Raw genomic sequence first — 72,089 nt, forward strand, 5'->3', positions numbered from 1 at the left:
GAAACTAACTTTCCTAAAGGAAAACATAAGAAAAATTCTCCTTGACATTGGTCTTGCCAATACTTTTTTGGATACCAGACCAAAAACACAAGCAAAAAAAGCAAAAATAAATAAATGGTATTACATCAAACTAACGTTTCTGCATTGCCAAAAAAAGGGAGAGAGAATGAAAACACAATCCACAGAATGTAAGAAAATACTTACAAATCTTATATCTGAAAAGAGGTTAATAACCAACAGATACAAATAGAAAAAAATATATAATTAAAAAATAGCAAAAGGATCTCAATAGACTTTTTTTTTTCAAAAAAGTTATATAAATGACCAACAGGAGCATTAAAAAGTGCTCAACGTAAAAAACTCAGGGCAAAGTCCTTATGTTGTTGTTGTTGTTGTTTACCTCTGAAAAACACAGCAAGATATTAGAATATATACTACCAAAAAATTGAAACTAACACATTTTGGTAAATATTGGGGAAAATGGGGAACTTATGCACTGTGATAGGGATATAAGTTTGTATGGAAAACAGTATGGAGATTATTCATATTATTAAAAGTAAAATTACCATATGATTCAGTAATCCCACTTCTAGGTATCTATCTAAAGGAAACGAAGTCACTGTTCAAAGACATATCTGCACTCTTATGTTTATTATAAAATTATTAACTCTAAGCAAGAGATGGAAATAACTTCAGTATCCATTAATGGATGAATGAATAAAATAAGTATGGTAAATATATACTGTGGAATACTACTTAACCATGAAAAATTAAGAAATACTGCCATTTACAACAGCATGGATGGATCTTGAAGGTATTATACTAAGTGAAATATTTCAAAGATTTTATATATTTTTTAAATTTATGTATTATGATATCCCTTACATACAGAATCTGAGGAAAAGGAAAACTAATGGAAACTTAGAGTTGAGTTGACAAGGGGTGAACCTGGGGTGGAGTAAGGTGGTCCAAGGGTGCAAACTTGCAACTATAATATGAAAAAGTTCTGGGGATCTAATGTACAGCATGATGATCATAGTTAATAAGATATACATACTTTTTTTTTATTGTGCTTCCCTTTATTAAACTTTGCATATATCACATTCTTACAAGTTGAAAGTTTATAGCAATCTTGTATAAAAAAAGTCTGCTGCCACCATTTCTCTAACAACATTTGTTCATTTTGTGTCTCTCTGTCACATGTTGGTAATTATTGCAATATTTCAAGTTTTTTACATTATTATTGTATTTGTTATGGTGAACTGTGATCAGTAATTATGACCCACTGAAAACTGAGAACTAGTTTACTTAAAGTATATACATTGTTTTTCTTTAAAAACATAATGCTTTTGAACAGTACAGTATAGTGTCTTTTTTATATGCACTGGGAAACCATAAAAAATAATAATTTGACTTAGTTTATTGAGATAATCACTTTATTGAGGCGGTCTGGAACAAAACCCACAAGACCTCTGAAGTTTATCTCTACTATACTATATACATAAAAGTTGCTAAGAGAGTAGATCTTAAAATTCCTTACACTACATGCATAAAAAACAGTGGCAACTATACGAGATAGTAGATGTATTAACATTTTTGTGTAGATTATATTGCAATAAAGATGTATACCAATTTATCAAATTGTACAAAATTTACACAATGTTAAAAGTTTGCAATGTTATAAGAAATCATTTCTTAAATTTACAAATATGTGGATTTTTTTCAATAAAGCTGGAAAAAACTTTTTGTAGAATTAATCTATTTTTCAAAAAATGAAGTAAGGCAGTAGAAACTGCAACTAACTCTGAAATAATAGAATATAAAATCCATTTTCGTTATATACACTGTGACAAAAAGTATTACTTAGTTTACAATGGAGGAGTACTTATGAAGCATGAAGGATGGTCTATAAAAAAGGCTGAAAGAGCTCAGTTTTAAGGTTTAAATTTAAAATCTTCATTTGAAATACTAAACTGACCACCCAGTGTTCCAAACATCAATGTCTTAACTGCATGAATTTATTTCATACAACTCTATAATCTAGTTTCATAAGAAAGCAGCATGCAAATTTGAATAAGACAGACTTGCTTAAGTTTCTTTATGTTCAACAGTAAAGGATACCTCCCTAAAAACAAATAGAAGAAAAATCAGCATATTTATTATGATAATTATTATTCATAAGGAGATTCATATTGAATTAGGGAATATATATCCTCAGAGGGGGTAAAGTAAAATGAAATTTATTTTGGTAAATGTGTCTAAGAATAGTCAATACAATGCCTCAATATAAATGAATATTACCATTTTGAACAATTTAATTACTATTACTAGAATTATTATAAGTATAAAAATAGCTATCATTTTAGCATGGAATATGAGACTCCCATGCTCCATGCTTCATCACATCCACACAACAACGCTGCATAATAAGTATTATCATCACCATTTCATGGGTGAAAAAACTGAGGCTAACACATTTAGATAACTGGTTTATGATTACATGGGTAGCAAAAATGCATCACACTAATTTAGGCTTTATGATTTCAGAATTGTACTCTTTCCACTGCACATTCTATTACTCTGTAAATACTTGGCCTGTTTTCATTTGGTTCTTTAATTTTATTCATGTGGTGATGGCTTAAAGCTTCCTTTAAAGGAAGCTTAAAAATTTCATTTAACCAAAAGCTCCCAAGAATTAAAAATGCCATGGATCTAATGTAGACATGGATATCGTTAGTTAATGGGTAACTATATATTTTCCACCCTAGTGAGATAACAATCAGAGTATTTTTCTCAGTTTTAGTCTCTCAGTGTTAAAAAGGACTTTGTTAAAATAGAAATATTTAGACAAAGGTGATCAAAAGTCTGAATCAGGTCACCTTAAGGTAAATATTAGGAAACTGAGGAAACAAATGGAGATTTGAACACTGAGCTATGATATAATGAATGGTTTCAAGTATTTAGTAGAGTATAGAAAAGCCCTTTAAAGCCTGGTCTTAGCCTAGCATGGCAGCTTCTGGGATATCTGTCTATCTATCATCTATCTATCTAGATATAAATTTGAAAGCTTTTTTAACTTAAAGATTTTGAGAAATAGAACATAATCAGCACCATAGAAGATCTGTTTCTGATAACAACCTAGCCCCTCCTCCCAGTTTGTTAATATTCTCTCTTATTTAATGTAACATTGTGCAAATAGACCACTACTGATCTGCCGTTGTGAATGAAATAGCTATAATCATCTGTTTGCATATCCTGGTGAAAATATTCATTTAGTTCCATGTTGTATTTCTAGGAATGGACCAAATTTTTATTTTTATTTTTAAGTTTTCTAAATATTGTCCAACTTACCTCAAATGTTTTTATTATGGGCACTTTCATTCTTTCACATTCTTGCAAGGCAATTTTACTGTTGCCCAATATGGTAAGTGTGTAATAGTATGTCATTTTAGGTTTTAATTTATTTTTAATTTAATTTAATTTAATTTAATTCCAGATACATAATAAAGATAAACAGTTTTTATATATGAGTGGCCATTTGGATTACCCTTTCTGTAAAGTACATGCTCAAATCTTTTGATATCTTAACATTGTGTCATACTGACTTCTTTAATAGTAGATTTTCTGAATGAACTTTTAGCTGTGTAGGTCTTCTCTATTTTATTTTGAACTTGTTTTCATTTCAAAATCTTTATATTTATTTTCATAATCTGCTTTTATTTTGCTTTGTCTATTATCTATCTATCTATCTATCTATCTATCTATTTATTTGCAAGCAAGAGAGAGTGAGCAAGTGAGAGTGCAGGGAGGGATAGAAAAAGAAGGGAAAAGAATCTTAAGCAGGCTCCAGGCTCAGCACAGAGCCCAACTCTGGGCTCTATTTCACAACCATGACATCATGACCTGAGCCAAATTGAAAGAGATAAAATAAAATTAAGGTGTTAAAAAAAAAGGAAAAAGAATTGGAGGTTTAATTAAGTGAGCCACCCAGGCACCCCTGTGGTATCTTAAATTAGCTGTCATATCTTTAAAGTTCTAGAGTATCCATTTGGTTCATTTATAAAACCTTTCTCAATATCATTTTTAGTGTCAGTTTTTTGTTCAATTTGCTTCCCCTTTCATTTCTTTGAGCAGAGTAATCAAGCCATTTTACAATCTTTATTGATCATTTTAACATCATACTTAACCCCATTTTGTCTATCAAATCTTGTTAATGGTTTTTCTTTGTGTGCTTTGTTACATTTTGCTATGTTCAAGACATTATATTTGAAACTCTTATTGAGTAGGGATAATTAAGAGCTATAATAATGGTATGGTCCTCCTTGGTAGGATTTTCTCTTATATCTGAGACTCTACAAGACAATCATACTCCAAATTCAGTGATTGGCTTTCTCAGTTTACACAGAAGGCAAGGTAGGCTATAGTCTTATTTCTGCTTCTCCTTGTGCTTTGGGGATCTCAACTTAAATTTGGGTTGTACCAAAGTCCTCAAATTTGATTGCTGCTGGATTTGTTTCTCTAGTATCAAGAGTCTATGAACAACACAGCTCAGTGTGTTTTAGCAGTTTCAAATGCTCTCATAGCTAAAATGGCTTCAGGGCATATATCTCTAGGCTCTCATTGTATTTCGTATTTTGGCCCAGTAATCCCTCACTTATTTTTATAATCATTCTGATATTTTTAACTTTAAAAGCTATTTTGTCTGGATTTTTAGTTGTCTTAAGTAGGAGTTTTTAGATCACCATTACTAGAAGCAACAACAAATATACATGAAAATATCTGCAGTAGTATATCACATCTTTATGGCTTTGAACTTCCATAAGCTGAGGCATCCTTCTCTAATCACTTAGGCAAACTCCAATTTACCCTTTAATACAACACAAGAATTGCTTCATTTAAGAACATGTTCAGGGATGACTCTTCCCCACTGTTCTTACCAACATTCCCACACACTCTTTGCTACCCACACCTTGTTTATGAACTTTCGTTAGGTATATCAGCGTGACCAGAATTTTGCTCTATTGTATTTTTGTCCTTTAGAGCTTTAATTAAATATGAATTCCATAGAAAGTCTGTCCCTTTTCTTTCAAACCTGGGTTAGTTATTTCTTCTCATTATTTGTCAGAAGTTACTTTATTAGAGAAACTTATAGCTCTATTGTGACTTTGGAGCCTTTACAGTTTTTCGACTGGAAAAATCACCCATCCCTGAGATTTTTACGCAGCTTCCTAGCTGATATTATTCAGAAATCTGTTCAAAACAGACTTTTTCAGGGAGGCCCTTTCGGACCACTCAGTTAAAAAACCTCTTCTCAATCACTGCTCTTTTTAAAATGTGCTTATTTAGTTCAAATATGCATCTCTATTAAAGAAAAACCAGTACGATTTTTTTTTTTTAAAGTTGGCTTACCTATTATCTATCTCTCCCATTAAAATGATTCCTCTGGCCTGGGGTTTTGTTGTGCTCATTTTAGGCCAGGCACTCAATAAATTGTCTCTGAATGATTGAATTGTTTGACTCCCTTGCTAGATTCCCAACTTCATGAGGCCAAGTATTGTTCTATTCAGTCCTTCTTTATCCTCAATGTCTGTTATATTGCAGTCACTTACATGACTAATGGGAAAAATCACAGAAAGAAAGAGTTAAAACTACAGAAAAACCCTGTAGGTTCAATAACACAAAGCTTTCTAAAATTATTTAGCCCAGGAATTGAATACTGGCTGCACTTTAGATTTTTTTTTAAATGGTATTGAATTTAATTTAAATGGAAATACTGGAATGGTAGAATAATAAAAAAATTATAAAAGCAACTTGCTCCTTAAAGTAAGAATTATATAGGGCATCTCTTCTAGAAGCAAAATTTTCAAATGTCAAACATCTGAAAGCATAGAAGGAGAAGTAAGAGTGTGAATTGTACTTCAATGCTCTTTTCTTTATATTCAGCAAACAGCTTCATTTACACACCTTTCCAATTTTTTCAACTCTTTTGACAAAGCCTTCAGAGGAGTTACTGCTGATGACAACCATCACAGCCTAACAGGAGAAATTTTATAAAGAAAAATAATAGCATGTTTTTCCCAAATTGTTAAGGATATGGTGAAGCTCTGTCGGATTCAAAGGAGGAATGTGCAATTCCATGCTATATATAATAATAACTTGTTTTAATAGTGGCTTTGCAATTTTTCAGATATATCCATTTACTGAAACCACTATCAAATAAACAAAAACAAACAAATGAACAGGGGTTCGAGACAGAAATTATCTAATCTAAAAATAGCACATGTTCACAGAATACACAACACATATTCCAAGTACTACTCTAGGTTTCAAGTAATAGTCAAAACAATAGTAAAAATGATTCAGACCCTACCAGTCAAATCATAAATGGGACCTTAACTGTAAATCCTTATCTTTAGATCAAAGCGGGTAATTGGGGGCTGAAGATACATTATAGAACTAATATGTTATAGAACTCCTCTGAAATGAGTCATTTATTCCATCACTTTTCCTGCACAGCTGCTGACCCATGTTTTTGTTCCTGGAAAGAGCTGCTACCCTGTCATACTTCTTAAAAGCACATATATTGATAACTCTACTCATTCCTCCATTCCTCTGTGACTGTCACTGTGTTAAAATGTGGAGTCAGCTGACTCACTTGTGATGGTAATAAAGTAGATGAGTTTGCAAAGTATTTTGTTATTTCTAAAAATGCAAAAACCAAATTACATTGAAATCATAAGGGGTGTTTCAGGGAGAGCTGTAGGATGTGGTTTCTTGTGTAATCCACAGAGATTAGCTCCAACACATATTTAAACTCTCCTCTAGGAGCAACCTTAGTGGTAAAGCAAGAAGATAAACAGATGTATACACACCCTGGCACAAAATTATCACTTATGTTTGGCTTCCTAGTCTCCTCGTGTTACTTATTTATCTTAACTTCTCTCTGAAATCAGGGAACACAGAATCTCAATCAGTTGACATTTTTCTACTGAATTACCGAATAGTCTGATCATACCCCAAGACTTTTTTAAATTATTTCACTCATAATCCCAAATCTGCTTTGCTTCCTCATCTTAGTACACTGTAATTTGATTTCAAAATGAGGACAGTTGTCAGTAATGCCACATTCGTTCATCTATTTTACAATTCCATGTGCTTATAACTATGAAGATATGTTAATAACATCCATTCCAATAAGCCACCCTAAATTTATTATCATGAAACAAGACCTCAAGAAAGAGAATTCAAGGGCGCCTGGGTGGCTCAGTGGGTTAAGCCACTGCCTTCGGCTCAGGTCATGATCTCAGGGTCCTGGGATCGAGTCCCGCATCAGGCTCTCTGCTCCACAGGGAGCCTGCTTCCTCCTCTCTCTCTCTCTGCCTGCCTCTCTGCCTACTTGTAATCTCTCTCTGTCAAATAAAAAAAAAAATAAAATCTTTAAAAAAAAAAAAAAAAAAAAAGAAAGAGAATTCAAAATCATCCATGTATTTGCAACTTATTGCAATAAAGCCTTTATCAATAGACTTCCCTGTGCACATGGTGGTCAAATTGCTGGTGAAAACCAGCCAGATCTATTACAAGCTTTCTCATGGCTTCTAGGTAACCCAAGTGAGCCTTTATTGATACTGGGAAGGGATAAAGCAGGGAAGGCATAAACAGTGCTGTAAGAATTGGCTAGACAAAAGTAATGACTCTCATTACAAAGTGAGTATTTTAAAGCAAAAGAGCCTGTTGGGAATATTGTTTTATAAAATAGTGGTTTTTTTATTAACTTTTTAAAATTCAATTAGGTAACATATAGTGTACCATTAGTTTCAAATGTAGATTTCAGTTATTCATCCATAGCATATAATAGCTAATGCTCAGTACTTACTGTGATAGCTTCTTGAAAGCAGAATTTTAACCCACTGAGCCACCCAGGCGCCCTTGAAAGCAGAATTTTAGATCACATTTTCTGATTACTTCCATGTCGTACAACACTTTCCTGCTATCAACCTTCAAAACATACTGTTTGTTAGAGGAATTTCTTTAATAATAAATAAATAGGAATTTATTTAAATTTATAAATATATAAAATAAATAGGAATTTATTTAAATATTGCACACTGTTTAATTGTTCATAAATAAGGTGATGATATTATAGCCATTAGTTGGTGGCACTGATATATCACTTTCTTTTTACTTCTCAGTGCATTCTCTTTACACAAAATAGATATATATTTTAAAAGAATCTGAATCTGTGGCAAACTTGTAAAAATCCCTATACAGTAAAGTTTATCATTTTAAGTAATCTCAATTATCTTCCTCAATTGTGATAGTATATCCTTCTATCTAGGCCAGATATTGTATGAGGGATTTGAAAAGACATACTTTTCTACATTTCACTTTTCTCATCTGCAAAATGCTTATCATATCCTACAATAAAATACACTTACAATTTTTTGATGAAAATTTATTTATTTTAAGATTTTATTTCTTTATCAGAGAGAGTGGGCGAGAGAGCAAGCACAGGCAGACAGAATGGCAGGCAGAGGCAGAGGGAGAAGCAGGCTCCGGCCGAGCAAGGAGCCCGATGCGGGACTCGATCCCAGGACGCTGGGATCATGACCTGAGCCAAAGGCAGCTGCTTAACCAACTGAGCCACCCAGGCGTCCCTTTTGATGAAAATTTAATCTGTATAAACAATATATTTGCTGTAATGCGTGGTTCATGGAAAACATCTTATTTAATTATAAGCAACAACAGTATTAGAAATTAAGTAAATGTGTCTATAATATTTAAAGTTTTAACACATAATTCCACTGCTTTGCCTTATTTTCTCAAATCCCTTTACCACTTTCACTGACAGAGTTAAATGTACTTTTTCTACTAGTAGCCAGCTCTTTGTCTTTTGTCAGAAAGATGCCCTTGTGAATTATTTATAATAGAGATATTAGCAATAATAATAATAATAATAAATAGCAATGAAAATGTTAAAAAAAGTTTTCTTAACTAATTAGGGTTCTTAGACATCAATTAGAGGAACCACCTCGGGCAAGCAAATTAATCTGCAAGACATTCCCAGAATTAACAAGTCAGTCAGATACAGGGTTGTCCGTAGACTGAAAGGTGAAGCAAAAGGACTAGGTTTGGAAAATAGGTAAGGACAGTGAAAAAAGTGATCAAATTTTGGGGCAAAATAAATTCTTAGGTGTCCTTTCAATGGAGTCCTGTTCATTATGTAGCAGAAACTCTAGAGATTATCTCAATCCATTGGAGTCACCCCGTTTATTAGCTTGCTATTGACAAAGTTATTTACAAACTGTAGAGCAAGAGGTTATAATGTAGAAAACTGATGGTAATGCACAGGATTCTTGTTAACAATAATGCAAGTTAGTGATTTTTCATTAGAAAACATAAATTCTATAACCCAAATTATGGGCCCAGAGCACTTCTGCTGCACAACTCTGCTTATATCCCAAATAACCATGTGAACTAGTTTTAATATCTGCTTCTCTTATTAATTTTTGAATAAAAATTCTTGACACAAGTATTTTATAATTGTGTGATAACCATGCATTTAATTTCTTGGAGAACAAAACACACTTTAGCATAACTAGGTTCGTTCACAGAACCAGCCTTGATAACACACTTCTATATGTTAGAAATGATGTAATAAATGTAGAATATTGGGCACTTGTTGGTATTCTTTGCCATGTTTTGCACTATCTAAAAAGAGATCAGTGAACTTGGACTCGAGTTAGTAGACATGGAAGAAAATAAAATATTACAGAGAAGAATACTCTGTGGTCCACAACCTAAACGGGCTGGGATTCCCATCATTTGGATCCCTGTAGCTTTACAAAAGTCAATTAAATTTTTGTATCTCCGATTAAAGTTGATTCCCCAGTACTTTTTCAAACATCTCTTGTAAAGTATTGTTTCCCAGAAAAAAAGGGATTTTGCACATGTATCTGCCTTTGTCTCTGGTCATGATCTCGGTCAGGATCCTGGGATCGAGCCCCATTTCGGGCTTCCTGCTCATTAGGGAGTATATTTCTCAGTCTCTCTCTGCAGCTACATCCCCCTGCCCCACTCATGCTCTCTCTCTCTCTCAAATAAATAAATACAATCTTTAATTTTTTAATTAAAAATAAGATAAATAAAATAAAATAAAAAGTCTGGTCTTACTGCCCCATTTAGCTCCTTTTTTTTTTTTTTTGAGTTGTATTTAAAGCAGCATGAGAGAACATGAGGCTCTCAAACTTTAAAAAAAAAAAAGGAAAAAATTGAGTTTTGTTAGGATTTAAGATCTTGTCTGCTAGACAAAAACGTTGGCTTTGTTAACATGTGAAAATCAACAAAAGAGAATAAGATCGAATTCTAATAATTTTTGTAGAAATTAAAAATTTCCTCCAACCCAATTACATACAGACCCATTAAGTAAATTCATTCCAATGTCCCAAACCAACCTTTTCTAATAGTAATGCATCTGTGTAAACAGGGTCAACCCAAGGAATAAATAAATATTATTATTTTTTTTCCTGTCTCTTCCACAGTCACATCTGGGTATATTGGTAGCAAGCCAATTATCTATCTTATAAGACATGATATCATAAGGAAGGTTATTCTGTCCATTTGGAACAACTGAAAATCATTGTAATTTTATCTTGGTGCAGTAACTTGAGATGGCACAGTGTGGGTTATGAATATATTTTATTTTTTTTTACTGGGAAGAAGAGATTATACAGATATTGGTTATCCAAGAGAGACTGACAGGTGTTGATAGTTGCCAGGTCAATATCCATCTACTCTTTCCTTTAATATCAGAAAGCACTGAGGGATTGACAACAAGGAAACTTAAAACAACATCAAATATTTTATTGTCTCTTTTCTAGTTACATTGTAACCTTATGACAAAGTATCAGTTGTACAAGATATCATTCTCTTTTACCTCTATCTTTCTGCCAGAAATGTGGGCTTAATAGTGAGAACTCCAACAGCAATTTTTTCAACTGTGAATAAAAAGCCATGAAAACCTCTAAGATAGTTCACTTGACTTTCTTAAGACTCTGAACCAACACATTACATTTTTGCAACTGTGAATGAAAAGCCATGAAAACCTCTAAGATAGTTCACTTGACTTTCTTAAGACTCTGAACCAACACCAGAAAACACTCTCTGTAGTCTTCTTGTTAAATGAAAAATATGGTTAAACCACTTTTGACAGTCTACTACCTACAGCAAACTGTAAATCTTAATTGAAATATGTCCTCTCAGCTGTGCTTAAGCAACTGAGTCCTGAGCTTTTTAGGTTTTCAGTCTGAAAGAGTACACCTCGGGTGCTCTGAAAGGGAAGAGAAAGGACACCCTGTTCTCCATATAAATTAAAGAAGAGAAATCTGTGCATTTAAGTGGGCCATATAAAATTTATCAAGCAATTATCTCCTAACTCCTTCCTATCCAAATTACCTGATATGCTCTCCCTACTTCTTTATTCCACGTTACTGCCTTTTCCAGGATTCTGTATCACATCACAGCATGTCTTCTGTTATTTCCTTCTTGCAAGCTAGTTTTGTTTTCTCCATCTAAAAAAATCAACAATCATTGTGTATTTCAATTCCCATTTTCCTCAAATGCATTGATTCTTCTTATCTATTACTCTTTTCTCATACTCAGTGTCTTTGTCTTTATGGGGTTTGTACTTTGCTTTTCCCCATTCTTTACTGCCATTATATAATCAAATGTAATAACTTCTTAGAGAAAGTTAAAAATTCCTGCATAGCCACACGTGAACACAAAGTCACTGATTTTTAGCAAACCTATAAGATAGTCAGACATCCATTCAATTTCTTTTTAAGATTTTATTTATTTATTTGACAGAGAGGGATGAAAAGCAGGCAGAGAGGCAGGCAGAGAGAGAGGAGGAAGCAGGCTCCCTGCTGAGCAGAGAGCCTGATTTGGGGCTCGGTCCCAGGACCCTGGGATCATGACCTGAGCCGAAGGCAGCGGCTTAACCCACTGAGCCACCCAGGCGTCCCTCCATTCAATTTCTTAACTGAGTCCCAAATGCATCCTGACTTCTAACCTAAACCTAAGTTCTACTTCTTACACGTTGTTATATGACCAAATTCTTTCAGTTCAGTATTTTGTAACATTTAAATATTAGTCAATTGATGCTTTGTTTGTGTATTTCTATGAAAATAATTTGAATACTGTAGATTTATTGTTATATTTATAGATTTATAATCAAAGTTTCATCAGTTGAAGTTTTTGGAAATTTCAGATATAATGATTAACCTAAAATGATACTGCCTCAAATCCCTCTGATATCAAGGCCCAACTCCTGATTATAGCCAAACCTGTGGTGGATAGTTCCATGGGAAATTGCAGTTACTTAACACTGATAGCATCTCATGTTCTCTCTCTCATTTTGGAATGTCTCCAACACAACCCAAAAGTGTAGGAGAGTTAATGTCCTCTGAGGACAGCTCTCAGTGAAGTGGAAATAAGAACCATAGGTAAAATTGTCAGTTTTCAGGTCTTCATGAGGACAACTTAAAGAAGTTTCTCAGGACCTTTCAGTAAAAGCAAGCCTTCATTTTCTATCCACAACAATTATATCAACAATGTACCTCTTTGACAAAGTTGCTTCTTCACTGTATCACTTTCCCATTCTTTTCTACCTTGGATAATCTCCCAGATAAACTAACAGTACTCAAATCCTTTGTCCTACTCTTTGCTCTCAGGATAAATGGAGCCAAAAGACTTAGATTAATATCAAGTTCTGAATGGGATCTTAGAGCTATTTCTGTCCAGATTTTCATAAACATAGGGACCTTTGAATTATCAGGCTATAAATAAGTTCTAAATGGAGGGGGCAAAAGCAAAAAGTAGAAATTTTTATGTTTGATTTTTAATCATGATTAATTGACTTTATTGATTATTAAAAATACTAACATTATAAAAGTGTGGATCTTTGTAAAACAATGTCTTAATGTAAGAAAGAAGTTGCATAGTCCTTTTGAGAATATTAAACCAAGTGTTCAGGTGCCATCTAATTTCTTGTTTAATCCAGAACTTTGGTGTGCATCATCTTGAGGAATAGGATTTTGAAGTCCAGACAGACTAACAGAAAACTGATCCAAATGTGTGTGTTTATATTTCTGCTTTTGTTGTAAAAATCAAAGTGTGATTGCTGGTTTAAAATGGCAAAACTAATAATGTTCATGGACTCGATTATAAATTTTCTAATTGTATGGGAAGAATCCAACAAAGATAGAATTAATTGATTTGCAAATCCTCAAAGAGCTACAGGATCAGGTAGTGGTATGTTCTGATTCAACAGCATCATAATGCAGCATTTTATATGTGTGGCTAATGGATATTTTCATGAATGTTTGCTAGCTAGTCAGCCAATACAGAGAAATATTAGGTAGCGTAATTACTCACAGTTGTGTTTAATAAAATGAGAGAAAATTATCAAATGACACTAATAATAATAATCCTATAGCAGGCTAAATAATTCAATGATAATTTCAAGTATTAATCTAGCTTTCTTCCCTGATTATGACTCTTCTCTCCTTTATCACAATGGGAGTAGCAGATTGTCTGCAATGAATTGTGAAAACGCAGCAGTGACTTTGGCAGTGAAGGCCTCCCATCAATTTTGATAGGTTAAAATGATTCTGGTTGGTCTTGAGCAAATCTGTCAATTTTTTTTTTTTTCTGTGTGTGTCATAAAAGAAAGAAGCAATAGTAAATTCTTGCTGTTATTCCATGGAGCCAATAAAATCGTACTGCCAACAAGAGGCTGTTGACACCGTAAGTGTAGTTAACTGTCTTGAAATACTAGGCCTGGAAATAAAATCCCAATATTTCACATAACCTCTTTTTTATAAAAGAAAAAAATAAAACAAAACAAAACAACTATACTGCTTACATTTAGGGACCTGCTGTTGTGTAACTATTTTTGAACATGTCTACTGTAAGTGTATATATATATATATTTTTTTTCTGTGCAATAAATTCATTTAGAGATAAATTTTGATTGCAAATTATTTTGGGGAGGCATGGTATTTGTGGCTAGTCTCACAAGTAAAAAGGACTAAAAGAAAGAAGAAAAACATTTTTTATTACAGCATATTTACATCTGTCCAAAGTACTTATTTACTATAATACTGACTAATGTATAATACTGTACACAAAGAAAGAAGTTAAATGAGTTATAATTCAGTCAATGTATAGCTGGCCATTTTAAAACTTACCACTGAATCTTTCTGGTATGAAATGTGATATCTGGCAATCTGGTCCAGTTCATTACATCAGGTCATTTGTATGTTCTTATTACCATTTTGATAGCATAGCACATTTTATAACCCAGACATTTTACAATGGAACTATGATGCATGTATTTTCAAAAGTATAGACATACATGAAGCTATGAGGTCAAAAAAGATGAATGTCCGTAGTACCATATAGACTCAACAAATAAAAGTGTCCAAGGGTCTGAGTGTGACTTATGAATATTGTATAAGATTAGGCCAACATGTGGTTTTGATATAAATAATCTGTTCTTAAATTAGAATTACAATCGTTGAGTACAGTGTTGAAAATGGCAGATAGATTTTAGCTATCTTTGCTCACTAGGGAAAATGGAAAAATGTTTAGTTTGGTCAGATTTTCACTTAACTTCTGAAAAATCTTACGTTTGAGAGAACCCTTCTGAAATAAGAATCCTTAAAGACATAACCCCTTTGGCACAAGTTTTCAAGAAACTTGTTTGATGTTGTAGACAATTCTATGGCACACGTACTGTTCTAGATGTTTCATGCCAATAATATGTAAGCCATACCAAGGCTACATATACATATAGAGATGTTTCTCAGCTTACAAGGGGGCTATGTACAGAGAAACACATAAAAAATTGAAAATGCATTTAATACCTCTAAACTATCAAATATCATAGCTTACCTTAAGCTTATTTAAACATACTCAGAACACTTACATTTGCCTGCATTTGGGCAAAATCATCTTAAGCAAAGCCTATTTTATAACAAAGTATCAAATATCACATGCAATTTATTAAATATTACACTAAAAAAAGAAGAATATATATATTCTATATATAGAATGCTTGTAAGAATATCAGGTGTTCACCCCTGTAATCTTCTAGCTGACTGGGAGCTGTGGCTCACTGCCGCTGCCCAGCATCACAAGATGGCACCATATAGAACAAGAGTTTCAGGTGGTAGGTGTTGTAAGTTTTACCCAAACTGACTTTGGTCAAACTCGTTTTTGTCATCATATATGTCAAGTAGTTTTCTCGGGTTTATTTTTAGAATATCCTTGTATAATGAATATTTACACTGATATCTAGTATAAAAATCTTGCAATTTATTTTAGAAACATTAAGATATTGAAAATCAATCTATTTCTTTAATTCATTGAAGACATTTTTGGCTTGTTTCCAGTACTTTCTTACTGGTTAAAAAGTGAATTTGAAGTAGTCTGGATTTCATTATTATATGGCACTTTCCCTTTGATGAATACAAAGATGATATTCTATATTAGCTATCTGAGAAGAATTTATTTTTTTAATTTTATTTATTTGTAAGAGAGAGAGTGAGAGAGAGCACAAGCAGGGGGAGCAGCAGGATGAGGGAGAAGCAAACTCCCGGCTAAGCAGGGAATCTGTTGCAGAACTGAGTCCCAGGACCCTAAGATCATGACCCGAGCTAAAGGCTCAGGCGTTTAACTGACTGAGCCACCCAGGTGTCCCAATCTGAGAAGAGTTCTGTATGCTATTCCTATTAATATGCAGTTTAAAGTCTAGGTAATTAACTTAATATTTTAGTGGCTATTGAATAGATAGCACTATGTTCCAGGCAGAGAGTAAGAAAGAAATATTAAATCAACCATATTTTATGCATTCTAAATGAAAATAATTAATCAATCATAAAAATCCTTCTATTTATGGAATATCAACTTATAAGCTTTCCTCCATATGAACAATGCCAAATACCAGAATAAAGGGTCATCTAATACAAATAAAGGATAGAATTAAAGAATTCTGGTAAGCCATTTAATTTTGAAAAATGGTGTTCTATTGTTGCTGAGTTGTGGTTTTCCGTTACATAATATCTGATAAGTTTAGAAGTAACATGAGTGTTACGTGAGATGAGAAATGGTATATAATTAAGATATTTTTAAAAGTACAGATAAATACAAATTTGTAAACATAGCATTATGGAGGAGTAAAAATAAATGATAGCTACACACTCTAAAGTGAATAAAACTTGGAAAGCTAATAGAGAAGTAAAACAAGGACAGTGCAAAAAGTATGGTACATTTTTATGAAGTTCAAACAAATTCTGTGAAACCATAGATGGACTTAAAGATACTATTATGTATCAAATATTGTAAAAATTAAGCAAGGAAATAGCAAACATAAAATAACCAAAGCATACAAACTTGGGTAGATACAAGAGGTGTGATCATGTTCTACTTCATAAAGAGATGAGTTAATAGATAAATACAAGTAACTAGACTTTTTAGAAGTTCATAAAACGTTGCCTGTTATTTCTTAGTAATATAAAATATATGGTTTTCTAACAAAAACGTTTATCTTAAAAATATTTAAAAATAAATTTCAGGCTACTCCTAAGGTTATATTTACTTTTCCACTGTAGGAAAAGCTGGTTGTTGTAGTTGTAGTTGTTTGTTTGTTTTAGTCTCCTCCTAGTTTTTATTATTATAATGTGGAATGAGGAATGTTAGATTGAAAAGTGAATTATTTTATAGACAAAAATCATTACTTGATTCACCTCCTGGTACAGCAGATGGAACTCCTGAAAATATGCCCTTTTGCCTTATGGAAGAGTAACAGTTATGCTTACTTCTGAAACATACTTGGTGGTGGCCCTAAATAGTGACACCATAGTAAATATTTTGAATATTTGCAATTAATTTTTATAGTCATAGGGCTCCAAAAGGCACTGCAGGTATCTTAGCAGGTATTTCAATAAAGCTAAAAGTTGCCTGACTGTTTAAAAATATTAGCAAGGCACAAAACATGGCAGAAGTATTGTCCTCAGATATTATTTTTTTCCATATGCTCCTGATTCCAGACATGACAAGTTATTTTTTAAATATTTTTTATAAAAGATTTTATTTATTTATTTGACAGAGATCACAATTAGGCAGAGTCAGGCAGAGAGAGAGAGGAGGAAGCAGGCTCCCTGCTGAGCTGAGAGCCCGATGTGGGCCTCGATCCAAGGATCCTGGGATCATGACCTGAGCCGAAGGCAGAGGCTTTAACCTACTGAGCCACACAGGCGCCCCCATGACAAGTTATTTTTGATAGATGTATATACAATGTATTTTCCAGTTATAAGAAAAATGGTTCTGCTATTTTTAACCTTTTTTTAAAATTAAATGATTTTTTTCATTAAAATTTTATTTTTTAATGTTTTACTTTTCTTTTCTTTTTTTTTAAAGATTTTATTTAATTATTTGAAAGACAGAAATCACAAGTAGGCAGAGAGGCAGGCAAAGAGAGAGAGAGAGAAAGAGGGAAGCAGGCTCCCTGCGGAGCAGAGAGCCAGATGCGGGGCTCAATCCCAGGACCCTGAGATCATGACCCGAGCCAAAAGCAGCAGCCCAACACACTGAGCCACCCAGGCGCCCCGATGTTTTACTTTTCAATATACTACTTAGAATAGAAAACCTATTCCATTTTGTAAGATGTTTACCATTTAAAAAATGGTAATTTTCTCATTGTGTCTTCCCCTCACATTGCTTTATTTTGAATAAAAAAATTTACAATAAACATAACTGATGCTTTCCTTCTGATGGTCCCTCTGTTGGTCATATTGTATATGAGCCATGACAATTAGTTTTACAAAATTTATTGATGTTTGTTGATATGTTTTATCATAACTAATTTTCCCTCCCTTATCTAGATTCCCCAGCTTTTAGACAGGTGGACACTTTAATAAACCATACCCAAGGGATGTATCAAGTACTTCTTAGACATTCTCTCAGATCCTTGAGGTCTCATTTTGCCTAGGGATTTGCAATAGGTTCTGCCAGAGGCACCACTGTGACAACTGATGTCCATGGTCTATCTCCTGCTAAGCTCAAGAGGTCACTGGTTTCCAAGTTTATCTATACAATTAATGCATACCAGCAAGTTCTTTTTTTTTAATATTAACAAACTTATTTTAAAGTTTATATGGAGAGGCAAAGACTCACAATAGTCAACATAGTGTTGAAGGAGAAGAAAGACTGAGGACTGACTTCAAAGTTTACCATAACGATGGGGCACCTGGGTGGCTCAGTGGGTTAAGCCTCTGCCTTCGGCTCAGGTGATGATCCCAGGGGCCTGGGACGAGTCCCGCATTGGGTTCTCTGCTCAGCAGGGAGCCTGCTTCTCCTCATCTCTCTCTCTCTGTCTGTCTCTCTGCCCATTTCTGATCTCTCTCTCTCTGTCAAATAAATAAATAAAATCTTAAAAAAAAGTTTACCATAACGATAATTGTAAGCAAGATATTGCAGTACCACAGAAAGACTAGATTAAAGCAACAGAATATATATTATCAATTATATTTTATATTTAATAGAAAAGCAAAAGCAATACAAGAGAGCAAAATAATCTTTTAAACAAATGGTTCTGGAGTATTGGTGAAGCTAAATGTAAAAATATAAAATAAAATAAAATAATAAAATAAAATAAATCCAGGTAGATATCATACACTCTTCACAAAAATTAACTCAGATTGGATTATAAACCTAAACATGAAACATGTAGAAGGTAATATAGAAGAAAATTTAAATGACCTTGGTTTTCGCAATAACTTTAGCTACAAAAGCACAAGCACTGAATTTAAAAATGTCTACTCTGTGAAACACAATGCCAAAAGAATGAAAAGGCAAAGCACAGACTATGAGAAAAAATTTGCAAAATACACATCTGGCAAAGGACTGTTAATCAAAAAGACACAAAGACCCCTTAAAACTCAACAATGGTGGAAAAACCTCATTAAAAATGAGCCAAAGACCTTAGCAGATACCTCACCAAAGAAAATATTACAGATGGCAAATAAGCATATAAAAAGATGCTTCACATCATATGTCATCAGGAAAATGCAAATTAAAACAAAAAAGAGACACCAGTACATACCCAGAATCCAGAGCACTGACAACAGAACACTAAATGTTGGTGAGGATGTGGAGCAACAGGAATGTTCTTCTATGTGTATTGAGAATAAAGAATGGAAAACAACTTGGCAGTTTCTTACAAAACTAAACATATTCTTGCCAGATGATTCAGCAGTAGCAGCTCTTGGTATTTATCCAAAGAAGATGAAATCTATACCCACAAAGATGTCTATAGTAGTTTTATTCATAACTGACAAAAGCTTGGAAGCAACCAAGATATCCTTCCATAGGTGAAAGGTCCAATAAAGTGTAGTACATGCAAACAATGGAATATTATTTAATGCTAGAGAAATGAATTACCAAGCTATGAAAAGATATGGATATAAATATTTAATAAATATTTGATTTTAGGCTTCTACCAGTCTATCAATGGTATTAGTATATTTTAACAGTGAATGCTCAGCATTCATGAATTTACCTAATAAAACATTTTGGGTTCAATATTTTAAATACTTCAACCTCTATGATTATATTCCTAATAATTTTGAATTGGGGTAAATAAACCTTAATTTTTTGTAACTTGTTTCTTATTGCAAAAGAGCTCAATGAAATTTTAGAAAATAAAAATTTACAAAAAAAGTTTAGTTTACTATTGCCAAATAATTTAAAACTTTATCTTATATTCAAATACATATATTTTTCTAAATTGATTTATATGCTACTAAAACCAAAAACTTTTAGTTATACTAGATTTCATATCCTGCAATCAATGCCAGAAATCCATCTGGCAATGATTTGTCTTAAATAGAGTTAAGATGGGTGTTATTACAATGCAAGATGGAAACAAAGATAGTATAACAATTGGTGATATATAACTTTTCCGTTTTGATCAAGTTACTAATCTACAAAAGGCTTTTATCAGTGACAGACTTGGGAATTTAACAAAACTTTTAAACTAGCATGTGCGACTCATTCCTAGAAAACAACACAATCAATAACACTTTATTTAGATTAAATCATGACTATTTCTCCATTTGAATAAAAAAGGTAGCAACCCCAATAAGTTTATTGAACATGAAAAGTTGAAATGCTATAATGCTCCTAAGGAATTAAATGATCCAGTCAAGAATTACAAAAAAAGGATATAAATTACCAAAGTGTTTGTATAATTGTAATGTACAACTGCCCATTATCGTTCCATAGTGTAGGCTTGTACAAGAACTCTATAAAAGAACTCCACTTCTAAACTGTGGAAAATATGTTCCCTTTCCCCCTATATACAACTATTAAGCCATTCATTTAGCTTTTAAAATATCCACTTAATACAGGCTTTTTACACATTTGAACAGGCAGCAGGGCTCTATTCTTATCGCTTACATCTGAAGGATAGACTTCTAGCGTAAGAGGTAAAGCCCATAAAGGAGCCCAATAATAACAACAAAATACAGTTTAGTGAGCCCTTACAATCTGCCAGCTACCTTTCTGAGAATACTTCAATTAATAAAACATATAAAATACCTGACCACAAAGAGCTCACAATCTTTTGAAATATAATAGTGAAATAAACCAATAATAGAGGGGCACCTGGGTGGCTCAGTCCATTGAGTGACTGCCTTTGGCTTGGGTCATGATCTCAGGGTCCTGGGATGTAACTCCCCAGCAGGCTTTCTAGGCAGTGGGGTGTTTTCTTCTTCCTCTGCGCACCCTCCCAATACTCTCTCTCTCTGTCTCAAATAAGAAAATAAACCAGTAAAAGAATAATGATTGATGGTTGATGGTGATAAGTGATACAAAGAAATACAAGAAAGGTAAAAGCCATTGGAGAATGCTGGGATGAAAGTTAATTTTATTTTGTGTTGGGTGGTTATATCTCATTTATGAGATGTTATTTGCACAAAGACCCAGGAAGTGAACGAGAGTGTTATACAAATATTAAAGGAAAAGATTGCTCTAGGCAGAGCAAGTAAGTATATAGACTTTGTGTGAACAGCTTGTCTGTTACTTTTGAGGAAAAGCAAGGAGGCCAATGAGGAGTTCATAGTGGTGGAGAGAGGAAGAACGTATTGATGTATGACCTTCTAGTACATTGAAACGCCTTCAGTTTTTATTTAATATGAAAGGGGAAGATACCAAAAGACCCTCAACAGCAGAATAAAATCATCTGACTTGATTTTTAGGTTAAATTGCTGTACCAAAATAAATTTGCAGGGAGAAAGGTGTGCAGTATGTGTGGAAGTGGGGTTATCAATCAAGTCAATAATTCAGGAACATATGATGGTGTTTTTAGCATGCTGGGTGGTAATAGAAGTGGTGAGGTATGGTTTTCATTGTGTATATATTGTATATTCTGGTGAACAGGATGGGGTATGTGCAGGACAGACATCAACATTTATTTTACCTGCACAAACAGAAGGGTGGAGTCTTCATTCCCTGATATGGAGAGAACTCTGAGTTCAAATGTTCTTTCTCATTAAATGGCATAGTGATGATGAGGATTTAGTCAGACAGTGAAAGAGAGCAGTAAGCATAGTGTTAAGCGGTAAGACATTATAATACATTGGAACATCAAAAAACGTTGTGTTGGATCATCTGTTTATGTGAGTAAATAAATAAATAAAGCTTCCTGGGGTTCTGATAGAGGTAAAGAAGACTGCTATATGATCCAAAGGGGCACGTGCACCAAATGTTTATAGCAGTAATATCCACAATAGCCAAACTATGGAAAGAACCTAGATGTCCATCAACAAATGAATGAGATTATATATATATATATATATATATATATATATATATATATATATACAATGGAATACTATTCAGCCATTAAAAGAAATGAAATCTTGCCATTTGCGTTGACATGGATGGAACTGGAGGGTATTATGCTTAGCAAAATAAGTCAACCAGAGAAAGACACTATCATATGATCTCCCTGATATGAGGAAATGGAGGTGCAATGTGGGGGGGTTTGGGGAACAGGAAAAGAGTAAATGAAACAAGATGGGATCGGGAGGGAGACAAACCATAAGAGACTCTTAATCTCACAAAACAAACTGAGAGTTGCCAGGGGGGGGGGGAGGTTAGGGAGAGGGTGGTGGGGTTCTGAACATTGGGGAGGGTATGTGCTGTGGTGAGTGCTGTGAAGTGTGTAAACCTGGTGATTCACAGACCTGTACCCCTGGGGCTAATAATACATTATATGTTAATTAAAAAGAAGAAGAAGAAGAAGAAGAAGAAGACTACTATAAATCACGTGCTATGGTTTTCAGCATAGAGTGTGTAATCAGGCATATTTTATTAAAGTAACCAAGTAAAATGATGGTCGAAAATTGGAATAACAGAAAACATAAAAATCAGAGATTTTAAAAAGAGATATGGGACAGTGTAGAGAATATAGTCAATGATATTATAATAGTGTTATATGGTGACAGATGGTGGCTATATTTGTAGTGATCATAGAATAATGTATGGAGATATTGAAAACCTGAAACCAATGTAACACTGACTATCAACTACACTCAAATAAAAAAATAGTAAAAATAAAACATTTTAATTTAAAAAGATAAAAAGAGGGACAAGAATTTGAAAAGTGAATTTCAAAAAGAGTAAAGATGAGGCTAAGACATACTCTGAACCTTGAGGAAAACACCATTTTGAAAATTCTTCCCATTTTGAGAAAACTCAAATGAATCAATACCATAAAAGAACCCATTTTAACTGAGAGATGTAATGAATGCTCAAGAAATAATTTTATGACAGGATAATTCTTCCCTATGAAACAGCATACAGAAACCCGGGGAAACACCTGGAAGCCAAATAAACTATACTGAAAATAAGAATTAGGAAAAAGATAAATGATGAAAGATAAGAAAATTAGACCTGCGACAGAGACCTAGTGAAGAGAATTTTTAGCTTGTGGTTTAATGTTTTTGAGGATAATCTAGAGTTCATAACTGTCTTGAGGCAGGCTGGTTGTAGGCAGTTTAGGCAGACCCCTAAGACAGGCCTACTTTGGGCAGGTGGTGTTGGAGGAGACCATTGGGCTGGACAAAGACAAATCCAACCATTTGACTAAAGTGTCTGTGAAGATGTTGAAGTCAGATGCAACAGAGAAAGACCTGTCAAACCTAATCTCAGAAATGGAGATGATGAAGATGATTGGACAGCACAAGGACACCATCAACCTGCTGGGTCCTGCACACAGGATGGTCCTTCGTACACTATCATGGAATATGCTTCCAAAGACAACATACAGGAGTACCTGCAGGCCCAGAGGCCTTCTGACCTGGAGTACTGTTACAATATCAGCCACAATGCAGCAGAGCAACTCTCCTCCAAGGACCTGGTATCCTGTGCCTACCAGGTAGCCTGAGGCATGGAGTACCTTGCCTCCAAGAAGTGCATACACCAAGACCTGGCCACCAGGGAAGTGCTGGTGACAAAGGACAACATGATGAAGATCTCAGACTTCAGCCTTGCCAGAGATATCACCACATCAGTTACTATAAAATGAGAACCAACAGTGGACTGCCTGTGAAGTGGATGGTCCCTAAGGCCATGTTTGACCAGATCTACATCCACCAGAGTGACTTCTGGTCTTTTGGGGGTGATCCTGTGCAAAATTTTCACTCTGGAAGCCTCCCATATCCTGGAGTGCCTTTGGAGGTGGTTTTCAAGCTGCTGAAGGAGCCATTTGATGGATAAGCCAATAAGTGCACCAGAGAGTTAGACACAATAATGAGGGGTGGCTGGCATGTGGTACCTTCAAGCTGCTGGTAGAAGACCTGGATCATACTGTGGCCTTGACCACCAACCAGGAGTAACCGGACCTGTCCTTGGCCCTGGAACAATACTGTCTATGCTTTCCCAACACCCAAAGCTCCACCTGCTCCTCAGAGAAGAATTCCACCTTCTCTCATGTGCCGTTGCCCAAGGAGGCCTATCTGCCCTGACACCCAGCCCAGCTTGCCAATGGTGGACTCAAATGACCAGTATCCCTATTACTCCTGTCCAGATTCCATCATAAGCTGTAACCCTTACCCCCCACCCTCCCTGCAAGACTCACTGCCTTCTCCTTTGTCCCTTTCCTACTTGCAGGAGCCAGCTGCCTACCTGAGGCCTTCACCCCTTGAAGTTCACCTCTCTTCCCCTTCCTCTTCCTCCTCCTTACAACCTGCTCATGAAAGAAAGGAACAGAGAGGCAGGTACTTGCTCGTGGCTACTTCCTTCCCTCCCATATGTTGGACCAAGACCCCTCCCTGTCATCTGGTTCTGCCTGGATGTCGAGGGAGTTGGAGATGAGGCATGCCAGTGAAAGCTGTCGGAGCTTTCCTGTTTTGGTTTTGTCTGCTTAGCATAACATGTAAGACTGAGTTCTGGTGGCAGGGACCTAGTCCTTGGGGCTATAGCACTAGCGAGGGGAGGTCAACTGCTCTGGGCCTTGGCTAAGAGCAAGCCCTGCTCCAGAGATATGGTGCCAAGGGCTTATCAATTTTGATACTAATTTGCTTTGCTGACCAAATACCTGGTATCAAAAGATGGGAAGGCAAAGACTGGAAGCAGTGTTGTGACCATGGGGTCCAGCCCCAAACTATGAAGAAAACACAAAGTGTATAAATCTGAGTAAGTATATATTTACACACCTTTTTAAATAGGTTGTTATCAAAGATTTAATCAATGGGCAATATGCTCCTCGTGGCTGGGAAGCATCAGTTGACATATATTAAAAACAAAGAAAAGAGGTGTCTGGGTGGCTTCCTCCATAAAGTGTCCCTTCTTTTCAGGTCATGATCCCAGGGTCCTGGGATGGAGCCCCACATCAGGCTCTCTGCTCAGTGGGAAACCTGCTTCTCCTTTTCCCTCTGCCCTGCTTATAGTTCCTCTTTCTGTCTCTCTGTCTGTCAAATAAGTAAAATATTTAAAAAAAAAAACAAGAAAGAAACAAAATGTTTTTAAAAGGTCTTTTTTTTTTTTTTTAATTTTCTAGGGGTGCCTGGATGACTTAGTTGTTTAAGCAGATGTTTGCCTTTGGCTGAGGTCATGATTCCAGTGTACAGGGATCCAGCCCTGCATGGGACTACTTGCACCACAAGGAGCTTGCTTCTTCCTCTCCCTTTGCACATGATTCCCCCTGTTTGTGTGCTTCTTCTTCTCTCTCTCTCTCTCTCTCTCTTGCTGTCAATAAATAAAATAAAATATTTTACTAAATAAATAAAAAAATAAATAAATTTCTAAACCTACTTTCAGTTTAAGTCCCTTAACAAAAATTGCTACTGCTTCATTTAAAAAAAAAAAAAAGATAATTTAGAAAGATGCTTCCAGAGTTAAAAAGCTGTTTTGGTTCTTTGTCAGGATTCAATATAGAAGTGCTTTAAAAAGTAAAAGAAAAAATATGCTATATTAACTCTAATCACATTATAACTTTGGTGGTTATATCAAGATAATGAAAAGTGATTTTAAAGCAAATTTCATTATCAGACATAAAGATCAAGTCAAAATTACAGAAGAGTAAAAGGATGAATTCATCAGGGAGTATAATAATTCTTGACTTTTAATACGTAACAACAGATTTATGGATATATAGGGAAAAACGAAGAACAAAAATCATAACTTCTACCTTGGACAACAAATGGAAAATAATTTCAACACCCTTATTTTAAGATTACATAGACAAATGGTCATCATATTGGTAAGATATGTAAGACTTGAACAAAATGATCAACTAACTAGATATGCTTGATATTACATTACAGTAACGGAACTAACTGAGGTCAGTCTTTGGTGAATCACAGAAACAGGTGGAGTTGTCAAACAAAGGAATCTTTGTTTACAACATACAAGGAGTTCACAGGGAATAAGTTCCAAAGCCTTGACTGTTTGAACAGGAGAGAGATTTTTATTTAGTATTTAAAATGAATACTCAGAAGGGAGAGTTTTATTATCCCATGTATGGTTGGTCATAAGGTTGTGGATGCATGCACATCCACATATGTATTTGTGCAATATGTATTGCATGTTCACCTGAATGAAGCTTGTATTCCACCGAGGGCAGAAACGTCAACGTTAGAATAAAGCAGAGGTAACTGTTGGACAAGGGAAAGGAACTCTGCAGGCTTCAAGAGCAGATATAAACTAGATGGGGTCTTGGGCTCATTTTCTGGGACAAGGAATGAAAGGCCTTGATTGCTTTTGAAATAGCACTAGGAGTTTTACCACTGATTTGTTGTCTCAATAGCTTAGGCTATTTCCTGGTCTGGTGGTGACTGTTAGTTTTCCCATTGCCTTGTTCCCTCAAAATCCTTAGGAGTGAGGTTTTTGCATTTCTTTGTAAGAACCTCCCAGGAATTTTTGGAAGAAGTGTGCTGGGGCAAGTACACAGGTGGGGTATAGATCATTGAAAATAGCTGGGGACAAAAAATGACTTTTCTTATGTCAGGAAAACTATATCTCTTCTTTAATTTTCTAGGAACCTCTAACTCTTTCTGCTGATGTTACCAGCAGGCATCTGAGATATTACTGATTGTTCTCTTGAACCTAAGGAAAAGGAAATGTAGAAAGCAAAAGAAAAAACTTTAAAATCTATCCTGCAACTCATCAATTCACTGCAGCCACCTCTCTGTCTTTCCCTTTCTCTTTTTCTCTCTTTCTCTTTCTCTCTCACTTTCTCTCTCACATACGCACAACACACGCAAATCGACTTGAAGCAATTTTTAATTTTCCCTATTCCATTTTAATATACTTGAGGCATGATCATTTTCTTAGTAAATACAAGGTAAAAAAATCTAGGATTCCATCATTCTGTGTGATTAAAGTATTGAGGAATTTACTTCCAATAGCACTTATAAAAACACATTTTATTTAAGGAATATTATATAATCAGGTGCCTGCATTTTTCTTATTCTCTAACTAGTGTTATTTGGCAATTAATATTTTGTCAATCAATATTCCCCTCTATCTGAATGTGTGGGCAGTGAGAGATGAGTTAGAGGCAAGGATGGTGAACACTCCCAACAACTGCAGACTACATATATCTTAAGCCATGATTTTCTTTGCAAAGGTCAACATTGATAATGTTCTAGTCATACCTCCGTGTACCAGGAAAGAAGTAGCATATTTCTTGAAAGACACAGCTATCAAAGCTCCATTGAGAAAAGAAGCTGTTCTGTGAGATTCTCAGATCACTGAGGGATACGACTATATCTGTCTTCATTGCATCCCTGTAGGCTGCCACAATACTGACGTCCAGGAGGTGTTTCATAATGTTGATGGAGTGAATTAATTCACCTTCCTGTGGAATTTTTGTGATATGCCTACTTCATTCTAGTTGCTTCTGTTAACCTTTGTTTTGGCCCTAATTCCTAATTATCTCTTTATTTATTAGCTTCTGGACATGTTTCTCTACCTCTGTGCTCTGCCTTTTTCTGGTCTTCTGTTCTTCATTCTTGATTCCTGGTATTTCCATACCCACATTTCATCGTCATGCATCAGTGCTTTGACATTTTTTCGTTCTCCAAAATGCAGAATCTAAAGACTTCATCTCAGTGAAGTTGGCCCTCCATTCCTATTTCTGCTTCTCTCCAGAAGGAAGCCGGCAGTGCACATGGCTGTGTGCCTGTCTGACCCTGCCCCTGAGTGTGTGTGCACTTACATCTGCTCCCCATAACTTTCACTGTATATGTCATTCTTCTTCTAGCCATGCGACCCTGCCTTCGTGTCATTATGCCCCCAGGTCATGAGTCCCCTCAACAGTAACTGTGTCTGGTATATCATGTTTGTTTGGTTTTTTTTTTTTTTTGTCAATATCTGCATAGTACTGGTGCACAGGTATTAATTTCTGTGGAATTGAATGAGATGTAGGAAATTGATAATGTGACAAAACAATGTCTGTAATACATTTTCTTTATTATTCTTTTAAAGAGTCTCAGGTCATCAGTCAGTGAAGGAATTCGGGCAGTACATGAACGAATGTGTAAACAAGAGGACATAAGGAAGAAAAAGGTACCCTCCAGTAGATTTCTTATGCTGCATGCCAGTTGAAGCCCTCTCCTCTTGTCTCCGCGAACTTGTCAGCACTATTCAGCTTTTTTTCTTTTTTTTTTTAAATTTAGCTTTTTTTCAAAGCTCTCACGCATGTGCATTTTATGCATTATGTCACGTTATCTACCTGAAATAAGAAGACAAAATTTCAGAGGTACCCACACGATCTCAAGATCACCCACTTTTTCCAGAACAAGAAACAGTGATAACTGTTGTCGGTGCAGCGCTTGACAGTTAACGACTGTATAAATTGTCAGCGGCCCTGTAAAGAAAATAGGCCTATATTAGAGACTAGGGGAGAAGTGGGCTTTCCAAAGCAAACTCAGGATTCTGCCGTAGGTTTGCTGTTATTTTCTGATCCTGTGTTCTTTATGTTCTGGTGTTCACTTTAATTTTTTCAATTCCCAGTAGTTAGCATGCGGTGTTGGCTTAGTTTCAGGTGTGTGAGACAGGCAACGGCTCTGTACATCTGAGGGCTCACCCCGGGAGTGTGCCCCTTAGTGCTATCTCCAGTTCCAAGTGTCCCCGATATCATTCATGATCATAACGATGTAGGGGCACAGCGGGCATTGGGAGTCTGGGCTTCTGACTCTCGCCTGCTGCTCTGTACAATGTTTTCTATGTGTATTATTAGCATATTTGTTAAAATCTCAGTGGGGAGAAGCCTGTTTGAGGGACCTTCTGTTTAATTCGCCTCTGGATCTCCTCACAGCTTTTGTCCAAAGAATGCTTGTCGTGCGCTTCCAGACAAAACAGTAAGCTTTGTGAGAGCAGGGTGTATTTCTTGCTTTATTTTCTCGTGCCCACCCCCACCCCCCATCGGAATGAATATCGAGCTCCCAGGGGTGGATTCATTATTACTATTATTTATTGAATGGATGACTTTGAATTTTTTTGTTCTTTAAGGATGAGAGTTTTCATAATGTCCCTCAACCTCTTTGATAATATTTGTAGTGTAAAAGGTCTTTAATGATTTGGTGCTTGGGCATATAGGTATATGCACATGTAAACTGAGAGGGCCAGTACAATCGGAAGCCAAAGTTAAAACATGAATAAAGGGCCATAAGAAAACAAATGGAGGGGCGCCTGGTGGCTCAGTTGGTTAAACGTCCGACTCTTGATTTTGGCTCAGGTCATGATCTCAGGATCATGAGATTGAGCCCCGCATTGAGCTCTGTGCTCAGCAGGATGTCTGCTCGAGATTCTCTCTCTCCCTCTGCCCCTCCCCTGCACGCGCACATGTAGTCTCTCTCTCTCTCTCAAATAAACAAATCTTTTTTAAAAAAATAGGAAAGAAATGCCCATAGAAAGATTCAGGATGGGGAAAAAAAGAAATAAGAGTATAGAATATGAGAAAGCAAAGTCTAGGGTTTTTTTTTTTTTCCTCTATAAACTTGCAATAGAATATGGAAGTATGCTTACTCTAGAACTAAGATTTGCATTCTTGAGAATTCTGTGTTTTATAGAAATATTCAAAATATAGCATGCCCTATATATTTGAAGTTAACTTTTGGTCTTATATTTTCCTGCATTTAGCATGGGAAATAAAGATGATTAAGAGTAAAGATGGTGACGTTTTTTGTTTGCTTAATTTTTATTTTTATAGATGTGTGTGTTGAGGCTTATACAAGTTATTTGATCAGTTGAAAAGATTGAAAAAATCTTAAATTCACAAAGTTCGAAAGAAACCTCTGCACTAGAAGCAAGCAGGTAAGCATTTTTTTTTAACTAAGTAGCACATAAATTAATACTTCACATCCAATCTAATTAGGCGGGGACGGCTTAGTTAGAATTCATTTCTGAACAAGAAGAAAATCCAGGTTTGTGGCTAGAATGTAGCTCCAGGAGAGTGGAGAGCATGAAATGGTGAAATCTATAACACGTTCCTATAAACGCTTTGGTTATAGACCACAGTTCCAACACGTCATTATGCTTGCAGTGTAAAAGTATATTTGGAATCACCTTCCCTGAGGACTAGCAAAGTCCTGTTGATCTTTAAGGCATACCTACCATTCATCTTGGTTTTTCTCCATCTCATTTTTTTTCCTAGACATGCCCAGAGTATTACCATTGATGTATTTTGCACCAGCATTATATTATTATGAAACAGTATAGGACATATCCAGTTGAAATTTACAAACAGGAAAGAAAAAACTTATGAAATAGGAAAAAGATGATGGCTCTCTTTGTTATACTGTGATTGTCTTGTTCCCTTCCTGGTGTGAATTTTCAATCAGCCAGGGTAGATGAGTGACTCAGAAAATGAGTACTTAGGTCCTGTCAGCACTGTGAGACGCACAGTGGTGCAGTGGGAGCAGCCGGGGCTGGTCCTACACATACCAGCTGGGCTGCCTGCGTCAAGGTCGCCTGGTTCCCTGAGTGCTCTGTTGTGTGACGCTAACAGTCCCTCCCCTTGCAGGCGGAGTTAGGTTTCTAAATTTTAGGAATTAAGGTTTTAGATTTGGAAGGAACTTGAGAGACCATATGCTCCACATGTCTCATGATGGAGATTAAGAACGGACACATCCCAAAGGAAGCGATTCTCTGGTCCTAGGTCTCTGTCCCCTTTCACATCAAGGCATTCAACTAAGTGGTCAGCCTCCACTGTGCTTGTGTCTCTAGCCCGTTGCACTCGTGCTTCTGCCCCGTTCGTCCACACTTAGTAGACAGTCTGCAAGCGGCCCTTCTGCAGCCCGAGTGTCTCCAGCGGCTCTGCTTCACTGCGGCCCTTGGCAGCGCCTGCAGCCCCTCCAGCCATGTCCACGTTCGGCCCCTGGGGAGCTGGACCTCCAGTGTTCTTCCCGTCTTTGCTGTTGCTGCTGTGCTCCTCGGATAGAAACACCTCAGTGAGATCTGTGTCTACAATCCTGTCCCTTTGCAACACTGTCCTTGATAAACAGACATTGTGCGCTTTCTTGCTCAGAATTAATTACCTTGGAGGACTTTTTTCTCCAGAAGAGCAGCTCTGAGCTCTAGAGTCAGGAAAGCCAGAGCAGCGTCAGCGCACAGTAAATCCATCATGCTCTGCCAGGCCCAGAAATGCCGAGAAAAGGATAAATAGGAAATGCGCATGGGATCAGTCAGTAGAGGTTGGGATTAGGCTTCTGCATTGGTCGTGCCAAGCGCTTGCCTTCCCTCCACACCAGTTCTGATGCTCTGGGACGGGGCACACCATGGCAGGTCTCCAGAGATTTTGGGTTTCCTTACAGTGTGTTTCCTCACTACCTGACTGCCCATCCTCAGATGTGGGATGCCTCATAGAGCCCAGCAGGGGCTTTGGGGCCTTTGTTGTGTTTTTTTTTTTTTTTCTTTCACTGTTCGACTTCCTTTTGAATGGGGTTGACGCTTTCTAATGTGGGGGGCAAGAGGGAAGTGTATCCAGTCCACTTGATGGCAGATGCACTGTGAGTGATTTCTCACCAGCTCCCGGAGCACCGAGCTTGCTCTTTCTGCCGTTGGGTAAATTTAAACTTGGAGTCCGCTGCTCTGAGCGATTTCCCAGGTTGCTGCTAGGCGGTCAGTTTTAGCTGATTGAGGAGACAGCAGTAGTTGGTACTGGGGAGGTACTTGGGAGGGAGATTGAGGCAGGCAGAGAAGAAGAGGGGGCTTCGGGTATGAACGGTAGGACAGGGCAAGAGAGAGGAGGGGGTTAGAGAATGGGAGAAGAAGGGAGAAGAAGGGCACGAATGGGAGAGCCCGAGGAACGTGGAGGAATCATGCAGTTGTACCCACACTGACCTAAAATAGCTCCATCCCCTTGCCTGGGCCCTGTGGCCCAGGCCAGGCTGCGTCGGTGGTTTCTATGACCTCCCCGCTCCTCACCCCTTGCACTGGGGCCTGCTGCACAGACAGTTTGTCATGAAAATTGATGGCGTTCAGGTGCAGGTGCCTGAGCGCTGTAAGGCATAGGGGGCGGTGGGGGTGGCAGGTTTTAACTTTGGGAATTACATTTCTCTAATTGTCTCTACTAGCCCTCTCTGGACTAGACAGATTTTGGAGAGAATTGCCACAGAATTTAATCAGTTACACTTTCATGCTGTTCAGAGCAAAGGCATGCCTCTTCTGGACAAAGTAAGACCAGCAAGTGTTGGTTTCGATTTTCAATTTGCTGTTTGCGAATTTCCTGGATGATTTTGGTTTGACCTAGCATTGCCCCTGATAATTGCTACTCTACAGGATTTTGAAGCTAGCTTTGAATTTTTTTTCTTTTTCAGTGTCTCCTGCTTGGGACCCTGCTTCCATTATGTCACACTAGATAGATTTTGTGTAAAGACACAAGCGTAGTCTCCAAACTATGCAAGTAAAATTAATTCTGAATTTCATGTAACTTGACACATTATATGATGTAGTCAGAGTTCATTTATCCAAAGCCCTTGACTGGGTTTAAATGCACGTTTGTCAGATTTACTCCGTAGCTTAAGAGGCAAATAACTTTTTGTCATTCCGTAATTGTCTAAACTTCACTTTGATGAAGCCGACTTACTTTCAAAGAAATCATAGGGAGGGGACGCCTCAGTGGCTCAGTCAGTTAAGCCACTGCCTCTGGCTTAGGTCATGATCCCAGGGTCCTGGGATCGAGTCCCACCTTGGGCTCCTTGCTTGGCAGGAAGCCTGCTTCTCTTTCTGCCTGTGTCTCCTTGTGTGCTTGTGCTCTCTCTCGACAAATAAATAAATAAAAACCTTTAAAAAAAAAAAAAGAAAGAAAGCAATCATGGGGAGAAGAGATTCATTGTTATTCTCTAGGAAATGTTGGGATTTTAATCTTACATATGTTCTGGTAGAATTAGAGGCTCGCTTTATATATATAACACATATGTATATAAATTATACACATATATTTGAGCTTTTAGAAACTGTGGTACCTGGACCTTCTTTCCTGGTCTCTCTGTTCTTGCAGCGTATAGCCCACATTACAGCCATGCTGCAGCAGTCCCTGGGAGGCCTGCTGCTAGAAGGGCTTCAGACTTCCAATGTGGACATCATACGGCACTGCCTCCAGACTTACGCTACAATTGACAAGACACGGGATGCAGAGGCGTTAGTCGGTCAAGTACTGGTGAAACCATACATGGATGAGGTTTGTGCCCCCATGCACCTCATTCCACAAACACAGAGCATCTAATCTGGCTTCATTTCTTGACTGGGTGCGAGAGAGCTCAGGGCTCTTCCTTGAAGATGCTCTTAGTTCCTGCTCTTCTGGTTGTAAGAAAAGGTTGGTCCCGCTTGGTGCCCATCAGCATGGCAGAAATCAGGCATGCGCTCTGGTCTCTTACAGTGATGCCATAACTCAGGGATCATCTTAATTTAGTAGGGGTGAGGGACTTGCCTAGGAAGAAGGTACGGATCAGAACATTTTCAGGTCAATTTCCATTTCCATAAGTTATACGTTAATGAAGTTGCCAAAAAGCGTGACCCCACCAAGGCGCCCATGCCCACTGGAGGAGCTGGAAGACAGCTCTGTGCGCAGGGAAAGTCTGTGAGGGGAAGCGTCTTCGCAGAATTGATGTGGCCTAAGTCTTGAAGACCATGGGGGAGTTTGCCAGGCTAGGAAGGTGGGAGGGAGGGAATATTCAAAGATAAAGGGCTTTGAAGGGCGAGTTAGCGGGGTAGTACCTTAAGTCCAGAACTTGGTTACCCAGTGTTCTTGACCTATAAGGATACAGTAAAATACAGGGAGTCAGTGTATCCTGCCTCTGAGCGGCCGGAGTATGGGCTGCACCATGTGAGGCCGCCAGCAATCAGCAGCTTCCAACTTAGAGAGCGTCGGTTTCATCTAGTTCAAGCTGACAGAAGTCATGAAGCCAGTCTCAGCGTTTCAGGGCTTTCTTCCAGTCACATGCCAGTGCGAGTGTTCTTTCTGTCTGGTAAGTATAAAGCTACCCACCATGACTTCAGGATGAAAGGCTTCCAGTTTTAAAACCAGACAGTATCCCAGTGATAGAAGTGAAATTGAAGGATCAATTTCAGTAATCTTCTCAGCTTCATTAAGACTACTAAAAGTAAATGATCTGTCAGTTCTTTGTATGTATCCTATTATAGTTCATAGCTCTCTCTGTGGGGGGTGAAAAAGATCACATTATTCTTTGTCACTAAATGAAAATATTTTAGTTATTTAATTTATGCCCTTTTCATTGAACTGAATCTAATATGCTAAATTAGGGAAGTACTTTACGTTTCCATGTCATTAAATGAACTGTGGCCACGTTTGTATTTTAAGTTTGCATGCTTGTCATTCACCTCCTGCAACTCAGCCTCACCAAAAAAAATTAAATACTAAAGCAAAATAAGATGTGTTTTCTTCCATCACTTTCCATCTCAGCCCTTTCCCTGTTCTGGAGACGATAGAGGATAAGGCCAGGGTGAAGATGATACAGAGCTGTTGTCTGCAGATACAGTATTTCGCTTTTAAGCTCAGAAGGGAACCAGATGAGTGTGTGTGATGTTTTAGCTTTAGGCCAGTCTCTGTCCCTCAGCCTCTGTGTCCCCCAGGGTTGGAGCAGTATTCCCAAATCCGGGACCTAGATTTTCATGCCATTGTTACTTACCTCCTGTTTAGAAAGCATACTGAGTGGGGAGGAGGAAGGACGAAGTGCATTTTTAAGGTTTACATGATTCTTTTCTCTGTAGTGTATAGTTCATACTTCTCTTTTAGGTGCTTTAAAAACAAACAAAAACACAAACTAACAAACAAACAAATAAATAAAAATAAAACGCTCTTCCTTCTGCTAGGTGATTGTAGAGCAGATCGTTGAGTCTCATCCAGACGGCCTGAAGATCATGTATGCTAATACGCTCCTGGAGTTCGTTCCTCACCACTGCCACCTTCTTTGAGAGGTCACAAGAGGAGGCATCTCAAGGTGACGTAAAATGCTGTGTATGCACCTGAGCTCAGTTTAGTGACCACCTGTCACCTCCTCATGTGCCGCTGATCCCTGGCTGTCCTGTCTGACCCGGGAACGTGGGAACGTGTGCTCTTCCCTATTTGTTACCAGTGCTGTGAGGCAGGTGTCACTTGCCTGGTTTTACAGGGAAGGGAATGAAGAGTGGGGACGAATCTCAATGGTGACATTTGTGTGACTCCAGAGCCTCTGCTTTTCTCTTGTCTATACTGTCTCCTTAACCAGGCTCAAAATCAAAATTGGTTTCCTTCCATTATTGTGATGTCATCATCGGTCTAGAAATACCAATTCATTTTAATTCAACACGTTTTATACTGATGGCAATTAAAGTCATGAACGGTTTTCCCTCCCTCTCTTATTTCATTTCCATGGCTTTCCAGTTCTGTTTCATGAATATCCCATTACCTTCCACCATCTCCGTCATCCCAGTCCAGACCTTTGTTGCCTTTTGTTCGAGGGTAGCGGGCTCTCCCCACCTGGTCTCCCAGCTCCACCTGTCCCTCTTCATTGCAGCCCTCAGCTGTCCCACCTGCCCAGAGCTCTTCAGCCTTCCTGAGTCGCTCGTGGCTTCTCATCGCCCACAGAAGAGCATCCAGTCTTCCTGGCGTAACCTGTGACCGTTGGTGCTTGAGTCCTAGTGGTTCTCCGCTGTAGAACTTTCTACTGTGGAACTTTCCCCCATACCACTATGGTTCCTGGCCAGACAGGAGCACTTGACCTTCCCTAACACACCTGGTACAGAAGATCCCTGACTTCACCTTGGTTCAGTTTATGGTTTTTTGACTTTTTATAATAGTGCAGAAGTGATATGCATTTAGTTTGGATCTTTTCCCAGGCTGGCGATCTACAGTAGGGTCCTCTTTTGTAATGCTGGGCAGGGGCAGCGAGCACAGCCCCCAGGCAAACCACATGATCACGAGGGTCAGCAACCAACACACTTGAACCGTCCTGTTCTGGCTTTCAGTGCAGTGTTCAGTAAGTTACATGAGATACCAGACACTTTATTGTGAAATAGGCTTTGTGTTAGAGGATTTTGCCCAACTGTGCAATACTGTAAGTGTTCTCAAGACATTTAAGTTTGGCGGGGCTAAGCTCTGATGTTCAGTCGCTTAGGTGTTTTCCATGCATTTTCAACTAAAGAGATTTCCAGCTGAACAATGGGTTTATTAGAAGCCGAGGCCGTCATAAGCCGAGGAACATCTGTCTATACTGTGCGCCTCTGTGTTTTCCTTCATTGCTTCCTGTCTCTTATTCCTTTGTCTTTCTGTTGATCTGTCACTCCACATGAAGCTCCAGTCAAATACAACTTCTTTTTTTTATTTAGGTTATTTATTTATTTACTTATTAGAGAAAGCATAAGCAGAGGGGGAGGCAAAGAGTGAAGCAGGCTCCCCACTGAGCAGGGAGCCCGATGTGGGACTCAATCCCAGGACCCTGAGATCATGACCTGAGCCACCCAAGCGCCCCCAGGCTATGGTTATTTCAAGAAAAAGTCCTATTTGTGAATTCTTCATCTAGTGAAGATGAATTAAAATCAGAAAGTCAACTCTGCCACCTTTAAAAACCCAGGAACAGAAAAAAATTCCACGAGCAGGTATAACCCTATCCACAATAAATCACTTTCAATCCAGTCCTGAAAACTAATACAGAGTAGGAAGAAAGCATTACAGAAAAATTTTGTTTTCATTAATCAAGCTGGAAAATAACGGGCCTTACATGAATGCCCTTTAGGAAGACAGTTCTTATAGTTTTATGTGGATAGAAACTCACCTTACATTCGAAATGCATGTTAAAACCATGACTGTAGATTAACTACCACTTTCAGTCGTCAGAAGATGAAAAATGGTCAAGAGTCACCCAAACTGAATCCTGGTTCCTCCTGGAAAATGTGTTCCTAAATATTTTCCCCCTGAACTACTGTGCTCTTTCTGTATCTTACACAGCAGACACTGCGATGCACAAACACATCCAGAAGGCCTTTGAGGGCTGACAGCCTGCTGGAACAATGAGGAATTCACCTGGGTTTCTGCCTTTCTGCCGGGCCCAGAAAGTTCTGGGTAACCCAGGTGACGTGTCATGAGAATACATGTGTAGCTCACACCATATGTATTATCTCCTCAGGGTAGACACCAAAATCCATGTTCGTATATGAAAATCCGAGATGCGTACAGAAATCAAGAGTGATTCTGTCATCTTGAAAGAAAAACACACTGTTGCGCTGCCACATGCCTCGTTTCTCCTTGAGTGACTGCAGGAAGTAGCGATTGCAGTCAGAAATCTCAGAAAGAAAAATTAGAGTAAGGGCAACACCTGAAGTTTATTCCTGAAAATACTTGGAGAATGACTGTGACCAATAAACCAGGGCTTAGTTCATGAGACTATGTCAATGAGCTTATACCATCCCATGTCCTGGTCAAACCCTCATGTCTGGGAGATGGAGGGACGTCTTCATCTTCCAGAGCTACTATTAGGGAAAAAGGTGGAGACAATACTGACTGAGTCCCTACTTCAGCAGGAGAGCCAAAAACACCTTGCCCCTCCATAATCCCAAATGAAAATAAACATCTCAGGGCGCCTGGGTGGTTTAAGCTTCTGCCTTTGGCTGGGATCGAGCCCCACGTCGGGCTCTTTGCTCAGCGGGGAGCCCACTTCCTTCCTTCTCTCTCTGCCTGCCTCTCTGCCTACTTGTGATCTCTGTCTGTCAAATAAATAAAATAAATAAAATCTTTAAAAAAAAAAGAAAAGAAACATTTCATTTTACTAGTGTGCAGCAGTGACTATGCATGAGAAATTATTATTATTTTATTATTAGATGATATATTATTATTATTATTATTGTACTATATTGTTAACCTTTTGAATTCGGACACGTAAAATTTTTAATAAAATATGAAGGCCTTTTTTTTTAAGATTTTATTTATTTGAAAGACAGAGATCACAAGTAGGCAGAGAGGCAGGCAGAGAGGGGGAAGCAGGCTCCCCACTGAACAGAGAATCCGATGCAGGACTTTATCTCAGGACCCTGGGATCATGACCTGAGCCGAAGGCAGCGGCTTAACCAACTGAGCCACCCAGGCGCCCCATGAAGGCTTTTTTTAAAGAACAAAAACTTCAGACTATATCTTTATCCTATCAGTTCCCACTACAACTGGCTTCTGTCTTGGCCAACATTTAGCCATTCAGATAAAGTCCGTATTTAGTGCTTCGTGTGTATGCATGTGTAAAATAAGCGGACAGTCATAAATCTTTAAGATTGTGTATAATAACCGTGAAATAAGGATTCTTGATACACAAGGTCTCGTCTGGGGAAAACAGCTGGAGAACAGCATGCAGTTTTCAAATGACGAAGTGAAAATACGCATTCGGTTATGAGAAAGGGAAGGAGAACAAGACCAAATATTAATAAAAGGGAAAAAAGCTTTTTCTGCCATCTTTCCGTGCCGCAGTAACAGTGTGAACAAATGTCCCACAGATGCCCTCAAGAACATTAACACTGCTGAAAGGGGGGGCGAAGGCCAGGTTCTTAGGAGGCCCTGCACCAAAGTCATTGTCCCGTTTCCTCACTGTGATGACGAAGCATGAGTACATTGGCAAATTTGAAATTATTGATGACCACAGAGCTGGGAAAACTGCTGTGAACCTCACGGGCAAGTTAAACAAGTGTGGCATGACCAGCCCTAGACTTGTATAACTGAAAGATCTAGAAAAGTGGCAGAATATTTCCATCCCCTCAGTTTGGTTTCACTGCAATGGAAAAATTCTTCTGGCATCATGCACCATGAAGAAGGAAGAATCCAGGCAGGAGGGAAAATCCTGGGATTCCTTTTTCCTAGAAATATAATATACATGGCACGTGAAATGCCTCAATGGGGAAAAAAAAAAGGAAAATAAATTACAGTCAACTAATGTTTGACAAGGGTGCCAAACAATTCAATGGGGGTAAGAACAGTATTTTACTCCCAAGCAGCCACATGCAAATAATGAAACAGGAGTCCTGCCTCACACCATACAGAGAAAATAACCCCAAATGCATCAAAGACATAAGTGTAAGCATTAAAATGATAAAGTTCGGGATGCCTGGGTAGCTCAGTTGGTTGGACGGCTGCCTTCTGCTCAGGTCATGATCCCGGAGTTCCCGGATTGAGTCCTGCATCAGGCTCCAAGCTCCACAGGGAGTCTGCTTCTCCCTCTGACCTTCTCCTCGCTCATGCTCTCTCTCATTGTCTCTTTCTCAAATAAATAAAATCTTTTAAAAATAAAAATAAAGTAAAATGATAAAGTTTTCAGAAGAAAACACAAAGGTAAATGTTAGTGGTCTCGAATCTAACAACGGCTCCTCAGCCAAACACCAAAGTACAAGCAACTTAAAAAAAATAATAAACAAATAAATGGGACTCAACCAAAATATCCCAGTTTTGTGCTTCCAAGGACCCCATTGACAAAGTCAAAAGACAAGCCACTAAATGGGAGAAAATATTTGCAGGTCATATATAAGGAACATGCATTCAGACTGTGTGAAGAATTCTTACAACTCAAATAAAAAGACAACCAAGTTAAGAAATGAGCAAAGAGGGGCGCCTGGGTGGCTCAGCGGGTTAAGCTGCTGCCTTCCGCTCAGGTCTTGAACTCAGAGTCCTGGGATCGAGCCCCATGCTTTCTGCTCAGCAGGGAGCCTGCTTCTTCCTCTCTCTCTGCCTGCCTCTCTGCCTGCTTGTGATCTCTCTCAATAAATCTCTCTCAAATAAATAAATAAAATCTCTTTAAAAATGAGCAAAGAACTTGAATATACATTTCTCTAATATTCAAATGTATACATTAATATATAAATGTATATATAAATATACATGATCATATATTTATATAAACATATTTATGTAAATATATTTACATTCTTAAATATGTATTTAAATATAAATAAAATATGAAATATATAATATATATAATATATATTTAAAGATACATATAAGGTATATATAAAATATATGGGACAATAAGCACGTGAAAATATGCTCAACATCACTAATCATTCGGGAAATGCAAATCAAAACCATGGTGAGATACCACCTCCCACCCACGTGGATGGCTACTATCAAAAACCCCAAAAGCAGGTGTTGGAAGGATGTGAAGAGCTGGAACCTGTAAATTGCTGGTGGGCTTGGAAAATGGCGCAGCCACATTAGAAATGGTTTAGTAGCTTCTCAAAATGCAGAACACAGAGTTGCCATATGACACACCAATATCACTCCTGTGTATAGAGCCAAGAAAAAAACTATGCCCACACAAAAACTTGTGCATGAAGGTTTAGGGTTTATTCATAATAGCGAAAAGGTGAGAACAACCCTGATGTTCATCAACTGATGAAGAGATAAATAAAATGTGATCCATCCAGCCTGTGGAATATTATTCAGCCTTGAAAAGGAATAGAACTTTGATATGTGCCACGACACAGAGGAGCCTTGAAAACATTCTGCTGATTGAGAGAAGTCAGTCCCAGAAGACCACGTATTGCATAATTTGATTTATATGGAATTTCCAGAATAGCTAAATCTACAGAGACCAAAAGTAGATTAGCGGTTGCCTAAAACTGGTGGTGATGGCTAAAGTTTTCTTTTGAGGATGATGAAAATGTGTAGGTAGTTCAGTATAGTATAGTTAAATATAGTGAAAGCCATTAAATTGTCCACATTAGATGGTGAGTGGTATGGCCTGTGAATTATATCTCAATTAAGCTGTCATCGAAAAATGCAAAGAACTTCTATATTTATCAAGTACAAAAAGAATGAACTTGATTAAAAACATCAAAAATGGGGAAAATAAAAACAAAATAAGATGGGAGGAATAAAATTATGACTGTTTATCATTAATTTAAATGTGTACAGACTGACTTTTTCTATTAAAGCGCCTATCAGGAGGTTACAGATCCACACTGTTCAAGAAACATACTTAAAATGCAAAAGGGATTGAGAATGTATCAGGTGAGGAGATACCATGCAAAAGAGAAAGCCGGAATGGCAAAATTCATCGCAGACAAGTTGGGTCTAAAGTTATAGGTACTAAGATAAAGAGGGACATTTTTAAAGGCAGAGTTTGGAAAGAAGATGTAAAAGGTATAAGCAGGTATACATCTAACAACATAATACCTGAAGATCTAAAAATGCAATAACAAGGTAAAATTTTAGCTTTTCAAATGGGAGTATCTACTAGAAGGAGGGAAAAACAAGGACACACAGAAAATAGACATCCTGGGGCGCCTGGGTGGCTCAGTGGGTTAAAGCCTCTGCCTTCGGCTCAGGTCATGATCCAGGGTCCTAGGATCGAGCCCCACATCGGTCTCTCTGCTCCGCGGGGAGCCTGCTTCCTCCTCTCTCTCTCGTTCTGCCTGCCTCTCTGCCTACTTGTGATCTCTGTCTGTCAAATAAATAAATAAAATCTTTAAAAAAAAAAAGAAAGTAGACATCCTTATTTCCCTTGGAAAACATTTCTTTCTTACACCTAAGGAAAGCCATATTTCTAAAGATTAATTGCATACTAGGCAACAAAGGAAACCTTTACAAGCCTTCCAAATTAAAGATTTAAAGAACAGTTCTTTGATCACAATCCAGTAGAATCAGAATTAGATAACCTGGTAACAAAAAATTGAAACTACATACAAGTTAAGAAATACAGTCTTCAGTCAAAGAAGAAATCATAAGACGACTGAAGAAAATCTTGAAAGCAATGGAAAGGAGACTATTTCATACCAAAACTTACAGAAGACACCAGAAGTTATACTCTAAGGAGACTTTAGTGTCAAATGTCTTCAATTTCAAACATTTTTTTAAATAAAAGAAAGTACTCATTTAAACCCATCAGAAAAGGGTAGCTCAATCCAAAGAAAGGAAGTAGTTATAATAAAGATAAATTTTTAAACTAATAAAAAATATCAGGGGCAAATAAACTCAAAGTTGTTTCTATGAAAGACTAATGAAATAATAATAATAAAAAAAACTTCACATGTCCTATTAAGGATAAGAGAGGGGGAAGATGGGGTGTGGGATGAGGTGGGGAGAGGGAAGGGGAATGGGGAAAGGGGGGTTTCAGGGAGGAGGGGACAGAGAGAGGGAGAGAGTTGCAAAACAGATAAGGATTGGGAACAGAGATATAAAAGCAAATGCATAATATAAAAGAATCACTAAACTGCAAGGCACTTTATACTAAACAATTTGATAACCTAGAAGAAACGATGATTTCCTAGGAAAACAAAATCATCCAAATGATTCAAGAATGGAAAATTAAGAAGATGAGTTCCAAGATCAGACAGGTTTGCAGCTGGATAACTGTCATTCTACTGTTAAATGGCAACAGGCAATTAAACAATAATAAGTCAATTCACTTGATGAAGCTGAGCACAATTTTAATACCCAAACCTGAGAGGGAGGAATGGGGAAGCTATTAACAAATCTGGCTTAGGACAGATTAGTTAACAGAAACTGAACTAATGTTAGCAAATAACAGAAGTCAGGCATCTATCAAAGGACTATATCCTGAGACCAACTTGGATTCATTCCAGGAAAATAAAGGGAGCTCAAGACCAGAAAATCAATAAGATTTACCTCATCACTAAATTAACTGTGAAAAATCTCTTAAGACCATAGCAATAAATGCATTTGATAAAAAAATAAAGGCACCTGATAAAAGGTGAGCAGCCATTCTTTATAAAAATGAAGATAAAAACAGAAGGACGTTATGCAGGAGGGATTATTAACTGGGAAGCACTAGATCAAGAGGTAGATAAAATGAGCCCATATTTGTTAAACAGTGACAGAGCCCCATGCGTGCGTGGATAGAGGCGAATGAGCTCATGGATGAGCACCAGGCTGTCAACAGGTATTATAGGGACAAAGGCAGCGGTGAGGAGAGGAGAGTCTTAACAACAGGGAAGAAGGTAAAAGGAGGATTGCAGTTAAAAATTGTGCATGATACAAACACATGCAAATAAGACCGGATATTTTCCGGTATATAGTTTTTTAAAACCCTGCACACATTACTGGAACTACCAACTCTTGCTTTCAGCTCCGCAGCCCTCGCGTGCTTTCCCAGTACCCGGATGCAGGGGTAGATCCTCCGTTGGTGACATCCTATGTCATTGTACTCCTAAAGGGACAGGTGAAACAGCACAGGGGCTTGAGGTCGGAACTTAGGCATCGCTGCGCCCACCCCAGCTCCCTGCTCGCCCAGCCCCCACTCTGAAGCGGCGGGCACTTGGAGCTGTTAAGAAGCAGGGATCTGAGCAGTTCTCTGGTTTCCCCTGGAGCCATCTGCATCCATCATATTTCCCACAGCTCTCCCCGAGTGTTGGTGCTGGCTCCCCCCGAGTGTTCCCTTAACTCCAGGCATACCCTTCTTATGACAGCACCTAGTACTCCCGGTCACAGTGCTCTGTCTGTCACATACATCCATTGATCAACTTTGTGCTGGTTGAGGGCTGGAGCCCCCTCCTGTTAACTTCTCAAGTCCGTTTCTAATGCAGCAGCACCTGGCACTTAAGCACCCTGTCAGTACCTGCCAAATGAATGAAATGTACTCAAAACATAGTATGAAGTCTGCGTTCTGAAACTCCTTTTTGGAGCTGTTTGCTATCATTTTCCCAGGCAATTAAAAAAATTTCCAGCCTTGCTGCCAATAACCTGAAGGGGTAAAGGAATGCCGGCGTGCCCCATGGGACATGTCACTCTGGATGGTCCTTCGGCAGCAGGCACTTTGATAGCGCTCTTCCAAACCCAGCAGGATGGTGGAATGGGTACGTGGCTGAGTGCCTCCCGGGTCTGACCCTGTGTGACGCCACCCGGTGCCTGCAGCTGCCCTCTGGAAGGTGTTGCTTTTGCGGCAGAGCCGGAGGGCACCAAGCATGTGTCTGTCTCCAAAGTCCTGGGCACCACATCACAATGCCTTCCTGAGAAACAGAAATAAGGACAGTTGCTGATCTTCATTCCTTCCCACCAAAGGTATCTCATACACGATCTTTGGAAGTTGGAGCCAGGGGGTACCTGGGTGGCTCAGTCGATTAAGTGTCTGCCTTCAGCTCAGGTCATGATCCCAGGGTCCTGGGATCGAGTCCCACACATTTGCCTCCCTGCTCAGCGGGGAGCCTGCTTCTCCTTCTCCCTCTGCCATTCCCCCCACTTGTGCTTTCTGGCTCTCTGTGTGTCAAATAAGTGAATAAAATTTTTTAAAAAAGTTTGGGCCATACTCTTTAGCCATTCTACTTTCCCTGGGGTAATTTGCCACCTCCCTGAATTTACCTGAATCTTTCCCAAAATCTACTTATCTTCCAGCCTTCTTGACCATAATGAGTCTATACATTTTCAATAGACAGTGTGAACTTACACTTGCTAATATTTGCATAACATGCACCTCTTTCAATCTCAAAGAAAAGCTTCGCACTGCAATGGTCTCTAATCTACAATTAGGTTCTGTTCCGGGATCCCACTGGAATTCTACGTGCCTGTCCCCTAAGATCCCATAAATTGTGGTCCAGTTTCACAGCCAGCCAAGGAAAGCACATGGGAAATCTTGCTGAAGTATGAGTAAGAGCCAACGAAAGGGAACATATTTATCTGCCTCGAATGCTGGGACCTGAGGAAAGCAAGTTTCATTACAGACAAATCAGGAAGGAGGTGCAGATTGCTTTTTATGTCACTCTGGAGTGGAGGTCTGCCATTGATCATTAAGGCCATTTCCTGCAATGCACTCACCAAAGTGATACTCACTTCGGAGTGGACAAAACTTAGGAAATGGCCAAGGGGAGCTCTGCTTACACTTTACACTCTCAGCATTTATTTGTATTATTTTCTTTATAGGGCAGTATAGAGACTTGAGACCACATTGAGAAAGCAAAGCTTGTCATCCTGTGGCCTTGGGTCAAGAATAGAGATAGTGCTGCTCATGTCAGTTTCAACCTCCAGTGGCCAAGGGTTTGATCTGATGCTATTTCAAGTTTTCACCATAGCCTTTCTCAAGCTCAATGGCCAATAATCCCACAGGAGGAGATTTTAGGGCCCTCTCAAACTTCTGTTTTGCTATCTCTTCCCAGCCTGCTACCTCTGCAAAAGTCACCACTTTGCCTGTGCCTCTACCACCTCTTAGAGCCTTTGGAATCAGCCACGAATTGCAGTGCTGATTCCTTCCATGACCACATATTGTTTACAGGAAAACTCTTCTTCGTTATGCCTTGCCAGTCAGAGTGACGGTTTCATCCGCAACCTGGACCAGGTTCGGGAATGTTCTACACATAAATGTGAGCAAATGTCTTCTGTATTGAGAGACATGTACACTCTGTAAATGGAATCTATTGAAAAACCAATACATAGGGTACACTTATGTCCTGACCCAGCTGGAAGGAGGCAATTCATTTCTATCTTTCAGAAAATTGGTGTAACACATTGATTTTCATAACAAAGAAAGCAGTTTTGTGTCCTCTACCAAAAGACTGTCATAGTAAGCAATAAATTGCCTCTTTGGGGTGAACAAATTAATAAGATATTTTCTAAATTTCAAAATAACAAAGACAGAATGATGTCTGTAATGCTAAGTGCATCCCCTTAGTTGCAGGGCACTGTGTCATGGACCACCTGAGCAATGGCACATGGCGGCCGGTAGTCTGAATTGTACATCAATTCACCTGGCAACCTGTTAAAAGAAAGTCTTGCACATGACAAGCTTTCAATAAGACACTGACAAGATGGCCAGGAAGCCCCCTTAGCTGGCTTTTTCAGGTGTCCAGACATCTAGTCAACCTACCTCACCAACTCATCACCATGCTTACTGGAGTAAACCCAATCTCTTCCTTCCCCCCTGGAGATGGGAGAAGAGCCACTCACACGTTTGTATGGAATTCTCATTCCCCCTCGCTCTGTCCCCACATGGCGCTGTCCGTGTAATAAATAAACAAATCTTTATGTCACCCGGAAGTTCCTGGGTCAAATTACACAACTCGGACAATTTTGGGTCACTACAGCCTTTTGTTTTTCTCTCCACCTTAAGCCTTCTGGGTGACCAACAACTATCTAAAACTCATGTTGCTGCCATATGCTGTTGTTCTGCTTCATCTTCCCAGTAAAGTTCAGTATTTTTCCCTAAAGTTTGGTTTATCAGTATCTCCAGCGTCTATCTCCAGCTAGGGTCATGATCCCAGGTCCTGGGTTCAAGTCCCACTCTGGACTTCCTGCTCTGTGGGAAGCCTGCTTCTGCCTCTGCCTCCCAACTCTTATGAATAAATAAAGAAAATCTTTAAAAAAATTTAAAAAAACCATTTCTATCTTCCCACTTTTAAAGATTAATTCTAGGAATTATTGCTATAAATCCAGTGTCCTATCTCTTTCTTGAAAAGTCTTCTCCAGGGCACCTGGGTGTCTCAGTTGATTAAATGTCTGACTCAAAATTTTGGCTCAAGTCATGATCTCAGGGTCATGGGATTGAGCCCTTAGTGAGGCCTCTGTGCTCAATGGGGAGTCTGCTTCTCTCCTTTTCCCTTTGCCCCACCCCCCCTACTCACATGTGCACACACGTGTTGTCTCTCTCTCTCTCAATAAATAAATAAACAAATCTTTAAAAAGTCTTCTCCAAAGGGAGTTTGACAAATAGTCCAGTAAGGGGCTGGAAGAAAATATTATAAGTTTTATTCATATTTCATGTCATCCATTTAACTGTTTAGCTTTTGCATGCCTTTTATAATAATTTAGTAGAGTAGTAGAGTTTATAATTTATCAAAAATTTGCTTAAATTTGTGCTATGTCCGCAAATATTTTTTTGTATGTATGTATGTATGTATGTATGTATGTATGTATGTATGTATTTATTTATTTTTGTGAAAGAGAGGTGCACAGTAATAAAAGGAGATCACTGCTCCAGGGACCCAGATATTTCCACACGTCCTGTTTCCTTCCATTCCCTCTGGGCTTCATTAGACCCCCTTAACACCAATCTTGTCCCTAAAACACGCCCTCTGCAGCACCAAGTTCAAATGCTTAACTCGGGCCATCACTGCAGGCTGTACCGGGATGACCTTAGGGAAAAGGGTGGTGGGTCTCACGGGTTAGCTGTGTCACCTCCATGAACAGTCCTTTGTTCTGAACAGCTAGTGCAGCCCACGTTTGCAATCACAGGCTCTGGCACCAGAGTGGGCGTAGATCCCAGCTGGCCCCTCAGTAGCAATATGGCTTTGGGAAAGTTGTGTCATTTCTGGCCCAGACTTAAGGCTCATCCTTAACGTGGAGGAGAAGACAGTGTGACCCTCAGTGGGCTGTTGAAAGGATCACGAGATGGTTCGACTCAGGTGCTCCGAGGTACCCAGCACACAGTAGGCCCACAGTAGAACAAAAAGTTGTTCTATTGATCTTATAGTTACTATTACTCATACTAACAAAACTAACTGATCATTTGAGATGATTTTCAAGCGAAGTGTCTTCGCCTGGATTTCTAAGATTAACCTACTTCGAAATGAATTCTGCTCTACTGTGAAAAACGAGCTAACCAGCAGGTTTCTTCTGCATCTTTTCTGAACTTTTTAGGATCCTCTCTAGAGAAAGGTTCTAAAGGAAGGCAAAGTGCAGAAATACTCTTGCTTCAAAGGATGTGTAGGAAATGATTAATTTTGCCAAAAAACAGTGCCTTGAACATAAAAGATGTTTGACGAAGCTCACTGTAGACAGTGTATCCCTCCAGGATTCATAAGTTGAAAACTCAATGTCCAAAGGGACATAACTAGGAGATGGGGTCCTTGGGAGATGTTTAGGTCATGAGGGTGGAGTCCTCATGGGCGAGATTAGTGTCTCCGTAAGAGAGACCCCACAGAGATCCCTCGCCTCCTCCACCTTGGAGGTTATAGGGAGAAGATGGTCATCTGTGACCCAGGAAGTGGGCACTTGAACAGACACGGAATCTTCCAGGGTCTTGATCGTAGACTTCCCAGCTTCCAGAACTGAGAGAAATAAGTATGTCTTTAAAGCACCTAGTTTATGGTGCTCTTGTTACATCAGCCCAAACTAAGATAAAGCTTGTCTCTTATACTGAAAAATAACACAAATGTTAACAACAATTTAAAAAAGGAACATTGTGGCCAATGACATGTAATGAACATCATCTCTCCTCTACAGAGCCAAGAGCTTAATTAGTTTCGGGCAACTCAGTAGAGTATGATTAAACCAAAGAGCAGCAAGATGTCTAAATGCTCAAGTCCTCTGCCTCCTACTTTTCTGCCAAAACAAAAGAAAAGCCCTAGGCTGGTTTTGGTTACCACCAAGCACAAAACAGCCAAATTCCAAATTAAAAAGCTCTGGGGTTTAGTTGTGGATGTATGGAATTACATAGAAGCTCTCTTTGATCATTCCAAAGGATGTTTCCCTCAAAGGTTACAAATACATCTCAGCCTACCAACCATCTCAGGCCTACCACAAAAATTATATATATACACTTTTAGCATTTTAAAATGTGTCTAAATTTCAGTTTCGGATCCAGTTTTGACTATTGTTATGGGCTTAGTTGGATGCCCCCAGATTCCTACGTTGACGTCCTAACACCCAGCATCTCAGAATGTGGCAGTATTCAGAGACAGGATTTTTAAAGAGGTGATAAAGGGAAAACGAGCTCACTGGGGGTGGGCACCAAGCCAACAGGACTGGTGTGCTTACAGGAAGAAGAGATTAGGACACAGACAGTACAGACTGAAGGACAATCGTTTGAAGACAGAGTGGAGAACACAGCTATCTGCAAGCCAAGGAGAGACGTTTGAAGAATCGAACCCTACTGCCACTTTGATCTTGGACTTCCAGCGCCCAGAACCATGAGAAAATAAATTGTATGTTGCCTAAGCCACCCGGCTGTTATTTTGTTTATGACAGCCCATGACTCAGAAATTTGAGGACCTCCCCCCCAGACTTTATCCTGAAGTTCTGTTTCAGCTTCAGGGGCTTGTGTAATACTACTGTATCAAGGAGGGAGGCTCCTGCCATTCCCTGCACTGGGTCATTGAGACACTGCACAGCTGTCCCCAGGGCTGGCTACCTAATTTACAAGCCCCATGCAAAATGAAGATATAGGGCCCTTTGGGCAAAAACAGGGAGGAAGTGTTTGTTAAAGGTACTAAAATAGAAAGCTCATTTCCTCCATCATCTGTCTTCTGAAGGGGCATGGCTGCTGTTTTCTATTTGCATTTAATGTCATTCCAAGCAAATAAAAATTTTATAATGTGATTATGGGCATGATTTATGCCATTCATCTTCGCAGGGTGCAATGTCAGTGTTAAATAATTCACGCAGGGATTCCACAGCTGGGGCACACCCACGTGCCCTCTTCTTATCAGAACCGTAGAAATCCTGCACAAGACCAGCTCTGCCATCTTTACCTCACCTGGGGACTCACACCTGTTCCACCAACCCTGCTGCCCTCGGCTTCCTGATGAGTACGGAACTTGACAGGATCAGGAGCCAGGGGCTGCCTTTCTTTCCCTTCCCTCCTAAGTCACCACTTCCAAGGCTTGGCTAACACAGGGAGGTGACATGAGTGAGAAAGGACAAGACAGGGTTCTGGGCTGCTCACAAGAGGCCACCGCCTCCTGCCGGTGCTCAGAGCAAGCTCTGGTCTGTAGGGAAGGCGAGCTCCGGTTGACTCGGTCATAGACATCACGTGGTCAGTGAGTCTCGTTGACCACCACTCACGAGGTGTCCATTTCCATGCTGTGCTCACCGGGCAGGGCGAGCAGTACATGCAAATGAGCAGTACAGGCAAGGAATGGTGGATACCCACAGTGGGCTGTCCCCTCCACTATGTACGTGCTCCACTATCCCACCTGTTATGCCCCAATAATGGGTCCATGATTAAAAGAGCGAGACTGATACAAAGCGAAGGTCAAACAAAGCTTTATTTTGCACCAAGCATCAAGAATCAAACTGACCAGCCAGGGCCGCTTTTCTTACAGAGAAGTCAACCCCTCTCTCCTTTACAGACTAGCTTTTAAGGACATAGGCCATGCGGTTGGGCCTGGTCATGCACAGGTGGCCAATGAAATTGTAACACACAGAGAAAGCTGCACAGTGATGCTAGGTGACCAATTGAATTACAACTTACCTTTTAGTAGATATTTGACCTAGCCTATCACCTTGGTTAGGATTTTCGCCCAAAAGACTCACAAAGGGCGGGACCCATACTCCTTGGTAGCTAGGGAGACAGTATGCAGCCCTCCACTGATCAGATGTCTTACCTGGCCTGACCCACCCTTGGATTTGGGCTTTGTTACCTGAGGTTGATTTCCGGGACTTGTTTTTAAGTAAATCCCCTGGGAGAAGGGGAGCAGGGACAGCTTAAGGGTTAAACAACAAGGTTATTGTGTAACCTCAATGGAAGCCTCTGGCTAAAATATAAAAATATAAAGTAGGTCCTTACACCACCCACTTCGCTCAAAAAACACAAAGTCAAAAATAAAACTGAGTAATTCCTAGACATTGAGAGAGAAGCACACTGACTTCACCTTAGAACCCTTCTGAGGGCGGTGCTTGGCATGGTAGGGGGGTGTGAGGGGGTTGGGGGTGGATAATGGGACCTCTGAGGGTGTGGCCAAAGGTCAGGGCCATTTGGGAAGGGGCTTTCTGGGGGAGGGGCCCTTCTGGGAGCAAAGCCCTGCGTGGGGGCATTCCCTCTGGGGGCAGGGCTGGGAGCAACCCCAGAAACCTGGCCCACAGAGAAGCTGATCCTTTCTCTCCCTCTGCCCCCTTTCCCCAGGGACCCCTAGGCTTTGGAGACTAAAGTCAAAATTAAAGCCATATGTCTAAATGGTTCATACTGTGGTTGGGTAGTGTTTTTAACATATTAATTGACTGGTTTTTCTCAGTATTTGTCAAACCTTTCCCAACTCAAGGCTTTCTCTTAAGCAGCAGCGCAAGGCAGGCCGTTCAGTTGGGTCAAGCTGTTTGGTGATTCTTTGTGAAAACCCACCCTCTTGCGCTGCTCAGGAGGGCAGTGTTGCGTCCTAGGATAAACATAAATATATATCAAATGTGTTTACAAGTTATATTTATATGTATACATTCAATTCTCTGTTTACATATATATGTATAAAATAAAAATAAAAATATTGTTTAAAAGGCTGTTTTCCGGGGTGCCTGGTGGCTCGGTGGGTTAAAGCCTCTGCCTTCAGCTCAGGTCATGATCCCAGGGTCCTGGGATGGAGCCCCTCATCGGGCTCTCTGCTCAGCGGGGAGCCTGCTTCTCCCTCTCTCTCTGCCTGCTTCTCTGCCTACTTGTGATCTCTGTCGGTCAAATTAATAAATAAAATCTTTTAAAAAAAATGCTGTTTTGCAGGGAACCTGGGTGGCTCCGTCCTTAAAGCGTCGTTTTTCCACTCAGATCATGATCTTAGGGTCTTGGGATGGAGGCCCACATTGGGCTCCCTGCTCAGCAGGAAGACTTCTTCTCCCTCTCCCACTCCCCTGCTTGTATTCCTGCTCTGTCTCTCTGTCAAATAAATAATTTTTTAAAAAGAAATACTTTATTAAAAAAATATATGTAAAATGCTATTTTGCCCTCTATCCTGGTAAGATTGAACACATTCCTAACAAGAGATCTTCCTTGACTCCGTGATAAAAATTTAACATTGTCTTAATGAATCCTCACAACATCCGCCTCCCCAACCCTTCTCAGATGTTACAATTAAGGTTCAGTGAAGTCCAAACACTGGGCCTGAGGTAATATATCCAGTATGTGGCCTCTTGGCATAGTCTAGCAGCCCAAATTGGGGGCGAGGGTGTTTGAGTGTCGTTGGCCAGGATAAAAAGCTGAAAGATGAAAAGAAGGGTAGTCTTGCTTTTTGTCCCCAAAAAAGAGGATTTAGAAAGAAAGAGACCTGTCGCCCAAAGGAGGAGGCTCCCCACTGATCCCGGCTGGGCAGGAGTCAGAGCAGAAGGAAAACTCCCATCGCCAAGGAGAATGGGCTTCTCCTTCATACAAAAGCATAGGATCCCTCTCACCTGATATGTTTCTGTCCCATAGTCATCCCCCTGTGCCTGCCCCATAATAGCATTCACAGGAAATGGCTGAGAGATACATTCAACTTGCAGAATTATAGCAAATAAAGTAATCTTTGACCCATTACTGGGAGGGGCCAAGCCATCCTAGGGCAAGTGCACTCATTTCAAGAACCAGTAAAATGATTCCAAGAGTATCATAAGGGCTAGTGATCATGACTGGTCCAGAAATATTTCTGGGAGTCCCTTTTAACATCCCTCCCATCATTTCTTCTCATCTCCAAGGGAATGGTACTTAGGTATTCTGAAAGAAATATGCATGACTAGTAAACTGTGTGTGACCCCTGCCGCCTAATTCATCCCTCACCAGCAATTAACACTGATGGTTTGAAGGATGGCTACTCCCCTAGCAGGGCAAGAGCTGAAGCAGAACGTATGGGGCGAGGAGGCTCTTTCCCCTGGATATAAATAATTAAACCCAGTAGCCACCCTTCCTGCCTGGCCACTGTCATTTAGGTATGGCTGATTATCCCTAAATGGGAATGAGATGGGGGCGGGGGTGGGGGAGGGAAGAAGGTGATGGTCAAAAAAACTACAGTAGCTGCCACTGAGGGTCCAAGCTGGCATTAGACTGAGCTCAAGTCCTGATTCCATCATATACGAGCTGTATGAACTTGGAAAACTGAGTTCAACTCTCGAAGCATCTGCTTTGCCCCCCCTTGGAGTGAGAATAGTCAGTAGTGTTGACTTCACAGGGCTTGTTAGGAGGATTAAATTAGATACTGTTCATTTAGCACAGTTCCTGGCCTATAGAAGGCACACATAAAAGTTGATTATCGTTTTTATGGACCTCCAACTTTAAGCCTTCTATAAAGAACCGAATGATATCTCTGAAAAATACCAACTGCCTACAAGGTTGTAGGAAAAGGGGTATCTATGTTGACCTGATTAGAAAAAAGTGGAAAACCTCTCTTGTTTAAGCCTTGTTGAAAATTTTCTAAACTCTGTCCACTCTTTTGCTTTAGTAATTAGAACAAACGTTGGAGACTCGTGATTTTCTGATAATTGAGTTGCTCGTTGTAACGCAGGGCAATTCGACATTAGTGTTTATTTAAAAAAATACCGCAAATGAAGATAAATGGTGAGACGTGCACTAAATTTGATGAAAATCTTGACGTGAGTGTTTCTTTTTGGGATTCTCTCTCTCTCTTTTTTCTCCTATGATCTGAGAGCGGATTACATTCTACTTGGGTGATGGCTCAGGTCAAATGTGTGGTTTTGCAGGTGCCTAGCCTTTCACAGACAATCTTGGAAGAACCATCATTGTCTCTGTAAGAAAACGGAGGGAAAGATGTGATTTTAACACTCAGCCTACAACAGTTCAACAATCTACCAATGTGAATTTAGAAACGCTGAGCAGGTCCCCCTTCTAGTAAGGAATATCTCTCCCGTTTTCTTATAATACCTGAGTTTCTACAACTGAGCAATCTACTCTTTGTGTAAAACAGCTTCCCAGGATTGTTTCTCCTTTAAACGCAAGTGAACTTTGGGGATGGCACTCAGATCCCTTTCTTTTACTGGACAACTGTGGAGCAGGGGTTGGGTGTGTTTCAAGAGGGAAAATATCCACAAGGGGACAGAAAAAGGACATAAATGTACAAAATCCCATTTTCCAAGAATGTAAAAAGCTAACTTCCAGGGGAGCCTGGGTAGCTCAATTGTTAAGCATCTGCTCTTTGGCTCAGGTCATGATCCCAGGGGCCTGAGAATCCAGCCCCGCATCGGGCTCCCTTCTCAGAGGAAAAACCTGCTTCTCCCTCTCCCACTGCTTGTATTCCCTATCTCATTGTGTCTCTGTCAAATAAATAAATAAAATCTTAAAAAAAATGCGAACTTCCAATATTTTTTTTTCCTTTGCTCTAAATATCTCAATGTTCACTTGTTGAAAGCAATTGATTGAAGCCCTGGGAAGAAGTGGTAGATTGAAGCACTCATCAGAGTTGTTTGTGCTGCTTTGCAGGGGTCTGGCTGCACTAAATTATTTCAAGAAGTATTAATTATCTAAGTCACTCAGAAGAATCCATTTACCTATTTCATTTTCTTTTTTTGAAGAGAATTTTTTTTTTAAAGATTTTATTTATTTGTCAGAGAGAGAGAGGGAGCAAGAGCGAGCACAGGCAGACAGAGTTGCAGGCAGAGACTGAGGGAGAAGCAGGCTCCCTGCCGAGCAAGGAGCCTGATGTGGGACTTGATCCCAGGACGCTGGGATCATGGCCTGAGCCGAAGGCAGCTGCTTAACCAACTGAGCCACCCAGGCGTCCCCCTATTTCATTTTCTGTGGTTCTTGATCCTTACCCCAAATTCTCACAGGCCTCCGCAGCTGGCACAGAGTCCACTCCCATAACTATAATCCCTGTCCCATACTCTCACCTCCATCATACATCATACATACCTGATAAAACCCCACCCTGGTAAAAACCCAACCTTCTGTCCACCCTATGTCTGCCCCTGGCAGCTGAAGGTGGTTGGTGAGAAAAGCAACAATGCTGGAAGCTTTCACATTAAATTCTTTTTTTTTTTAAGATTTTATTTATTTATTTGACAGAGAGAGATCACAGTAGGAGAGAGGAAGGGAAGAGATCACAGAAAGAGGAAGGGAAGCAGGCCCCCTGCTGAGCAGAGAGCCCAATGTGGGACTCGATCCCAGGACCCTGAGATCATGACCTGAGCCGAAGGCAGCGGCTTAACCCACTGAGCCTACCAGGCGCCCCTTTCACATTAAATTCTCAGCCACAAATCCAAGTATGTTTCTCTGACCGACAGAATCTCCATTCTTCTCGTGAAATATTTTGACTATTTCACATCTTCTTTCCTCCAACTTTAAGCCAGGGCTTCTCAACACTTGCCACACTTTTGAATCACCTGGAAGACTTTAAAACACAGGAGTGCCCACCTCCAAAGGACCTGATCTAATTGGTGTAGAACCAATTAGATTAATATCCAATTAGGGTCTGGATATAAGTGTGCTTTTAAAATTCTCCCAGTGGGGCGCCTGGGTGGCTCAGTGGTTTGGGCTGCTGCCTTTGGCTCGGGTCATGATCTCAGGGTCCTGGGATCGAGCCCCGCATCGGGCTCCCTGCTCCGCAGGAAGCCTGCTTCCCTCTCTCTCTCTCTCTGCCTGCCTCTCTGCCTACTTGTGATCTCCGTCTTTCAAATAAATAAATAAAATCTTTAAAAAAAAAAAATTCTCCCAGTGATTCTAATGTACAGCCATTTTGTTCAGAGTGAGAATTGAACACCTTCCATCAGATACAGCTGATGACCGACCATTCTGATGACTTCACTAAGAAAAGTAAATTGAGGGCACCTGGGTGGCTTCAGCTCAGATCCTGGTCTCAGGGTCTCGGGCTCTCGCATCAGGCTCTCTGCTCAGCAGGAAACCTGCTTCTCCCTCTCCCTCTGCCTGCCTCTCTGCCTACTTGTGATCTCTCTCTCTCTCTTTCTCTCTGTGTCAAATAAATAAATGAATAAAATATTTTAAAAAAAGAATGAAAAACAAACTGGGTGGGTGTCTAGGTGGCTAAGTGGTTAAGCGTGTGAATCTTGGCTCAGGTCATGAGCTCAGGGTTATGGAGTCGAGCCCCACGTCAGGCTCCATGCTCAGCGGGGAATCTGATTGAGATTCTCTCCCTCTCCTTCTGTCTCTTCCCCCTGCATGTGTGTGCTCCTGCTCTCTCTCTCTCTCTCTCAAATAAATCTTGAAAAGAAAAATCGGTAAGGAAAGAAGACCCACAGAATCCCACTAAGTTTACCTGGGTGGAACCCTTACTCCAATCCCTTCTGAGTGAGGACAAGCCCCTCCACTTGGGGTTTCTTCTCATTTCCCTGATCTCTGAGTATGAATGTGCTTCAGGACCCAACCTCAGACTTCTCCTCTGTCTACACTGAGTCCTTGGTGACTGTCCCTCTTCTACCATCTATCTCCTGATGACTCCACATCTCCACCTCCAGTCCAGACCTGGATTTTGAGCTTTCTTCCACTGCCTGCTTTCCAGATCTACCTAGATGAGTTAAACCCAACATGTTCAAAACCAAGCTCTTATTCTTCTCGAGCTCTGCTGGTCTTGCAATAGCTCAAACAGGAAACTGTAGAGTCATTCTTGATTCATCTCTTTATTTCACTGCCCACGTTTAATTCTTTGGTAGACACTGTGGATTCTATCTTCAAAATATATTCTAAATCTGACCAGTTCTCCACATTTCAGTTACTCCCACTGTGGTCCAAAACACCGTCTTCTATGAGTTATTGTAATAGTCTCCTATCTGGTCTTCTGGATTCCATCTTTGCTCTGTTCTAGTTTATTTTCCATTCAGCAGTTAAAGCAATTCGTTTAAGACAAATGTCAGACCTTGTTATTTCTCTGCTCTAAGATCTCCAATGGCTCCCCACTTCACTCAATACAAAATTCAGTCTTACAAAATTTAACACTCAACTTCCTTCTCAATTCATCTCCTACCTCTTCACTCAGCTGTCTCTGCCTCCGCTCACCAGCCTCCTTAGTGTTTAACAGAGTACAGCAAGTGCGTGCCTTTCTTGGGCGTTGCACTTTTTTCCTCTTCTTAAATGTACCCTTCTTGTTCTCTGAATCCACTCAAAGATCTGCTAATGTCTTCTTATCAGAGTAATCTCCCCTAACTGCACACACAGCCAGCACCAGCACCATCACAATCAACATTGTTTCTGTCCCTCTCTACTTTTGACTTCTTATCAACAGCTGACATATTATATATTTATTTATTTACTGTCTGTTCTCTCTCTTCTATTTGAATGCATGTGCGATAAAAATGGTATTTGTAGGGGTTTTTTCCTGATTTATTCTGTGTTCAGAAGAGGATTTGATACATAATACTCAGTACATAATTGTTGAACGAATGAATGAATCAATCAATCAATCAATGGAAATATCAGGTTATCTCAATCATAAGAGAGATTTCTCTCAAGCATTTTCTATAGTATTGCCCTATTTCATTCTCTGCATCTCTGGGTTGATTAGTAGATAAAATCATCATGTAAAATCAGTTTGAGCAAGGTTGGATCCTTAAGCTTCTATGTCACCTAGGACTCCAAATGTCACGGTGTACCATGCACATTTGCCTCCAGCCTTCTCCCCCATATTTTGGTCATGGTTCAGCAGCTGTGGCATCGTTCAGCTTTCTTTTCCCCTCCCCTGTCTCAGTTCCAGGAGGTCCTCCTTGGCTTTGGGCCCCCTCCTTGTGGGTGATGAAGGCAATGTAGGGAGAGGCAGCAGCTTCCCTGACTCACCCCTGCTTTCTCTATTCATACTGATCCAGTAACGCATAGCCTGTGCAGTACAGGGCTGGCCAGGTCAGTCTCTGCCACCTTAGGTCCTCATTTTTGTTCCCTGCAGCAGCTTGGCCATTTGCAAAATCAGAAATTGTAAAAGTACAAACAGGAGACAATATGCCATATTTTATGGATTTTAAGATGCCCCTCCCCTCCCAATTTCTTTCACATCTCCAATGTCAGGAATTGTCTTATAGTTAGGGCTGAGCAGGTGGAAGTCCCTATAAAGTTACCACAGCTTGACCCTGTGCCATGTGGTTACTGCTCCTAGGGCACAACTGATCATCTACATCCCTTGGCATGCCAAGCCACAGGCCTTTTGAGGACCATTTAAAGAAAGAAAATAAACTGGTTATTATATGAAAATCTCAGATAAGGAAAAAAAAAAAAAAAGAAAAAAGAAAAAGAGAAACCCTACCAGCATCAAACCAAGCAGAATGGATGACCTCAGAATACTTTTATAAGAAGTGTAGCATGCAAAACAATCTTGAGAAAGGAGAACAAAGCTGGAGGTATCAGTTTCTTGGATTTCAAGATATACTACAAAGTTATAGTAATCAAAACAGTAGGGTACTGGGAGAAAATATACGCATAAATCAACGGAAACAGGATAGAGAGCCCAGAAATAAATCCACAATTATATGGTCAATTAATCTTTGACAAAGGAGGCAAGTATATATAACAGAAGAAAGTCTCCTCAAAAACAGTGTTGGGAAAACTGGAGAGCCATTTGCAAAAGAATGAAACTAGACCACATTCTTTTACCATACACGTAAAGAAACTCAAAATGGATCAAAAATCTAAATGTGAAGTGTGAGGTGTGCCTGTCTTGCTCAGCCTTTACAGCATGTGACTCTTATTCTTGAGGCTGTGAGTTTAGGTCCCACATTCAGTGTAAAGCTTACTAAAAAAAAAAAAAAAAAAAAAATTAAATGAATAAATGAGAGCCCTGAAACCATAAAACTCCTAAAAGACAATAAGCAGTAATCACTTGGAGATTGGTTTTAGCAACATTATTTGTGGGTATGTCTGCTTAGGCAAGGGAAACAAGAACAAAAATAAACTATTAAGACTACAACAAAATAAAAAGCTTTTTCACAGTAAGGGAAACCCGCAACAAAACCAAAAGGGAACCTACAGAATGGGAGAATACAGTGGTGAATGATAAATAAAATAAAGAATTAATAACCAAAATATGTAAAGAACACACACACACACACACCAAACCCCCCAAAAAACCCAAACCCCAACATATAATCCAATTGAAAAATGGGCAGAGGACTTAATAGACATTTTTCCAAAAAATACATACAGACACCCAATAGACATGTGAAAAGATGCTCAATATCACTCATCATCAGGAAAATAAAATCAAAACCACAGGGAGATCTATCACCTTATACTTGTCAGAATGGCTAGTATTAAAAAGACAAGAAAGAACAAGTGTTGGCCAGGATGTGGGGAAAAAGGAACCTCTGTACATTTTTAGTGGGAATGTAAATTGGTGCAACAACTGTGGAAAACAGTATGGAGGTTCCTCAAAAAATTAAAAATAGATTTACCATATGCTTTAGTAATTCTAGTACCCAAAGGAAATAAAAACACTTGATTCAAAAAGATATATGCCCTCCTAGGTTTTCTGCAGCACTATTTATAATAGCCAGTATATGGAAGCAGTTCAGGTGTTTATCAATAGATGAATGGGTAAAGATATGGTGCATATAGATATATAATGAAATATTATCCAGCTATAAAAAAGAATGAGATCTTGCTATTTGTGACAATATGGCTGGATCTAGAAGGTATTAGGTTAAGAGAAATAAGTCAGACCGAGAAAGGCAAATACCATATGATTTCACTTCCTTTTTTTTTCTTTTTAAGATTTTATTTATTTATTTGAAAGAGAGAGAGATCACAAGTAGGCAGAGAGACAGGCAGAGAGGCAGGTGAAGCAGGGTCCCCACCGAGCAGAGAGCCCGACTCGGGGCTCGATTCCAGGAATATGGTATCATGACCTGAGCCAAAGGCAGAGGCTTTAACCCACTAAGCCACCCAGAGGCCCTTGTAATTTCACGTCTATATGGAATATAAAAAAAGAAACAAGTGAACAGACAAAAAAAAAAAAAAACAAAACAGAAATAGTGTGGAGAGCCATGCAGCAGAAGCTGGGAGTCACGTACTAGGCGAGGCTTGAGGAGAAGGGCAGGTGAATGTTTATGTGGGAGCGCTCCAGGCAACGCACAACCTGTACTGAAGTATCGGGACTAGTATAAGATTAACCAGGGACCATGGGAACGGCACAAAAACAGAGTGAACAATAAGTTTCGGGGGCTCACGTCAGTAGGCACGAGCTCCCCGCATGATCTGGATTGAAGTCATCTGTATCCCTTCTGATTGGATGTCATAGTAGTTGTGTTATGTGGTGATTGGTTGCTTTCTATCCACTGTGTTCTATAACTTGGGGCTATAATCGGTGTACGGGGTCCCGGGACTGAAGATTGACAATAAAGAAGCTTGCCACTCACCTCGTCTGCGGGTTGTTCTTGCGGGTCGAGAGCGACAAATAGACTCTTAAATACAAAGAACAAACTGGTGGTTATGGGAGGGAAGGTGGATGGGGGATGGGTGAAATAGGTGAAGGGGATTAAGAGGTACAAATTTCCTGTTATAAAATAAATAAAATAATTTCTTGTTCTCATCTGGAGATGAAAAGTACAGCATTGGGAATACAGCCAATGATATTATAATAAGTTTATATGGTGACGTGATGATATACTTACTGTGGTGATCACTGAGTAATGTATAGAATTGTCAAATTACTATGTTGTACACCTGAAACTAATTTAACATTGAATGTCAGCTATATGTCTAATAATAATTTTTTAAGTGCAGCATGACAAAAGCTCTGGGTGGCTCAGAGGAACATATTGTGAGAAAAATCTGGGCACTGAAATCTCTCAGTTAGAAAGTAAATAAAAGTAGTGAGATTCTTAATGTGAGGTTTGGAAAAACGTTAACCAACAATTTTAACTTTTATTTTATGTATGCATTAAGGCCATATGTAATAAAAATCTGTCTAAATACTTACCAAAGAGCTTTTTGAATACATTTAAATTAAAATATTAATGAAAAGAAAACATTGTATCATAGTTTGAATGGTAGCATTTTTTGTTTCTTATTAAACTATACCAGGAAAGGAGGCCAAGACTCAATAAAATATGGCTATTATCCCCAGTTTCACAAGAGCATGAACCTCTCTGGCTTAACAAAGCCTAAGGAAAAAATCTACTACAGAAATGGGTTGTTCTTACTACCCTGGAGCCTTTTGTGCAGACTATGAACCAAAAGCTCAATATTAATCTTAAAATTAATTATATTACAAAGTTGTATTATTTGGAAGATGTGTTTAAATGACTCAAAGTTAAAAGATCTCAGTATAATGCTGGTTCTATAATTATCCTCCCAGAAAACATTACTTGTAAAACTTAATGATGTAGAACCATAATCATAGATAGCATCGAGTAGGAGGTTGCCAAACAGATGGGAAAGTTTTTTGGTTTTTGTTTTCCAGTTGTTTTCTTCCCTTTCCTCCCCTCCTTTCACAAGGAGAATCAGCCACCTGTTTTTTTTTTTTTTCACCTGTTTTTAAAGGCTGAAGTATTTTTACTGTTCATGGTCGGAAACATTTGTTTAAACAAAGTAGCACTTGGTTGCTAAACCCTTGATTCTAAATGGACATAGCCATCTCATTTTTGTTGGGCCAGGGTTTGGATAACAATTTGATTTCCCAGTCTGTTTCTTTTGTGACCATATAATCCTCTCCCAGTGTTGCATGCTCTGTGGGCTACAAGCACTTGAGAGCTCATAAGCACAAAGACTCTAAGGTTTCTTTGGGATTAGCACCATACAAATGCAGATTTGGCACAATGGAAGACTGATTCCATCCTTGTAACTGTTACTGCTCTACTTCCTGCTTCCTCTGGGTAGCAAAGATAGCCACTGTTTAAAATACTTACTTTAGCTGCTGACTTTTTCATTGGCTGCCTGGAGAAGAGAAGGAGTTCTTGCCTATGTATTTCAGTGTTTTGATCCCTTTCAATTATTTTTAAAAATATATGTCATTAAATTTTACAGGAGTATTACAGAATTCCTAATTGCAGAATTTGAACTTGAGCTACGCAATCTTACTTTTCGTCTTTAATCTATGTGTCAATGACCTTTTTAAGTCTGATTACCTGTATGAACTCTCTTCAGAATCTTTCCCTGGTTAACACAGTATAGAGAAGTGCTGGAAACCAGTTCTTTTATGTGACACAATTCTTCCAACGGATTTGAAATGCTTTGCAAACAATTTCACGTATATCAGCCAATTCATATACAAAGCAATGTCATGTGAATCCTTTCCTTTTTATATATCATCTTTCAGTGATGATCAGGAATTCATGCTGGTACAGAGACTCTGGTTTGGGAGGAGGAAACAGGGGCTTGCGAGGGGAGGGCGAGAGCAGAAGCTGCTCACCTGCTGTTAGAACGACCTTAGCTGGTGGTACCAACATCTTCACCCTTTATGCATCTGCATCCTTTATGCATGAAATAGCAATATGCCTTTCCCTTTCGTGCAATCCTTATTTAGTTAATACCCAGTAGGATTTGCAAGCCCTTCACATCTCTGTGGATTTATTTTATTTCAGAGTGCAAGTGACTTTATGGCCCAATTACGATCATTGTGACTTATTGCATTATTGTGGGAGGGAGAGAGGAGCAAGAAACGCCTGATCACGTGTATCGTCATCAATGGAATGAGTGCCACGCACTCCTGGCCAAGGCAGAGGGATGGATGAAACCTTTCTGATCTATTGTTTATCAGAACACTGAAGCCTGGGTGATTGTGCCGTACTTTAACAGACAAGTGTGTCAAATGTATGGGTGAAGATGTTGCAGTGGTGGTGTTAGAGTAATTAATATTTGGAAGGTAATGAATATTTTGAGTTTAAAGATGTCAAAGGTCAAAGACGGAAGGAATGACTAAGATCGGATGTTGACCCCCTCAAATTACAGGGGTATTGAAGCGAGACTGAGTCACCACCTGACCCCAGGAATGAACCAGCGAGGAGGGCTCCTTATTAGAGCAAGGCTCCCGGAAGCCAGATAGCCCTTGTGCTTGCAAGAGCTCAAGGCACAGCCGGCTGTGGAGCACAAAAGCAGCAGCAGCCACAGCAGCCACGGGAATCGTGACCCTCAGGCCCGGCGCCTACCTGGAATTTCCGCAGCGCCTGGTTCAGAACCACGGGGGGGGGGGGGGTACAGCTCCCCGCCGCCGCCGGCGCCGACTGCGGAAGGGGACCGAGAGCGCGGGCTTCACGCTCCGTGAGCCGGCTGGGGCGGCGGGAAGACCGGCTGCGTCCCCCCCAACCCCCGACACCCACTCGGTTCCTCCCTTCCCCCTGCGGGGCCGCGCGGGGCCTACGGGTGGCCGTCCCGGGCCACACGTCCCACAGGCGAGGAAGCCACCGGCCGCCCTCCCCCCTGCCGCCCTCGCCGCCGCAGCTGCTCTCCTTGCCCCGCTGGGCCGAGGGGTGTGGGGCGTGCCCCGCGCGGGCCCGCCCCGGCCTGCTCCCCATTGGCCGGCGGGCGGGGCGGAGGTGCGAGGAGGCGGGTCCGTCTCTGGCGGCTCGCGCCCGGGAAGGTCGGCCAGGGAGCGCGGGGTGCGGCGGGAGGGCGCACGGGGTCGCAGCGGGCGCCGAGGAGACGCAGCGGCGGCGGTAGCGGCGGCGCCTGGGCCCGGCCGCAACCTCTGCCTCCCGCCCTCGCGCCCTGCGTCCCTCCGCGGCCTGCAGCCTGCGGCGCCCGAGCTCCGAGGGCGCTTCCGAGGGCGCTGGGCCCGATTCGGCCAAGATGGCGGGCCGGCCGGGCGTGGGGCGGCAGGCGCTGTGCTGCGGGCTGCGCTGGTGGGGGGCGGCGGGCCGCGGCGCGGGCCCGGTCCCCGGCGCGGTCGGCTGGGAGGCGCTCTGGGGGGCGGGCGCGCGGGCGGCGGCCCGGGCCAGGGCCCAGGTCGGCGGGAGCGCGCGGAGGAGGGCGCCGGCGCTGCTCGAGGCGGCCCTCCCGCGCCACGAGAGCCTGCACATCTGGGACGAAGTGTTCGGCGAGTCCGGCCGGACAGCGGCGGGAACGCCTTTTACAGCACGTCCGCGGCCTCGCGCTCCTCCTCCGCCGCCTCCTCGGACGCCGAACACGAGCGCCCCGCCCTCCGCTGCCTCCCGACACCCCGGAAGGGCAGGAGTCCGACGAGGACGAGGCCAGCCCGGGTTGGAGTGCCACGCTGCGGGACCGCCCGCCCCCGCGCTTCGTGGACACTGGCGGTAAGGCGCGGCCCGCGGGGGCGGGGGCGGCTTGGGGAGGCGTGAGCGCGGGGCTGGGAGAACTCCAGACGCTGGGCGGGCCGGCTGCTTGAGGGCGGCTTTTCGGTCAGCACACAGATGGGGCCCTGGCAGCGGGGATTTGAAGTGCGAGAATCAATCTGGTTGCGTGGTGGTGGTTGGTGGGGACCGCTCCGACTTCCCCGCGGATGGAGAGGATGAGGCGGAGGCCCAGGTGGCACCCTGCCGCTGGCAAGGACCCAAGGGGGGGGGGGGCCTTGCTGGGAGTGTCCAACCCAGTCACACCTGTGGGGTTGTTGTTAGGGGTGCGTTTGAGTTAGGTTCCTAAAGCCCGATGCAGCTTGTGTGTGTGTGTGTGTGTGTGTGTGGCTGTTTCTGTGTGTGTTTGTTGCGGGTGGGGGGTACGTAAATCGTTTTGTGTGGATGGCCCCATAGCAGCGTTACCCAGGTGCCAGGGGTGGGGCAGTCAACCTTTGGAGGGAGGCCTAGTGCGAGCCGGGACGTCTTCACTGGCTCGTGTTTTCTCCAGTGAATCTGACCAACTTTGTCCATCCCTTTCAGGATCACTTGCTGAGAGCATAGAAGAGTGAGAGGACCAGTTATCAGCGTTAAGCTGTCTTCTCTCGCTCCAGAAGGCACTTGTGTGTTCTGCTTACCGACACGATCATGGTCAAGCCCCTGATATCTGGAGGTCGCAGGCCTGCTGGTGGTTGTGGCTGCTTGAAATCCTCCTTTACTGCCTACTTTTTGGGAAGGTAATTCTGACACGTCTCTGCTTAGCCTGCAGAAGCTCTGCGGCCTCTGCCCTCTGGGAGAGGTAGAGACCAGCCAGCAGTTCCACCTGTGCCCTGATGCTTTCTGTTCCTTGCTCAACAGCCTACTGTGGCAGGCCCTTGTTTCTGCACACCATTTTCTTGTGTTGAAGAGTGTGCAACCAGTGTTGTGGAGGACCAGGGAGTGGCCATACTGGACCCAATGCCGCTCTCCCTGTGGCTCTCCATGATTGTTGTTCAACCATAGGAGGGCAGGCCAAAGGGAACCCTGCCTGGTGCCTGGGCTAGGATCTGGACCTTGTGCCACAGCCTGCTGGTAGGCTGATTGGGTTGGCTGGACTCTCTCAGCAGGGAGTGGTCTGCAGACCTCCCACAGACAGGCTGCAGTGTGGACACCCTGAGCTACAGCTGGGCTCTAGGGTCCGAGTCAACTGTGCTGTGTTTTGGAATGGGTGAATTTAACATATTCTCATTTAGGCTTCAGTTCAGAATTTGGGAATTTTGAAAGTCACATCACCCTGCATAATCCTTTTAAAGCCCATACATTTCCCAGAATGTCATAAGGGTTTCCAGCCCCAGATGGCTGTTTTCCATTCAATTAGCTCTTTAAGAATTGTACATACCCAGAGCTCTGGTTTGGCAGACTTGATGCTGTGAGTGCTGTGATCCAGTTTTTGATCTTGGAACATGAGAGACATGTCCTCTTGTTTCCCTCCCTCTCTGGGGAAAATAGGGGAATCGTGTTAGCTTAAGCCTGGTTATGACTAAGAGCCCATGAGTGTTGGTCTGAGAAGGATGAGCGCACCTAAATACATTTTCAAGCAATATTATGTTTCTCAGTAACCTATACTTGGGAGAAATTCTGCATCAGAGCAATTTAGTCTAGCCACTGTGGCACTTAAATGGTCATGAAGTTCAGGATCATTTGTCATTTAGCATCAGGTTCAAATTCTGCTTCCTTTGGATGTGCACTGAGCTCACATCTGGACCTGAGAATCACAGGCAGGCAGGTGCTTTAACCAAAGACATTTAGTGGTTATTGGATGGTATTTATACCCAATTTTGTTTTCTGGTTTTTTGTGGAAGCTTGCTTTTAAAATCCAGCCCTAATGAAGACTTTCCTTTTCTTCTTGAAACAGTCTTTCCCTGTGGGAAATTCGGGGTGGTGGCGGAAGGGTGAGGTGGATGGTTTATTAAGCATGAGTTCAGATGGCCTGGAACAATGGGATATGATTTATGGGGCCTGGAAATAGATGCCGGGCAGAAAAAACCCTTGTGCCCCGCGGTGGGGGGAGGAGAGATGGACGGGTTTGGTAAGAGTGAGAGCTGCACCCTGGCCAGTCTGAGAGCAGAGAGGCTCAGGCTCTGAGGTTTATTAAAGTGTCAAATATAACCCCACTTTAGGAAGGCAGCTTGGGCCTGTCTTCCATCTTTGTTCCCTGGTTCACTGACAGACGTCAGCGGGCCGGTGGGGTAGGAAAGGGTGGCAAACAGGATGGTGGCATTTGGATCTGTGATCAACCCTCGAATAGGAAAATCCGTAGCAGAAATGGCTGTTGCTGCTAGAAGCAGATGAGGAAAGCAAAGGACTTAGGGAACAGGTTTCATGCCTGCCTTCTGCTGTAAAAGCGTGTGTGTGTGTGTGTGTGTGTGTGTAGATAAGTGAATGTGTATGTGTGCATAGGTGTCTTACACATAAATATGTATTGCTTGTGCTGGATTGGGCTGGTTGGGGATTTTGGTTTTGGTTTTAAATTAGAGATCACAGGTGCTGTCTAGGAGTCCCGCTGATGCCCTAGAGTCCCTGCGCCAGAGAGAGGCATCGGCACTGGGCACCCCTGAGCTTGGATCTGCATCTGGAGTGCAGTAGGGAGGCATCTGGTGCCCAGCCGAGGGGAGGAGGGCAGGGAGGCAGAGGTGTTTCTGTGGTTCAGGTTGAGACTAGTCCACGCACAGCTCTTCTAGTCTTCCAGTCTTCCCAGATTCTTCCTTCTTTTTTTTTTTTTTTTTTTTTAAGATTTTATTTATTTACTTGAGAGAGAGACAGTGAGAGAGAGCATGAATAAGGAGAAGGTCAGAGAGAGAAGCAGACTCCCCATGGAGCTGGGAGCCTGATGCGGGACTCGATCCCGGGACTCCCGGATCATGACCTGAGCCGAAGGCAGTCGTCCAACCAACTGAGCCACCCAGGCGTCCCCAGATTCTTCCTTCTGTTCTGTCCACACATTTAGCTTCCTGGATCAGGCCCTCCAGAAGTGCAGCCAGCAGATAGGAGTGGAGGTACTCTCTCCCTCTCCCCCTTCCCTCTCCTCCCTGGCTTCTGGTTGTGCCTGGAGATATGGGCCCCCTTGAGGTGATTTAAATACAAAGACCATGCTTGCCCTGCTGCCTCTTAAACCCTGTCTGAAGGGAGGGTCAGCTTGGAAGCTGGAGATGCGTGCTGGGACCCCAGGGTCCAGAACCTTCTCCTGATCAGACTTACAGCTCTCCCTCTAAAATAACCCCTTCAAGCTGTCAGCCTCACCTGCCCACTGTGTAAATAACTGACACAGCAGCACAGCAGGCAGGCTCACTCCTTGGAAGCAGCACGAAATTCAGGACGCGCTGGTTTCCGGGCTTCTGCCCTTCTCATTTCCCATTCTGAGCAGTCTTGTGACTCGTTTCCTCTGAGGAGGCAAAGGAACAGGCAGATTCCCAGATGCTCAGGGGCCCCTCTGTGTTTGGCTTTGTCGGTGGTTCCTTTGCCGTGGCTGGCTGCATTCTGAGCTGTTTGCTTTTTCTCTTAGAGGCTGGACATCCTAAGAGTTTTTTTTTTTTTCTGTGTACCGTGTCAGCAACCCTCGGTAATCATTCAGCAGGGAGGTGTGACCTTGAGAAGCTGAAGACGACCGTAGGCCTTAGGAAATTAACACGGTTAAATGTTTTATCTTAGGGTTTGTTGTTGGTTTACTCAGCTTTAAGTCTTTTTTGACTGAGAAGTAAGAGGAGAAACATCTTAAAGCTAGAGTTAAATGTATATGCTTGTAATGGGTTTGTGAGCTGAGGTACCTGAGCCCTCATCATTGGTGTCCACGGTGAGCCACTGCTCCCAGCTTTAGCTCTGTATGGCATTCGGTGGCTCCGGGAGGAGCTGGGCGTCTGGGCAAGCGACAGGGTACGCCTTATGCAGTGCTCCCTAATAGTCAGCCACGTGCCCCTACCACACAGAATTCAGAGAAGGGAGCTTCCTGGAGGGAGGTGGTGTTCAGGCTGTGGGCATGACGGTGACCACAACCAGCGGGCCCCGGTCATAGTGTTCCGTTTCATAATCACGCCAAACCTTTGCGAGTACTCCTAGAGAGCCGCGATCACCTCCACTTCACAGAGAAACATGGTTTCGTCTGAGGCGATGAGATTACCTGGGGAAGTGGTAGCCTTCTCTCGAGGGAGACTTGATTAATCAGGGAAGGTCGTGCCTTTTTAGTTTTTTTTTTTCTTTACAGCATCTGAAAACTTTTGCTGTCAGAAATACTTTTGTATTTTTACAGGGAATTGCTTTACAGGGTCTTTTTCTCAGGGCGTACGCAGTTCAGTGAGATCTAATGCATGTATGGATTTGGGTTTGTGTAACCAATCTGCACAGTCGGATAAGAGACAGGAAATCTGCAATGTTATCTCTTTATTTAATCTGTCTCAGCCACGGTGATGAGGGTCGATAGAGTGCTTCTGCAGGCAGCAGGGCTCTGAATCCATGGGGAATCTGGGAGTTGTGTGGGGTCTGGTACTCAGTTTTATTTTATTTATTTAAAGATTTTATTTATTTTATTTGACAGATAGAGATCACAAGTAGGCAGAGAGGCAGGCAGAGAGAGGGACGAGGAAGCAGACTCCCTGCTGAGCAGAGAGCCCGATGCGGGGCTCGATCCCAGGACCCTGAGATCATGACCTGAGCCGAAGGCAGAGGCTTTAACCCACTGAACCACCCAGGCGCCCCTGGTACTCAGTTTTAGAGTTGAAAACTCACCTTTATTTTTAAGAAGTGTGATTGTGTATTTTTTCTTATTAATAAGTAATATATGTACATTTTAGGGAAAAATGATAAAATTTTAAGAAATCCCATAACCCCTCATGACCTTAGCTAATCATAGTTAATCATATTGAGTATATTCTTCATATATCTTAGGTGTCAGCTTGTTGGGTGACCTGCTCTTTAATTGTAATTAATATATTGTAGTCGTTTTCCATTTACATTTTTAAATGTCGATTTTAATGAGTCCGCGGTATCACACAGTTTCCTCTGGGTCCGTGTTGTTGCTGCCTCCCTCTTGTATTTGTTCTGCTGTGATAAATATTCTTGAAACCTAAGTCTGTGTGCACATCTGTAGTACAATCCTTAGCAGAAAATGACCAAAGCAGAATTGAATCAAGGACCCACTGTAAGGTTTTTGGTGTCTGTGGTGAAATAGGTCTCCATAAACATATCTACAATGCTCCTGCCGGCTGTGCACCGAAATCCTTAGAAAGTCATGCTCGGAGGACCTGCTCCAGTGTGTGATTCCTGCCCACCGGGGCTCTTAGAGGACCGTTGCCTTTGGTAAAGCTTGCTGAGGTGTAATACACACACACAGCACATGAGTCCTAGCATGCGGCACGCTGTGTGTAACTACTACCCAGATGAGGATCAGGAACATTCTGAGCACACCAGAGGTTCCCTCCTGCTCCTTCCCAGTCAGTCACTCCCTGCCCCCTGCTTCTCTTCCATCACCAGCGATCAAGTTTGCCTGTTACCTTGCTCTGGTGGTTCGGTTCCTCAGGACATCTGTGGATTCCTTCTTGTTGTCGCGTATGTGGCATCTTAAATTTCGTTATCGTCTGTTGTCTTCCATCACGTAGGTACTGTAGTCGGTTATCCGTTCTCCTGTTAATGGTCTTTTACATGGCATCCAGTTTGGGGCTTCCGAGGATAAGCTGCTTTAGACATTCTTGTGGTTTTGATGGACAGATACATTTCCCTTGATCATGTAAACCTAGGAAAAGGTTTTCCAGGTCCTAGATTAGATGCGGGTCTCCCCTGTCGACCTCGTGGACTGGCTGATGTTTTGCTGAGGCCTGTCTTGTGCATGGCCAGATGTTGGCCACCTCCATTTGGCCTCTCCCCACCAAATGCCCAGTGGCGCCCTTTCCTCCAATTACATCAACCAAACGTTTCTCCAGGCATTGCCATATGTCCCCTGGGGAGCCAAATCATCTGCAGCTGAGAACAACTGCTTAATTTTTTTAAAATTTATTTTAAATTTATTTTTTGAAAAGATTTTATGTATTTATTTGAGAGGGAGGGGAGAAGCAGAGGGAGAGGGAGAAGCCAACTCCCTGTTGAGTAGGTATCCCGGTGCAGGCCTGGATCCCAGGACCTTAGGATCATGACCTGAGCCGAAGGCAGATGCTTCACCGACTGAATCCCCTGGTGCTCTGAGAACCCCTGCTTCAGTACATGCTGCCACACTGTGTTCCAGTTCATCCAGCTGCCAGCGATGTGCGGGACATGCCATGTGTTAATTCAGCAACATACTGAACCCTGCTGGGATAAAATGATGAGTGAGACCTGTCTCCTGGGGTCCAGCAGGAGAGACAAAGTAAAGACAAGGAGAAAGAGCCTCTGGGAAGCAGTGGGATCAACGTTAACAGGGATTTATATGGAATTCTGGGGAGGGTCACCTGGTCCAGCGGGGTTGGGGAGGAGGTGGCCCCTCGGATGGAGGTGGACCCTGAGCTGCTTCTGGAAGCAGAGATAATGATTACTCAGGTGAAGAGGAAGGAACAGGGCATCTCCAACTCGGGCAAAGGCCAGGAGGAGAGAGAAGGTATGCCACTCTGCCCAGGGGCGAACCCACCCTTTTCCTACCCTGAGCATCCCGACCCGAGGCCTTATATACGAAAATGTCCTGAAACGCGACATAATGTCCTTGTTACCACAGCACAAGTAACTGTAGCTGGGATCCAAGGTCCCATGTTCAGGTGCAGATACAGATGTTTCCAGCGTTTCCTGGCGCCCAAAGGGAGGGGAATGTGGTCGGCTCGGTGAGATCTATGAACTTAGGATGGAATCTCTGGAGAAGGCCTGAGCTCTGCCCTCGAAAGAAGGAAGAGGGAAAGGGAAAAACTCAACTTCTGTTGGCGGAAAGAGGCACGGTGTTGTCTCGGGGTGGGAGGGATGTCGTACTAAAAGGATAACAGGCTCTGAAAACACCCTGTAATGTGACAATGATGTTCCGCCCCGACTGGCACGTGGTGCAGAGAGCCCCTCTCCCCTTTTTGAGTTTCAGAAAAAACTTATTACAAAAGTAGGAACCCCGGGCAATAGTTAGCTGTGTGTTTAATAAGCCACTTTACTAAAAAGTTTAGAACTGCAAATCTTGACACTCTCACTGTGACAGACTCACTCCTTGGCCAGGATATTGGAAACTTCATCTGCTTCCATTTCCAGCTTCTAGGCTCGTGGACACCCCCACCCCATCCCCATTTCTTCTGTGGAAGAGGAGCGATCTTTTACAAATATAGTCTAATCTGATGATTCCCCGCTTAAACCTTCATGTAGCTTCTGGCTGAAACCAAAGGGAATTCCACAGTCCTTCGCAAGGCCTCCAATGCCGACAGCTGCTCTGCAGCCTTCCTTTCCAGTGTCCCCTTAGTCCCCTGTCCTGCTGTCTGCACATAATCTATTCATTTCCGCCTTCATGCCTATGGGGCCCATACCTGGAATGTTCTTCATGGCAGGCTCTGCTTGTTAGTTTGGTCTTGATTCAGATGTCACTGCCTTACCCCATCCCTCTTTGCTGCCACATTTGCTAATATGTTTCCTTTGTGGGATGAGATGCTGGATGTCTTGGTCCCAGTTAGGACACGGTGAGTCCTCTATGTTTGTTGAATAAAGGAACTAACAGAAGACCAGATGAACACACAGCTAGATTGTTAAAAATGAGGATGGAATCAGCACCAATGGAGAAATGTCTAAAGGTTTTCTACATCCCAAATAGTGGAAGAGAGGTTGGACCACTCTTGAGGGAACGGATTCCCTACTAGGAAGGCAGCGAAGCAAGTCTGGGATGTGTTTTACAGGTTTTCTGTCCTGCATAGAAAACTGAACTTGGCCTCGGAGGAACTCTACAATCTTGGGCTTCTGCGGCCTCCCCACTTCCTAAGAGCTAGAGACCCCCAGACAGGAGCCTATTAGAAATCTGAAGGGAAGCCAGCCTCTTGTACCCTTTTATCTGTTTAACAAGTGCTTGTGTGTCCTGTACTATGTGCATATAGTGTTCTAAGAACTTCGTTTTTTTTAAAGATTTTATTTATATATTTGAGAGAGAGAGAGAGAGGGCCGGAAGTGAAGAGGGAGGGAGAGGGACATGCAGACTCCTCGCTGAGCAAGGAGCCTGACACGGCCCTCTCCCAGGACCATGAGATCATGACCTAAGCTGAAGTCAGATGCTTACCCACTGAGCCACCCAGGTGCCTCTAAACACTTTGTAACG

At 41.0% G+C, this 72,089-nt stretch overlaps 1 pseudogene across 1 annotated transcript; it reads left to right on the forward strand.

The window, feature by feature from the left end:
• The first annotated feature begins 32,188 nt into the window (after positions 1-32,188).
• Positions 32,189-35,004, forward strand: LOC309857228 (conserved oligomeric Golgi complex subunit 2 pseudogene; annotated as a pseudogene). Its single transcript has 3 exons — positions 32,189-32,244; positions 33,071-33,250; positions 34,903-35,004. The product of its transcript is annotated as a conserved oligomeric Golgi complex subunit 2 pseudogene (transcript).
• The last annotated feature ends 37,085 nt before the right edge of the window (positions 35,005-72,089 follow it).

This window comes from Mustela nivalis, assembly GCF_964662115.1.
Source record: "Mustela nivalis genome assembly, contig: HAP1_SCAFFOLD_505, whole genome shotgun sequence".
In the NCBI taxonomy this organism is placed as follows: Eukaryota; Metazoa; Chordata; class Mammalia; order Carnivora; family Mustelidae; genus Mustela; species Mustela nivalis.